Raw genomic sequence first — 72,089 nt, forward strand, 5'->3', positions numbered from 1 at the left:
TATTTAGGACATATTTCGTTCATTGAGATAATCCTAATTAGTATCTTTGCCTTCCGATGTATAAGAGTCATATATACATCAATTCATTGTCCTGAAAGGTTTCTTCCAAAGATTGACTTTCAGGGCATATTTCCAACAATCTCCCACTTGCACTAAAGTCAATCACTAGTGTATCTTATACATCCAACAATCTCCCTCTCTTATGCTCGTAGGTTAACTTGGTTATGTATTTAATCACCTTTTAATTTAAAAGGGATTTACTTATCAAATGTTTCTAAAACATTTTGATGATGTCTCTTTCTTGTGTTCGAATACTTTGATGAGACCTTGATTCCATGGCTTGAGCTATCGCCCCATTACGTCGTAGTATCCTACTAACGACCTTATGGTTTGGATTCAATCATTGGTTCTAAAAGAACCCCTTCCATTCAAAACACCTTTTGAAGCAGTTTCTAAAACAATATATCGATATATATATTTCGTTTGTATACTTTATACAAACTTTGCTCCAACCTTGAGACCATTGTAGTACGATACTAACAATACATTCATATGATTAGTACTTCATCCATTATGAAGTTCCATTTGTTAAAATGGGTTATTTTCACTTTGGTTCGTAACCTAAGTGAATGCACGCTTCCAAAGTCCCACTTTGATGTTCCTTTCTTAAAGGCAATAATACTCTATCAATTGCTTTGGTTCTGATCCTGGGATATAGTAATATCTTAAAGTGATAACCTATGGTCTTTCACTTTTGGATATCTACTCACAAGTCCATACATGTGTCCCTTTTGTGATTTTATGTCACATATGAAAATGATTTTCTATCATATAGGAAAATGCTTTCTTAATTTATGATTTGAACCATAAGGTGACGAATTTGAACCATGAGGTGACGAATTTGGATTGTCTTGTTGTTCAACTATATGTTGTGACTCATTTTGAAACTATTCCCTTTTGTTTCATCAACTTGTCCATATGCTTTGTTATTAGCTTGTTCTCATAAAAGAGAATGATGGACAACTTCCAACATATAACCATTTTATGCTAGGTTGACGAAACCAACATTCAAAGACTATTATTTAGAATGTTACACAACATAGATTTTTAACGTTTTGAAGAGCTTGAGTCTTTTAACAATTAAAATTTCAAACTCTTAATAATAGTCAAATACTATTATTATTTAGACAACTATAAACCAATCATATTCAAGTTTATATCCATTTTAACACCTCCCACTATTTCTTATGACTTTAATGAGAAATGATTTCATACATTCAAAAATGTATAAACGTGGAATGTACGAGTAGAGGACATTGTGTAGTAGCTTTAAAACCTTTCAAGCTCATTTGTTTCAACCTTCATTAAGTTGATGCCTTGTTATTAAGTGATTAAAATCTTTAAACTTTTTATAGATTTAGACACTTCTTTCTTGGTTTTAATCACTAACACACTTAACATTTTAAAACAATTTTAAGAATGCCCAATTAGTTGTTCAAAACTACTAATTGAATCAAGAGTGACCTTGATTATTGTGTTTTAAGTGATAACCATAGAAAACGTTTTTCTTATTACTTATATCATTATAATGTGATATAAATCTTGTATCTCAACTAGGATACAACAAGACAATATTCAATTCATAACACTACTTTAAGGAAATAATATATTAGAAGGCATTCATCACATTACATTAATATGATAACACAAACATTCACAATGTTTAACTTAAAAGGAATTAGCTCTAAACATTTAGAGACTTATTTAAGTACCTTCAAACATTTAGGCATTAATAGTGGTCTTCCATCATATGAAGCCACATAATAAGTTCTTAACACAATAAGAAAGTTTAAAGACAATCTTTAAATGCCTAAACAAACTTCCCAAGTAGTAAGCAAAATCATGGTGACCGAACCCTTCTTCACTCTTTTATTTGCTTGTTCCTCTTCTACTTAGCTCCTCCACCTATATACAATTATACAAGTGATTAGCACTTTATATCAAATATAAATATTTAGAAGATCTAACAATTAGAATTGAAGATGAGAACATAAACCATACCTTGTGGCTTGTCCTTAAGAGTTGCAAGGTAAAACCTGCAATTCCTCCTCCAATGCCCCTCATTTCCACAGTGGTGGCAAGTCCCCTTGGGCTCCATTGCCTTTTTCTTTTTCTTCACTCCTCCTTTTGGCTTAGGAGTGGGAGACTTTATCTCCTTCCCCTTTCCTTTGCCATACGGCTTAGGATTGGAAGAGGATGGCTTGTTGTAGGCTACTGCAACAGTCCCTACAACGTTCTCTTTCATAGTCTTCTCAGCAGTTACTAACATGTTTAGTAACTCAGAGAGAGTACTATCTATTTTATTCATATTGTAGTTCATTACGAACTGCGAAAATGAATCAGGAAGAGAAGCCAATATAAAGTCCTGGGCCAATTCCCCGTCAAGTGGAGTACCTAGGTTCTCCAGTTGTTCTATGAATCCTATCATCTTCAGTACATGTTGATGCACTGGAGCCCCTTTGACCATCTTGGTCTTCACAAGTTCACAAACAGTGTTAAAGCGACGGTTGCGCGTTCCTTCACCATATAACTCCGTAAGATGGAGTATTATGGAAAATGCACTGTCCATGCCCTCGTGCTGTCTCTGTAGCTCCTCATTCATGGAAGCCAACAGATAGCACTTGGCTTGTGTATCATCCTCAACGTGCTTGTCATACTTAGCACGTTCATCCTCTGTGGCCTCAGGGCCAAGAGGTATGTCAGGTGGAGCTTTGTCTAGTACGTAAACAATCTTCTCCAATGTTAGGAGAATCTTGACATTACGATACCATGATGGGAAATTGTGCCCCTCTAGGCAATGTTTGTCGAGTATTTTCGCGAATGTGCTTCCAACCATATCTAAATACATAAACAATAAAATAAATTAGTTTGATTGTTGATTAAGTCACACGATTCGGGTCTTTAAACCGAATGACACCACCCACCATTTTTGGCAAATTCCATATCCCTCAAGATGGAATCCGGGAGATTTCAAAGAAAGCTCCTAGCAGGTTATAGGAGGCTCACTATTACCAAGCCCACCTCACGATGATACGATGCTGGCTAGCAAAAATAATAATGAGAGGGTACACTTACCCATTTACAACTCTTGTAATTACCCATCTAGTTTGGCCTCTAGAGAATGTTGCCTCACAATGATACGATGTTGGCATTATTGCACTTAGTTAAGTTATTCCCACCATGCTTAGTTCATGTAGGGGTTCAAGAATAACCTCACGATGATACGATGTTGGCTATCCTCGTTGCCTACACTTACCTCATCATATGTTTATGGACTCCTCCTGAGTGTAAGCATGCACTTTGTACTCCCCCATGATAGGGTGAAGCCGGTGTACAAGTCACAAACGATTGGAGCCCACCACGGTGGAAGGCCTACGAAGAAATGTTCAAAACATCTCTCGTTTATCAACTTAATATTCGTTTGTTGAGGGATTTTAAGGTCTCATCAATTTTATTTATTTAAACATATTCAAATAAATTGTCCTATTACAACTACTAGTCCAAAGTTAATGAAATTAGTAGCATATGATATCCCCACTATTCGTTTTCATAAAACAAATCAATATCAAAACATTTTTCAAAATATTGGAGATATATATAACTACTAATTGAAATCATTATAGTTTAGTAGCGTATGATACTTCCACTATTTGTTTTAAGAAAAACAAATCAATATCAAAAACGAATTTTTCAAATATTGGAAGTAACTACTACTACTACGGTTTTTGCAATCCTTTGAAATTGGACTTTATAGTTATCTTAGGCTCTTGGATGACCATGGACTTATTGGGTTATTGCAACAACGAGCCAACATTGTTGAATAAGATCTCGGGGAGGTTGTGTCATTTTAATTACGTGCTTTTCAATCCAATTAAAACATTTTCATTGAGCCATTAGAAATGAAAGACAATCATTCATTGCTTATTAGGGCGTTGGACCCATTTAATCTTGAATCTCATGTCAAAACCCTCTTTTAGTTATGTCTGTTGGAAATGTGCCCTAAAACCAATCATATGATGATACTTTATGGACATTTCACATGTTAAACTAATCTAGTTTAATATTAAGGGCAAACATTATTGTTTGAGCCGTCTCATATAAATGTTATATGCTTAAACGATAAGTCCAAGGAATATGTGATTGGAAGAATGCGATCTAAAGAAGTTAGATTCATGAGACCATTCTTTCGTTGACACATCCTAAACGTTCCTGATCATAGGATTGTCAATTGGGCATTGACAGTCCGTTAAGATCAGTACGTGCTATGTCTTCTCTCAGGAAGAGTGACTAGTCTCGAGTCATTGGTGTGTGTGACATCAAGACAAGTACGTAGGTGCTCAATAGAGAATGAGTTCACTGAACACGATCAACGAAGAGTTCTCATATTCATGTCACATGAGAACTCATGGTTAGGATAATGCAAATTAGTCTTTTGACCTGAGGCATCACAGTTGTCTTGTGGTTAGGTCCTTAATCTTTGATTATGTCAAAGTCACTCCATCAGGAGGGTGTCCATGGCATCGTTGGGGTTAAGCCACTTAGCCATGGAGGCAAGTGAATGTGCAACAAGGGATCTCTAACCTTCAAACTGTTTGAGGGAGAATACTCTATGATATGATTAAGAATCTTTGGCCAAAGTATGAATGAGATTTAGGAATGTGTTCCAAATCACATTCAAGGTAATCATATAAGCACAAGACTCACATTGGATAGTAGACATGAATAAACTATCAAACCAAACAATGTGGTCAAGAGTATTGTATTAGAGAAAGACCGTATTGCATTTGTAATCCTAAAACTGAATAGGTTCTCCACCTCTTCTGATTAGCTTGGGTAACCATGACATGCTGCTAGGCGTCAACCATGGTTTGTGGAAGCCCTAAAAGTGTATTATCACTAACGGGAGAATTGAAAGTAAGTTTCAATTCACAATCGATTAGAAAGAGTTTTAATCGCCCACTGCCTCGCTAAAAGGAACCTAATGGATCGTTCACCGAGTAAGGTAGAGTTTGAAGAAACAACGGAGATGAGTAAGAATAATTAAATGGTTTAATTATTTATCTAAGGCTAGGATTAATTAATATGTTAATTAATCAAACGAATAAGTTCGTTAAAGACCTCGGGTTAGTTTTGGGCCGCAAGGCCCAATGGGATTTGAATGTCAAGCCCATTAACTCAAGTTGTATGACAACTTGAATAAACAAAGGGCTTGAAAGCCCAATAAACCCTATAGGCTTGCCATGTTAGAAGAATAGGGCTTTTGGTCCATTAGGTCACTTATTTGAAGGGACTATATAAATGACTTTATAGCCTAAAATTTACATATGGTAATTTTTGGGGAAAGGATGAGAACACAAGCTCTCATTTCTCTCTAAAATTTAGGCCACCTTGGAGGGATCATCTAGCAATCAAACTCCTCCAAGGTCACTCATTTCTTCTTCATTATGCCTTGGTGATGAATCATTAGAGGTTCTCAATTTTGGGAACTTGGAGAAACCTTTTCATCCATCCAAATCCATGGATCTAAGATGCAAGGAATGAAAGCCCTCTCTTTGGGTGATTAGCCTTTGCTTATGCAAAGAGGAATCTACAAAGGTATTGATTTCTCAACTCACTTTGTTTTGAGTTGAGTCTTGGTTCACCTATCTACTAGGCTTTGAATTTCATGGTAAATGTTTTGTTTTAAGTGCATACAAGCATGATTCCGCCTTAATTGTTAATTGCATGCTATTGATGTTGCTTAAATGAACATGTTTTTCACAAATATTCCTTCAATGTCTCCTTACCAATAGTTAAAGAAACTCTAGTCTAGCACTAGAGGGAATCAACTAACTAAAAGAGATTAAGAAGTAATAAGAATTACAAACCGATTTTTACAAATTCCTACAAATTACACATACTAAGAGGGAGAGATAGATTAATGTTGAAACGTGACAAGGTCCAATTGAAACAGTAATTAAAACACATTCCCAAGGTACAAACAATTTGATTTTAGCGCCTTATCTCATAGCTCAATTATCGTTTAAGGCATAAGTCCATAGTCACCCATTTTCTAATTACTTAATCATATTAAATAATCAAATGGAATGCAACATATAAACAATTAGATTTAGTGCATATGGGCATAATTCAATGATGAGTTTAAACATTAAACAAAATTAAAATCAAACATTTCAATTTTTAAATAGTAGGGGTCTAAATGCAAATATGAAAAAGTTAGGGGTCAAACCATAAATACTAAAAGTAATACCAAACTTTTCATGATTACAAAAGGACCCTCAAGTGGGAAAATCACTTGAGTTGGCCGGCCAAATGAAGGGGGAAGTGGGTAGGTCTCACCCACCTTGCATTATTTCAACTTAAAGAAGAAAAAGAATACATCTTGTTTGTCACTTATTTTTGCTTTAAGGACTTTAGGGAAAAAGAATGATGGAAATATATATCTAGACAATTCTAGGTATTAATTTAAATTTTGGTGTAGGCTATGGATGGTATGTACATCATCCATAACCACAAAACAATGCATGTAAAACCATTTTCACCAAAAACCAAACCATGAACACCAAGAACAAAACCATGAACATATTTTCAAGATTTGTATGTTCTTGGTGATTTTTCAAACCCAAAAAACAAAAGTGACAAGATCACTACTTTCTAGCTTCAAAGTGTGTGTGTGAGGTTCAAAACAAAACACGAACACTAACAAAAAATCCCCATTTAGCCGAACCCCCTTTGAGGAATAAAACCCCAAAAATTTTTGTTTCTAAACCCTCTTTTCATTCATGCATCCAAAACATTTTTGCATACATATCTTTCTCAACTATTGACACACCTTTTCAACATTTGAAAAGACAAAAGATAAACATATTTTGAATGAAAAACAATTTAAACTCAAACTTCATTCATGCATCAAAAACACTTTTCTTGCATATCCTTTTTCAACTTTTGATTTACAATTTTTCAACACTTTGAAAAAACAAAAGATAAACATATTTTGAATGAAGCAATAATATGACATACATAAAATTAAAACCCATATGCATAAAATCTAAAAGGACACATCATACATAAACCTTTGGCTCTGATACCACTTGAAGGGAAAATATGAGATTTATGTGGGATTTCTAGTGACTAGCATGCATATACAATTTAAAATTTATATACGAAAGCAACGGAAGCATGTCATACATTTTATCAAAGCTATAGCCATGCAAATCCCCTTCAAGATGCATAGGTTTATATATGATGCATCAAAAACAATTTATTGAAGAACAAAGTTTAGGAGTAGTTTTATACCTCTTGATCTAGATCTAAGACCAAGGATTGAGCACCTCCAAGCTCTTTGCTCCTTGAACTCCTTGAGCCTAGCCTCCCTCCTTGCCTCCTCCACTTTGTTGAGAATGAGTGCTCCTAGGTCCTCTTCAAGTTTCCAAAGATATGAAAACCTCTAAAGATCCTCACCCACTTTGTAATGAGAAAGATGAAGGAATTAACCAAAGGGTGATAAGATGATTAGCTAAAATTTCCCTTTGGTGGCCGGCCTTTGAGGTTGGAGAGAGAGAGATTTTCCTTTTCTTTTGTGTATTATGAACCACCTAACACCCTAACTCATGTTTCATCATAATGTTCCTTTTATTACATAAAGAAACAAGTCAACAATTGACCCACTCTCTCCCTTCTCTTTGGCCGGCCTTTGATGTTTGGTTTGGGCTTTGGGCTTTTAATTATTTCAAGTCATCCAATGCTTGAATAAAAGCCCAATGGGCCCAATTAAACCCGAACGTTTCTTTAAGCCCAAAACGATCTTTATCGCTTTTATGATTTCTTTAGACTTTCTAAATTAATCAAAACACTTAATTAATCCAATTAATTATTTCCTTCATCCATTAGTTACTCACTACAAGAGTGTATTGGTGAACAACCTTTTAGGTTCTAATTAGCAAGGCAGTGAGGTGATTGGCACCAATCCAATTGATTATCCAATCACTTAGTGAATTAAAACTTACTTTTAATTCACCTTCCTTTTAATGACTACATTTAATCATCTAGAAGAACTCACAAGCCATGAGTGACATCTAACCATATATCATGGCTACCCAAGCTAATGTAGAAGTTATTCGGAGAACCTATTCAGTTGGAATTACAATGTAATTCGATCCTTCTCTAAAACAATACTCTCAATCACATTACTAGGGTATGGATTTATAATGTCAAACCCCTAATGTGATTATTCCTTCTTATACGATTCATTTGAGACGTATAGGAACGCTTTCCTTTATTACGATCGATACTTCGGCCGAAGATTCCCGAATCATATCTTAGAGTATTCATCCTCTCTTATCGAGGATTAGAGATTCCTTGTTGCGCATTCACTTGCCTTCATGGCTAAGTGGCTTAACCCCAACGATGCCTTGGACACTCTCGAATGGAATGACTTTAACATAATCAAAGATTAAGTACTTAACCACAAGACAACGACGATGCCTCAGGTCAAAGGATTACTTACATTATTTCAACCATTAGAGTTACTTGCTTGACATGTGAGTAGACCTCCATGCAAGTACTCTCGTTCGATTGTGTTCAGTGAACTCATTCCCTTAATGAGCACCTACATGCTTGTCTTAGTGTCGCTACACGAATGGGATGAGACTTTCCATCATTCCAATTGAAGCGGACATAGTATGTACCAGTCTATGGATTGTCAGTATCCCTCCGACAATCCTTATGACCAGGAACCTTTTTGGACATGATGGTTATGAGAAGAAGGTCTATGTAGTCTAACATCATTAGGTTACTTCTTCCATCGATCCATTGTCCATGGATTCACTATTTAGGACATATTTCGTTCATTGAGATAATCCTAATTAGTATCTTTGCCTTCCGATGTATAAGAGTCATATATACATCAATTCATTGTCCTGAAAGGTTTCTTCCAAAGATTGACTTTCAGGGCATATTTCCAACAGCCGGCCCTACCTCAGAGACCGCACACGAAATTACACTTTGGCATGATCATTTGGGACATCCTAGACGAACAGCAATGCGTTGTATCTTCAAATCATCACACGCGCATCCATTAACCCAAAGTTTAGGTTTGATTCCAGGAATTGCATGTCAAACCTACTTAATGGGAAAACTTATTATTAAGTCTTCTTTTGACAAGATTCACTCAAATCCTCTTATTTTTCTATAAAGAATTCAGGGGGACTTTTGTGGACCGATTAACCATCCCTGCAGACCATTTAGAACTTTTATGGTTTTGGTTGACGCTTCCTCACATTGGTTACATGTATGCTTGTTATCCACAAGGAATGCTACATTATCCAAATTGTTGGCTCAGGTTATCAAGCTCAAGGTTCACCACCCTGATTATCCGATCAAATCTATTCGATTGGATAATGCTGGAGAATTCACATCTAAAACTTTTGATGACTATTGCATGTTGTTTGGGGTTGAAGTTGAACATCCAGTACCCTATGTTCACACCCAGAATGGCTTAGTAGAGGCATGTATTAAACACTTACAAATGATTGCTCAATCGTTGATCATACGTACCAAGCTCCCGATCGCTGCTTGGGGCTATGCAATATTGCACGCAGCCATGTTGGTCCACCTGAGGTTTGCTGCGACCCAACCATATAGGGCTCTTCAGTTGGTTACCAGATACGAACCCGACATATCGCATCTGTATGTTTTTGGTTGTGTTGTCTATGTGCTGATTTTGTCGCCCTTACGTACAAAAATAGGGCCTTAGCTAATGATGGGAATCTATGTAGGATATGATTCTCTTTCGATCATTCGTTACTTAGAACCTTTGATAGGCGATTTGTTTACCGCTCGTTTCACAGATTGTCACTTCTATGAGACAGTCTTCACGTTGTTAGGGGAAGATAAGAACCTCATCGTTTTTTAAGAACGACGCAAATTATCTTGGACGACTCCCATTTTCTTATTTAGATCCCCGCACTGCTCAGTTTGAAACTGAAGTGCAGTGTATATTAAATCTTCAGAGTGTAGCTCAGAGCATGCCAGAAGCTTTCACAGATCTAGAGCAAGTAACAAGATCACATATTCCAGCTACGAATGTACCTGCAAAGATAGATGTACCAAATGTACGACAAACTTCCTCCTGGAGGCTCGAGACCTTACTTTGGCCGATCCACTTACATTAGTGGCTAGCCAACCCTCTGTCCCTACATATAACCGTGGCAGCTTACTTGGTTCAAATGATTCACACCCCCGAAAGAGGAAACCTACGACACAGGCCCTTGAAGAGCCTACCGTGAATCCGACTGTCGCTTATTCGTTCTATCCAATTCATGAGGAAATTCTAGATTACAGAAGCGTCATTGAAGAGATGAATCCACCAGAGAATCGTGAGATTTCGGTCCATTATGCTCGCTTGGATGATGTTTGGTGTAGAAATGAGATGATTGTCGATGATGCATTAACATATGCAATAGCTACTGAGATCATGTTGAGCGATAACATTGAACCATGTTCCATTGATGAATGTTGACTGGAAACAAGTAATCCAAGTCGAACTTGATTTGCTTGCGAAATGTAAGGTGTTTGGACCTGTGACTTTTACTCCTCCACATGTGAAGCTCGTTGGCTACAAGTGAGTTTTTGTTTGGAAGTGTAATGAGAATAATGAAATTCTGCGTTACAAAGCTTGTCTTGTTGCGCAAGACTTCTCACAACGCCCTAGGATTGACTATAACGAAACTTATTCATCCCGTTATGGATGTGATTACTTTTCGCTATTTTATCAATTTGGTAGTTTCCGAAAAACTAAGTATGCAACTGATGGACGTAGTAACTGTGTATCTCTATGGGGATCTTGATACGAAAATTTATATGAAAGTTCCCAAAGAACTTACATTGATTGAATCAAATGTAACATCCCACATCGACCAACGAAGAGGGGGTGATGTGCTTTATATATACATGCCTACCTCCATATAGCACGAGGTATTTTGGGGACTCATTGGCTTCGGGTTCCATCGGAACTTCGAAGTTAAGCGAGATCGGGTGAGAGCATTCCCAGGATGGGTGACCCACTAGGAAGTTCTTGTGTAAGTTCCCGGAAACAAAATTGTGAAGGCGTGGTCAGGGCCCAAAGCGGACAATATCATGCTACAGCAGAATCGAGACTGGGATGTGACAGAATAGTATCAGAGCCACTCTGCCGTGTGGTGCGAATGTGCCGACGAGGACATTGGGCCCCTAAAGGGGTGGATTGTAACATCCCATATCGACCAACAGAGAGGGGGTGATGTACCTTATATGTACATGCCACATTCATATAGCACGAGGCTTTTTAAGGACTCACTAGCTTCGATTTCCATCGAAACTCCGAAGTTAAGCGAGTTCGGGCGAGAGCATTCCCAATATGGGTGACCCACTGGGAAGTTCTCGTGTAAGTTTTCAGAAACAAAACCGCGCGGGCGTGGTCAGGGTCCAAAGTGGACAATATCGTGCTATGGCAAAGCCGAGATTGGGATGTGACATCAAATATTTCCAAACCCCATAACACACTCTCAATTCGGCTGAGGCGTTCACTCTACAATTTGAAGTAATCCGGAAGAATGTGGTATAACATTCTGAATGAGTATTTAATGAATTAGGGATATGTGAACAACTAACTATGCTCTTGTGTGTTCATTAAGAAGTCACATTTCAGTTTTGCGATTGTTGCAGTATATGTTGATGACATAAACCTCATCAGAACTCCTGAAGAGCTTTAGAGAACTGTCGTGCACCTGAAGTCGAAATTTAAGATGAAAGATCTAGGAAATATTGGATACTGTATCAATCTCAAGATAGGGCACCATTCGGATGAAGTCTTAATACTTCAATTGAACTACACCCAAAAGGTGTTGCACTGCTTTAACGAAGATAAAGTGAAGCCTTCAAGTACTCATATGGTCGTTCGATCGCTAGATGCAATATGAGATCCTTTCCATCTGAAAGAGGATGATGAAGAAATTTTGGAGCCTAAAGTTCTTTATCTAAGTGCGATAGGCACTTTATTGTACTTAGCTCAATGCACTAAACTCGACATCTCCTTCGTTGTTAATCTGTTGGCAAGATACGGTAATGCACCAACACGCAAACACTAGACTAGTGTCAAAGACATCTTCCGCTACCTTAAGGGTACCAGGGATCTGGGCTTGTCCTATCTCTACGGATCCTCGAGTGATACTGGACCCTCTTATCTCGAGTCGATTCTCACCTTGTTAGTTATGTCGAGGCAAGATACTTATCTAATCTCAAACGGGTGATATCTTTACCATTGGAGGCACCGCAATCTCTTGGAGGTAAACTAAACAGACCTTAGTTGCCACTTCGTCTAACCATGCTAAAATTCTCACGTTGCACGAAGCAACTCGGGAATGCTTCTAGCTGAAAGCAGTTGTGGGCCATATTCGAAGCTTCTGCGATCTTTACCTTGTCGTTGACGTCGTGATGATGATCTATGAAGACAACGCAGCATGCATCGAACAGCTCAAGAATGGTTACATCAAAGGAGACAACATCAAGCACACAGTACCAAAGTTTTTCTTCTCACATTAACAATAAGAGCATCAGAAGATTGAACTCACACAAATCCGTTTATAAGACAAGTTGGCTGACCTCTTCACCAAATCGTTACCGAATGCGACATTTCAGAAGCTTGTTCAAGGAATTTGTATATGTAAACTTTTTGAGTTGTAACATTGTTAGTTCTCTTTAGATTTATGTCAAACTCAGGAGGAGTATCCTGAATTATACTTGCTTGATCTTAATGTATTATTTTTCTCTACGATTAAGAACATTTTTCCCACTTGGTTTTTGCTACTTAACGAGGTTTTGACGAGACACCCACCTTGGGTTGATCATATCCCTGATGATGTCCCGTAGACGTTTCATTTGACTTTGCATTTCTCACGCATTTTTCCTTAGACTATGGATTTTGTCTCTACTTGGGTTTTTTGTGAGACTTACTTCCTTATGCAAGTTCCTACCTTATTTGAGACTAGCGTGTTCTCAAAATCAGTGTCGACGAGTCAACTTCCTCAACTCTACATGACGCCGAATCTACTTGAGTAGTTACACACTCAATGGGGAGTGTTATAAACATCTTATTTAAGTGTGATTGTATAAATCCTAGATTATATTTGATTCTAATTATTCTTCCTTATTAGGACTTGTAGTACATGGAGGAGAAGGATTTCTTCCCTCCTTTATTACTATAAATAAAGACATTACGTAGGGGGAATAACACATCCTCTACACAACCCTTCAAACATACCTCTCTCTATTCTCTCTCTGTGCCGCCGATCCTCTCTCTTCCTGTCAAATAAAATAGACCACAACAATTGAGAGTATTTTTGTCATTTTAACTTTACGTAATAGTAATTTTTCACAAAATGACAAAAATAATTGATGATGTACAAATTCATGGACTACTTTTATTAACTTGCAAATCATTGGGCCTAAAATTTTTGTACATGACATCGAGTTCATATCGCATGTTAAAATTGTGTCAAGTTTGACACAAAACACACAATGGGCCATGCCAACACCAGAGCATGCCTTTATTCTAGGGCTGGGCACGGGCCGGGCCGGGCCCAATTTTGAAGGGACCGGACCGGACCTAAGTTCAAAGGAAACGGGGCGGGCCGGGCCGGGGATTACATTTTTCAATATAAGAACCGGACATTACCCGGCCCGGTTGAAACGGGCCGGTTCGGGCCGGGTCCACGGGTCTTTTTTTTTTTTTTTTTTTTTTTTTTTTTTTGGTTGTTTGAAAGAAAAAAAAAATTGTACATATTCACATATTGCAAACTGCACAGTTTGTAATCTGCACAAAACTGCACAGATTGCAAACTGCACAGATTTGCACAGATTGCAAACTGCACAGTTTGCAATCTGCACAGATTTGAACAGATTGCAAACTGCACAGATTGCAATCTGCACAGATTTGAACAGATTGCAAACTGCACAGATTGCAATCTGCACAGATTGCAAACTGCACAGATTGCAATCTGCACAGATTGCAATCTGCACAAAACTGCACAGATTGCAAACTGCACAGTTTGCAATCTGCACAGATTTGAACAGATTGCAAACTGCACAGTTTGCAATCTGCACAAAACTGCACAGATTGCAAACTGCACAGATTTGCACAGATTGCAACTGCATTTACGCATATTTTGCACAAATTCACCATTATTCACATCCAATCTAAATACAAAGTCCAACATCCAAGTTTATAAATTAACAATACATTCAAAATAATAATATTACATCTTTCAACATCTAAAAATTAAATCAACATACAAAATATCCGAAAATCCAAGTTCCAACACCCAAGTTCCAACAACAATCTTCATTGAATCTGTAAACAAAAATAGAATATAAACATGACATTTTTAACATCCAACATCATATTATCTATCCTCATTCAAATTGAATTATTGAAATTTAAAGTTTATTCATTTGAGTTTAAAATATTACCGCAATTCCTTTTCCTTTATTCGTTTGAGTTGTTTCAATTTCAGGAACACTTGATGAGATTGTTGAACTTGTAGATATAGTATTTGCTCTTTTTCTTTTATATTCTACAACAAAGAACAACCGTTAATTGTAAACCAATTAATATAAAGTTATAAACCAAACTATAAAAAACAAGATAATTACCTTCTTCACACTCTTGATAAAATTCAAGCTCCGCGGGACTTGCTTCATACTCAATGCTGCCAATTGGTTCACTTCTTATCCAATTTTGAAGGCACATCAATGACTCCACTGTTTGAGGAAGGAGACACGATCTACAAGGATCAATTACTCTCTTTCCTCCACTAAATGCACTCTCACTGGCAACTGTTGACACTTGAATTGGCAAGACATCTTTCGCTATCAAAGCAAGTGTAGGATATGTGGTCCTCCCTTTCAACTTCCACCATTTCAAAACATCAAATTGTGAACCATGTGGTACTTTCTCTACAGTGTCAAGGAGATACCTATCCACCTCATGTGCAAGCGCAATATCCTCGGTGTCTTCTAGTTCCTTTTCCCAATCATCCATGATTTGACTAAATATCATTGGATTTTCTGTTGGCACACTAGAAGATGATTGTTTTACCCTTGAAGAAGAAGTGTCAAGAACTAAATCTTCTCGACCCTTTTGTTGTGTTTGTGAATCGAAAGCTTGACTAGCATACTCATCACACATTGTCTTCAACAATGTCTTCACTTGATTACTTTTTTGTTCAATCTCTTCATCAAGAAGTTGTAATTGCTTTCTACACAAGTGCATGTAGTGCCTCAATTTGAACCTTGGGTCTAAGACAAGGGCAATTACAAATATTTGATTAAGGGACTCAATTGAACCAAAATACTTTCGATATTTGGCTCTCATGTTGAATGCCATATCACGTAGCACCAACTCTGCAGGTCCTCCAGTTTGCATATATTCAGGCAAAAAAAGTTTTTCTATCTCGTTTTCCACAGCAATGACATCATGAACAGCTGTGTTAGCTGTGGGATACTTAGTTGCACTAACTTTCAAAGTTACAAGATAGAAGACCTTTAAAAATTTCACAAACACTTCTGCACTATCCCAATCTTCCTCCTTAGGTGGTCCAATCCTCCCTTTACCCGCCACTTCTTCTCCTTCATCACTAAACACCTTTTCACTGAAATAGGTGGTGTATATATTGGCTTCATCATCTTCGATCATCCTTTCAAATGCTTTTTTAAACTTCAAGCAAGATTCTAGCATCATGTATGTGCTATTCCACCTAGTAGGCACATCCATAACAACTAGACCCCTACTATCCAACTTCTCATTCTCCACACATTTCTTGAAATAACTTAACCTTCGGGGACTTGATCTCACAAACCGCACGGCATTTCTAAGAGCATCCACACTTGTCTCTAATCTTTTCAACCCATGTTTCACTACCAAGTTGATAATATGAGCTAAGCACCTCACATGCATAAACTTGCCATTCATAATCACTTTACTATTAGGCCATTTCTGCATTTTACGAACAACATACTCAATTGCCACCTTATTAGCCGATGCATTGTCAACTGAAATGCACATTACCTTTTCAATCCCCCACTCAACCAAACATTGCTCAATCATCTTCCCTATTTCTTTGCCTTCATGACTTGAAATCAAACAAAAGTTTAGAATCCTTTTGTGCATATTCCAATCATCATCCACAAAATGAGCAGTTAGCACCATGTAGTTCAAATTTTGAACACTTGTCCATGTATCGGTAGTCAAGCTCACTCTATGATTGTGTATCTCCTTTTTTAACTGCTCTTTCATGCTATCATACATACTGAATAACTCCCTCACGATAGTTCTCCGAGATGGAACATGCAATCTAGGCTGGACTTTGCACATCATCCGCCTAAACCCTTCACTCTCCACAATACTAAAAGGTACCTCCTCCATCACAATAAACTCAATAATACCTTCCACACTTTCTTCTTGGCTCCACCCTTTAGCAACAAGCATGTTTTTGACATCCCCAGAAGGTCCAGAACTACCTAGAACCTTTTGCAACTCATCAGTTGGTTTATATGACTTGCAATGTTTATTGATATGTTTAATGTAAGTACTAGTCCCACCCCCACTAGTATCACATGCAAAAAGGGCGCTACAATGGTTACACTTAGCCTTCAATACTTGTACCTCCACCTTCTCTTTCTTTCCATCCTTTTCTACTTCTTGTATTTCCGAGACGGTACACTTAGTGACATGATCCCAAACCCAAGATCTCTCAGAAGAAGATCTCTCTAGTGAAGCTATTATAGTTGGTTGTTTTGTCTTTGGAATAGGTGGTGCTTTTCTTTTTCTGGAGGATGAGGGGTTTGGGGGAGGCATTGATGGTTTTGACTGTGTGGGTTGTGGAGGACATGGTGATGTAGCCGTAGATGATGCTACATTAGTACTACTAGGGGTACTTTGACTTTGAGATTGAGACATTATGTAAAAATCTGTAAAAATTAAATAATGGAACTATATTCATTAATCAAATAAAATAGCATAATCTCCATGTAAGCATAATCTACACATTATACATAATTTAAACCCAAAAAAGCATAATCTCCATGTAAATAAAATAGCAAATAATCTAGTAGACATAATTTAAAGTACATGCAGCAGCATGCATGCACTTGCAGTTTTTCTCATGTACTTCAAAATTCAAATCGTGTGCAGGCCAGTAACATGCAGCAGTAAGCAAGAACTCACCAAACCAAGAAATAAAAAATAACCATCCAATGCAGCAGTAACATGCTGCAGTAATGTGTGTGTGAGATGTATATGTAACCATCCAATAAAAATAACATGCAGCAGTAACATGCAGCAGTAATGTGTGTGTGAGATGTATATGTAAGCAAACAAAATATAACCATCCAAACAAAAAATAACCATCCAAAACAAAAAATAACCATCCAAAGTTCCAAACCAAGAACTCACCAGTAAGCAAGCAGGATATGATTCAAAATCTTCCAATTTCCAAACTTTCTCAGTAATAAGTGGCTCCGGAATCTGAAACCAATTCCCAAACAATCAAGAAAATGCATATAATATTCTTGGAAATGCAGCAATGCAAGTAAATGCAATCAGAATTCAGATTTCAAAATTCAAATCGTGTGTAGGGCAGTAACATGCAGCTGCTAAAGAAACTGTTTTCTGCAATATTGGCCAAGTACTTATTGTGTGTGTCACTGTGTGTGTGTGTGTGAGATGTATATGTATATGTATTATATTATATATATATATATATATATATATATATATATATGCAGGCAGAAGGCCTCGGTTCTCATTCTTGCATTGCATACAGGTCCTAACTTCTAATCCCATTAATTTATATTTCCTTGAAGACTTGTTAACGTAGAAGATAAATTTTATCAAAGCCATATAAACTATCACTTTAGAATAAAACTTATACTAAAATATGAGATACAAAAGAGTAAATGTCAAAGGAGATACCTGAAATTGTCAATTAGAATAATTACTTCAAAGGCCAGTAAGGGTAGAAAGACAACCTTCAAGTTGACAGCTGCAAAACCATGAACTGCAAAGATATAACTAATCAGGGTCTTGCACTAGGACTCATTCTATTATGCAAAGATGAAATCCTTCTAGTAACAGGGCATTTTAAAGCATAACAGCTCAGTACAGAGTTCACAGTTTGATGCATTAAAAGAAAAATCAATAAACTTCATTAGGGTCAACATCTTCTGCATGCATTTCCGACCCATGAAAGTAGGCATCACCGTATCAGTCCCCAAAATCATTTTTTTCAAGGATAAAAGCAAGGAGTAGGGTGCGTACCGGAAACACTTTCAAGATATATACAAAGGAGCAACTCAAATGCAACTAGCAATGGTGTGGCAACAACAGCATGACATGGTGCTCACTGTACAACAGAGAAAATCTTAGTGGTGCAGATTCACAATTATAAATGACAAATTTTAGTCTTTTGTATTCAAACCACACAGGGTATCAGTGTAATGCAAATAATCTACCAACTGTAAAGAAACACAATGACATACATGACGACCGTGTGGAACAGAAGAAGCAGGTAATGAGAATCTTCCTCGGGCAACAACTGCATGAAATATCCAAAGTGGAAAGAAAATTATCCTGCAACGAAAACGCAAAACAACTCAGAAAAGAAACTATAGTGATTGATGCTAAGAAGATATATGCCTTCGGGTGGTGGTTCTAAAGTTCTAACTAATATATGCATATATATATATATGAAAGTCACCTTTCTGTATCAAACTTTTCACAACGAAATATCTTCAAAGAGGTGCTAATACAACTGTCATTTGGAAGACTGTTTCCTAATGTACGTTAATCAAGGAACAACTACTTCTATCAAAGGGTCTAACAATTATCGCATAACCGAATGAATCGAGATGCCAAAATCAACTTAAAAAGACGATTCTTTCGATGGAAACGCCAGAACCAATGCAGTATTGAGTTAGAAAGTTAACATCAGTATTAGCTCAAAGTCAAACACATAGGTAGCACCCATAAGACATCGATATCCAGAGAAAAATCAACACTAACGTTTATTACCTTTCACTGAAAACAAGCTAAAAAATCAAAAAAATCCACCAAATCAGCAAGAACAAACATGAACATCCCAATATATTGAGCACAGATTACATACATCAGATCAGATCAGAGGTTAAAGAACCTATTATAAAAAAAATAAATAAAAAAAAAAGAGGTTAAAGAATTCACCTGAACTGGCAACGGCGATGGAGTGTTGGTGATCACGACGGCGGTGATGTCGTCGGGAAAGAGTGAACAAGAATCGGGAAGATGGGTTGTGCACTGCAGGTGCCTAGGTCTAGGATGAGAGGTCGAGAGAGAGTAAAGACGGAGAGATCGAGGTCGAGGTGAGGTTGGACTTCAGAGACGGAGAGGTGATGTCGGACTTCAGAGACGGTGAGGTGATGTCGGACTTCAAGAAGAAAATCGAGGATGAGAGAGTCAGACAGAGACGGAAAGGTTGAGAGGTCGATCGAGAGAGAGCAGCAAACAACAAAGACTATTAGGGTAAACCTAAAACCAACGGTCATGATTGGAAGGTCTGTAAAAATTCAATCTGGGCCGTCCATTTCAATTACAAACGGGCCGGTTCGGGGCCCCGTTTTTCTATAACTCTGGAACCGGCCCGACCCTAGAATGACATAACCTAGGCCCGCCCCGCCCCGTTTTCCCCTATTTAAAAACAGGACCCGCCCCGTACCCGCCCCGACCCGCCTATACCCGCCCCTACCCGCGGGCCTAAGGCCCGTTTGCCCAACCCTACTTTATTCCCATCTCAAAAGGATTAAGCTTATACGACGCGTCCTCACTACTCTCAAACCTTTCAGGCTTGATACTTTTTTAATCAACCCCCATCGTAGGATCCCTGTGTATACTTACATTAATTAAATAGTGTCGCGTGGTAGAATGAATAAACAGATGGTGCAATCCTCGAATGAAAAATGCGGTATGAGCAATGGGCTAGGTGGATACTACCTGATTAGAGAGTTTCATATACAATGATTCGAAAATAAGGTAGTTTGGAACTGTTAATCTTATGATCTACCATTTATAAATAGAGATAAACAGCACTAAATTATACCACTAAGTAGTGAGTTTCAACCTTATTTATCATCAATAAGTGAGGTCTTGTTTGACCCCCAAAAAAGTGATGTCTTGACAAGCTTTTTATTTAACACATCATTGAACAAGAGTTGATGAGTAATTGGTGACTCTTGAAGAGAATACACATGTCTACAGTTCACATATTTTTACATATTTTTATGGTGTTTTAGAGTATTCATTACTAAGAGCATTTTAATGATGAGAATTTTGATCAAAAACATAAAAATTAAGATCTAAAAGTTAAAATACTTAAAATATATGGTACTTCGGAACACCATAAATGTTTTATGTGTTAATGTTCTAATTAGGGCGTAGCTAGAGTTTGTTTGAGTGGCCAAGTCAATTATAGCATTAAATGTAAATGAGTCAATATTCTAGTAGAAGCCAGAATTTAATGCAAACCTAATAGAGTAGAATAATAGCATTATAGGACCTAAGGTAGAAAAACATTTACGTAGGCCACATGCTTTGAATTATGATTCTTCAACACCTAAATAAGGCCAATATCCAGAGAGCAACTTTTTAAGACAAAGATCATGACCTTGGATAAAACAATAGCGTGTTATTTCATCTTTGCCAATGACTTTTTGGCAAGTCTATTTAACAACCCCACCCGCTTCTTTTGGTAAATTGAAACCAAAACACAGATGAAATCGGATAGTAAACCCCGACCGAATCGGTTCGAGACTAAGACTTCTTACTATTCGCACCAATAGTAACATTGAGCGGCCATTTTACCTCCTGCTATTGACCGGTGGTCCGTCTTTTACACTCCCGAACTAGCTCTTTGTTTCTCTCTCTCACTACGCGAGTCTCTCCCGCTTTCTTTGTCCCTTGGGGCCCGAGATCAAGCCCATTAAATATTTTGAACCATGTACAGTATAGTGATGGACACAAATAAATGATGAGGAGTACTTTGTATCAGTACTAGCGTCTTACAAATCGTATGAAAAAACAAAAGTGTTCGTACTTTCACATACGTCCTCAACCTGTCTTGAAACAACCAATGCATATTTTGGTCTCATCCCCTATCTCTTAAAGCTTGCTTACTCCACTTTCCCCTCATTACCGCTCACCTAAATGGAATCAACACACCGTATGATACATGAATGAGATCAAAATCCCCATACCAAACCCCTTATTGCTTACCCCGGTCCCTTTACTTAAGCCAAAATGGAGAGGTCAAAATTGTCCGAACCCTTGTTATTTTAGTTGGGGTTAAGTATGACGAGAGTAATATTCTACAAGGTTTTTACGGTTTTGAAAGGGTGTTGTGGTTTGAAACCGAACCGAGAGCTAAAATGACGGTTTGGTTTCAGTTCCTAATATTTGGTACTGAATTGAAACCAAACCTAACCGCATAATACAAAATATTATTTAATTTAGTTAGCAAATTAGGTGTTGGGGGTGTAATTGGTTATTTGGTGGAGTCCATACATGAATTTGGAGTGATTATTGGTTGCTGCGATTTGTTTTTTACTTTGGATTTTGAAACAAATCTAAAAGATATTTTCTTGAATTTTAGTACAATGGTTATCAACTTTGGTTTTACTTACTGTACACTATTTTTCTTTCCCATTTGGGGGCCAAAACAAACTAAAAATACTATATATATATATATATATATATATATATATATATATATATTTTTTTTTTTTTTTAAATTGAGAATCCCAAATCGAAGCAGGCCTATAAAGTATCTTAATTTTTAAGGGAGTTTTTATGAAATACTCCTGATACTATTCATTTTTAATGAAAAACCACATTTTTATCTTTTTCTAGTACTATTCACTACACATTTATTTGTCAATTTTTATTAAAACTAAAGTTTTTTTAGATTTTTCGTTAGTTTTTCTATTTTTTAATTGACCTATAAGTTAGGTCCAAATCGAAACCAAAACTTTTTGAAACTAAACCGAACCAAATTGAACGATTCGGTTTTACTTCAGTTCCCATTGTCAAGCCGAACCGAATCAAACTGTAATAAGTTTCAATTTTAATTTTAATTTTACCTCAAAACCGAACTACATCAAACCATACCTACCCCTAGCCTAACCTATTCCATGCTCAGCAACTCAGCTAATAAAATTACTACCCACGCATGCAGCCCATTGATTAGGAGGGATTTGGATCCTAACTGGATCTCCTTCCTAAGGATTCTAGGGATCAACAAACATGAATTGTTGATAAAAAATCGTGCGGTTCTAATTAAATATTTTTTATATTTTTAAAAGTAAAGTATTATCGTTTTACGTGAAAAATATAAAAAAGAAATAAATTGTGACAGCACGATTTTTGACCAACGATCTGTGTTCGTTGATCCTTAGAATCCTCAGGGAAGGGATCCAGCGAGGATTCAAATCCGATTAGGAGTGCGTCTTAACAGTGGCATTTATGGGGTAATCAACAGTTACACACTGCTCATTTCACCCCCGCATTATGTCATCACACTTAATACAAAAAATAAACCCATTACGTCCGTTATGCCATCAACCCCGCTAAGTTACCCGAATTTAAAACTTTTTCGATACAATTGATATTTTCATAAAAATATTTAAAAAAAAAAGAAATTTTTTTAAGTTTAAGCTGAAATCGACATATATTGTTAATATTTGTGACACATATGTTAACTATAAAAAAAATTTCTTATATTTTGTCCAAACTAATGTTTGACATCCAAAAGTTTCATTTTAAATTTTCATTATTTCCATCGAAAGTAAATGATATCGATATCGATATTTAAATATCCGTCGGTATTTCTACAAATTCGCATATTGATATGTTCATTGATACTGATACTTTAAACACTGAGTGTTACTTAGTACTGTTTAATTGTATTTCTCTTGATAAGTAAGACCTTGCAGTGGTCGAAAATTGAGTGTGATACAGTAATATAAAAATTAAACTCTTAAACCATAATCGCACTTACTTAAATCATTACGGTCTCCTAATATTTGTTTTAATTTATAAATAAAAAAATTATAAATTTAAATATCGTAAAAAGATAAGTTCAAATATTAATTTATTCTCCGACTGGTTAGTAGTATAAAAACAACTTAAATGCATTTAAGGTGGTAAACAACAGTTTTGGTAACATTTGGTTGCATGGACACCAGCTGTCCATCAAAATAGAACAACTAGCTTTTGGTTTCGGGATGCAGTTAAGAAGATTTGTCTTTGGTGATGAGCCGAACGTTAATACATGGCTAAGACAAGTCGAAACCACAGGACATGCAATTGTTTCAGTTTTATTGCGACTTTTGTCTTTTAAGTAACTGCGGATGCACAACACACGCTTGGCTTTCCAGAAATTTATCGAAGGATTTGGATGCTAGTTGTTTTGGATAAGATCAAAATTGGTCACTCGTTGGTTGAGCCTTTTAGTCATGTTATTTTTAGGTAGGTTTAAAAGTGCGAAATTACTACGATTTGCTGATTGTTAGCTAGCTCTTTAATCAAGGACTCACTAATTGTTCAAGTGCGTTTTAGACGTTACTGCATAATTAGTATTTATTTAAAAGAAAGAGATAGTTTTGAGGCCAATCTTGAGGTATATTATATATAACAAGGAAGGTTCAAAAACACGTAATTGCTATGATACACTGATTGTTAGATAATGTAATTAACGGTTCAGAGTTATTGACGCACAACGATTGTGATTAATCTCTCTCTAATAAAACAAGATGTTTAGAGGCCATGCTTGGATAATCTTGAATGTTTTGGAGGCATATGAAGCAAACTCGAAACCCTATTAAATCATAAAAGAGAAGGGTGGCAAAAAGGAGGTTAGTGAAGAAGGGATCTGAGTGGTCTAGGTTAGAGGGTGTGGAGGGTCACGTCGCCAAACATGTTTTAACATGCAACCATACGAAACAGTCCGTGCCAATTGCCAATGGTGATGGATAAAACTCAAACATGAAACCCTAGCGGACTATTTGTGGGTAAAAGACAAGAATACCCCTAACTGGTGCTGTTACGCAAAACGACAGAGGCTTGATAAATTTGTGAAGTGACATCAATGCCCTCACAGATTTTTGTCTTTTTACTTTTTAACTCACAAATTAATCATTTAGATTTTGTGTGAAATGAATTTGAAGTGTTTAGAGTGAAGATAAATATAGGAAAATAAATGAGGGAGGCTTCATTTATTTATTTAATGAGATTGTGGATGTTTTGAATTAAATAGATTTGGAATAAGGAATTAAAGTAAACATGAAACTTTAACATACTAGTAATGGTTTTTTATTTTTTTAAAGGGGACTAGCTGGTGGCTTTGTTGTCCAATCTTTCGAAAACCGAGAAAACTCATTGAAATATTTCAACCTCCCCCTCTCCATCATCGTGTGATTGACCTAATTGTTTGGTTAGTACGTTTATGGTACAACAAGTTGTCTAAGGTAACATGTTAACACCTTTAGTTTGACGATAAAATTTAGGTGAGACCATCAAATATTCATTATGTACATTCATAATCTTGACCTAATTGTTTGGTTATGGAGATACGGTTATTTAGCTGTTTAAGAATGGTATATATATATATTTTATAAATGTATAGTAACGCCTTAACAGTCTCAACCTTTACGGAAAAATTCATGTGAGGCTAATTAATTAACAACAACACAGGGGTGGCAGATAAGGTTCTCTGAATCAAGGAAAAGTCTTATCTTTTGTTATTATTTCATCGAATTTATATAGAATTGTTTTCGAAACCATTTCTTCCCCATTGGTACTCCACAACTGTAAATGTAAGCTGATTACAAAACAAGTTCCATGCATGCATGAATGCCTATTCATTTCTGAAGGTGCATAAATGAACTGCACACATATAACATTTGAATTTGCATCAAGTACTAGTGTGGATTCTTGTCATATATATATATATATATATATATATATGACAAATGATGACTAGTTATGAGGCCCATTTCACATCGAATCTTAACAATTCGAACCGTCTAATTTTTAAGTATCCATTCATAGATCACTCTTGCCAAAAAATCAAATCAATCCGAATTCATTTGATTGTCATGATGAAATTTCAATATTTTTTAGAATATAATGTTCGTCAATGTCATTGAACTCAATTATATGTCTCAAGCATTTCTATTTGGTTAATATCTTGTAGAGATGATCTAGAAAGTGCAACTTGAAAAATAAATAGTTCGAGTTGAAATTCGATATGGAGTGGTTCCCACAACTAGTCTTTATTTTTACCCAAAAAAAAAATTCTTTAAGATAAAATGCCCGTACATATATATATATATATATATATATATTGTTGAAAAGTCTAGTGGGTATTGAATGCCCACATAGAAACTGCAGACTTTGGATGGGTTTTCAATGCCCGTGCAGTTAATCTTGACTTGGGAGATAAAGGAAGTTATATTGTCAAAGATGTATGCTTGGAGTTGCTCTATAAATAGAGCACTCCGTATGCTTTGAATAGATAGCAAAAAAGAAAGAAAGAGAGGAAGAGGAGAGGAGAGAATACATAGAGTTATCTTTGTACTCCTATTATTTCAAATTATAATGAAAGCATCATTGCTACCCGAGGACGTACTCCAGTCACACTGACTGTAGAGGAACCTCGTAAATTTTGTGTCTTGTTTTATTATTCCACTGTACACACATCGTCGATTTTACAACACGTTATCAGCACGAAAAGCTCTCATGTTAGTGGAAAGCACAACGCCATAAATCCGATGAAGCACTATCCACCTCTCACCTCCGTCATCTAAAATCTCACAGAATAAAAGGTATGTCCATTTTTCGTCTCTCCCACTGCGCCAGAAGCGCCCCACCAAATTCCGGTGAGAATTGAAATTTACGACCTGAAGTCGTCACGAGATGAGAAAACTCGTACTTGACAACTGGTTTCCAGAGATCCAGAAGAATCTCATCAGACTTGGAAACCCAGATCACGTTGTTTTCAACGAATCTTGAGAACTCCCATGAATACTTGGTTGTTTGAGATGGTGATGGCAAGAATGAATCCACACAGGCCTCCCTCTCTTGTGCCTCTGTCAACCCCACTGTCATCTATGTCTCTGTAGGGAAGTTCTTGCTTAACGATGACATGTTCCCTGGGTCATGCAAGAACAACGCCAGTCTCTTGTAGCCTTTTGGATTGAATTGAATTTGGGCAACTTCCATAACTACCCAGCTGGCCCTGCGTTTTGAGACTAGCAGAGACAGAGAAAGAAGAAAAAAAGGGATGTTGACTGCAACATAAGAAAAATATATATATAAAAAATGATTTGAATAGTGCATGACACCATTTGGTCAAAATCATTTAAATGGTTTCTGTTGGTGCATGGCACCATGTTGCAGAAATCAGAAAAGTAACAATAGTAAACTTTGAATAAGTACTGACAAAAGAAAGAAAAATAATAAATAAAAGGAGATATGATACTTCTTGTTATTTATGTGAATTGGTGTTGGTTTAAAACCCTTTCACAAGTTCTATTTCCTTTAAAACAATTTATTTATCATGGACGGTTTTACCGCCTACTGCTTTAAGTTTTGATTTATGTGAATGGTGCTGAATTAAAGCCCTTGTCACAAGCTTTATTTACTTAAATGCAATTTATTCATTATGGCTGGAATTACCGCATATTGCTTTAATTTATTTATTGTACTTCTTTTTGTTACGATGAGTACATACTGGACCCGAAGTTCCTTGATCAGATCAGAATCTGCAGTTTCTTGATCCTCATCATATAAAAATGATTGGACCTGAAGTTCCATCAAATAAAAAGATCGGGCATAAAGTCCCTTGATCCTCAAGATTAGGACATAAAGTTCCTTGATAAGTATCTTAAGTTTGAAGTGCCGCAGTGCCTCAACTTAATTGCAATAAAAGCCATAAGAGTCTCGGTCTGTAAGACTATTAAATAAGGATCAGAAGTTCCTTATGTCCATACTCAAAAATGGTTTAGCAGAAGCATTTATTAAGCGGATGAAATAGATTACCCGCGCTCTGCTCACGAAAATAAAATTGCCCGTTTTTACATGGGTACATGTCATTTTACATGATGCATTATTGATTTGGTTGAGACCTGTTGACAACCATCAATACTTCTCAGTACAACTCGTGTTTGGGAACCAGCCAAACATTATATATTTACGAGTTTTTGGTTGTGTTATCTATGTGCCTATTGCACTGCCACAACATACTGAAATGAAGCATCATTGCGGATTAGGCATTGATGTTAAACATCATCTATCATTCAATATTTAAAACCCTTGACTGGGGATACATTTACCGCGTGGTTTGCGGACTGTCATTTTGATAAGACAGTTTTCCTGCCGTTAGGGGGAGAAAATAACTTTGTTTCAGATGAACGATGAGCAAATATCATTCCAGAAGAATGATGAGAAAAAACCGTTCCATAAGAACGAAGAGAATTTGTCGTATTTTGATTCATGAAGCAATTAATATACAAACAAAGTGAGAATAATTGAATGATGCAACGATATGCAAATCAAATGCCAGATGCATTTAATGATGCAACGAAAGTGATAAAATCACATATGCTTGCTGCAAATGTGCCTACAAGAATTAATGTCCCTATTGGACAAAATAATATGGCAGCAAATGATTTATCTGTTGCACGCCTGAAGCGTGGCAGATCCTCAAACTCAAAAGGTTTAGTCCTTCAAAAGAAGAAGAATATGGCACTACTAAATCTATTGCATTCCCGAAGCATAACTGTCGCATGCCAGACGCATGACAGTTGCCGCAAGGATACTTGTCCCGGAAAGATCAATCCGCGGATATGGGAATATTGATGTCTCATGCATGAAGCATGACAGACGTATAAGTTCCAATGACTTAACTCCCGAAGTGGAGATTAAAATCCAAGCTCTATAACGCTCAAGAGGAGGTTATGATCCGTGTTCTCTAAATTATAACTATCCTGGAAGAGATAGTGTAATGCCCTTGAAGAGGCAATGGATATCCCAAAAGAAATGAAAAGCTTTTATGCATGCGCATGTACATGAGAATATGGGATTACAAATTGATGATAACCAATGGTAATTTTGGTTCTTACAAATAGCTACTAAATTCATCAATGAGCTGTGGTGATATTGAGTCCCGTTCTTTTTCCATCAACAAAATTATGGGCAAAAAAAAAAAAAATGGAAATAGGCAATTCCATTACAATTTTGTAAGAACGTGGAAAAATAGACCTATATACTTGGATACAATACAAATAGCCAAAAGATGTTGAACCTAGAAGGTTACATATGGGCATTTGTAATACTGTGAAATACATTCACATGATATGACACAAGGTTGTAAAAGAGTTCATATGAATGGAGAATTATATACAAAGGGTTATGAGTCACCCACATCATATCTCCATGAGTAAATCCCTCAAATATACATGGAAGCAAATTGCTCTGTATAAATTCTAAAGGAAAATGTGTCATGAAATGTAGAAAATCCCTGAAGGATTCAAATTGCTTGAAGAAAACCCCATAAGGGTAAAGCATAAAATATGTACTCAATACCAATGGATGGTATAAATTGCCTTAGTGAGTATTTTCATTATGGTATTGTTACAACATACTAAAATCTCTTGCAAGAAGTTGATGATATTAAATTGGGACTCCTGAAGAGTCAAGAAAGATTATAAAGTGTTGAGAGAAATATTGTCTCGAACTGCAGAATCGAACAATATGCCAACACGAATCTTATCCATGATGTTTATGACATTAAAGAATCATATGGATTGAAGATTATGAGTTGAATACTCAAATGATTTAGACACTAAGAATAATCATTTATCTTCGCGAGGGTAAAGATAAATTGATATTTGGTCCAGAAGTACCACATCTTAGTGAAATATATGCTTTATTGTATTTAACACAATACACTGAATGAAATAAAGTTTATATATTAATATCTCCGAGAAATTACATACACATGAGTTAAAACAAACAAACAGAAGGGAACCTTCACAAAGGTTACTCATGTGAAGCCTCAGTACTCGGAAGTACCCCAGAAGGGGAAAACACCAGAAGTTGATTATTTGGAGTCTCAATACTTGGTGGAACTCCAGACAGCTATGACAATGGATGTCTTTGGAATAAAGACTCGAACCCCCGATTGTCATTTTAAGTCCGACCTTCGGATTCTAGCAGCTGGTCGAGCTTTCTTTTCATGCTCGTAGAGTAATTATTTGAAAGCATGTGTAACACTCTATTCTCATGCTTGAGCCCTCTAATCTCTTGTCTAAGACTTGCCACCTCAGCCATTAATGATTCAACTTGGTGAGTTCGAGCAAGTAGACGCTGGCCCATATTGGATACAGAGCCCGCACATTGAACACTGAGAGCCAATGAGTCTTGAACGGCCGCCTCATCAGACCGGTTTGAAAGGATTCTGTTGTCCTTTGGAGTGAGAAGATTCCTGGCTACCACTGTAGCAGTTATGTTATTCTGCATCACAGAGTCCCCAACCGTAAGAGGACCATTAAAAGTTGAGAAGGACGGGCGCCAAATGTTATCCTGACGCTGCTCGTCTGTATCAATCCTGATACTCAAATCTAAACAAATGTTAGATGGGCAAGCCATTTTCAAAAATGATGAAGGAAGTTAGATAAAATCTCAGAAGTGCAAGAAAGGGAAATTTCTGCAGACAACAATTTTCTGAGTGTTACTGAACAAAATTGATATCTCTATAAAAGGAGGGACAACCGGACCACTTATTCAAAAATTGAAGAGACACCGATTTTCGAATCTCAAAAGCTGGATTTCCCTGCATGACGTCTGTCAACATTTCTCAGACGCAATCTCAGCTCTTGGATATCACGTGCAACTTTGTCAAAGATTTCTGATAAAGTTGAAAACGCGTGAATCTTACTGTTCTAATTACACCACAGTTGCTGACAAGAGTAAAGACACAGCTTTACTACCTGCTATTGGAAAATCAATATATATGTCAACCTTTGTCCTCCACGGCAAGGCAGAACTGAAAAATATCTAACTCTTCCTCATCTCCGAGAATGCATCTTTCACAAAGTATCTCGAAATACTTAGTTTTCTTCCTCTCTGAGAATACATCTACAAACAAGTCACACCAGAGTAAGAGTATCTCATATCATCAGGGACGAGAGCAAGAGTATCTCATATCATGTAATCTCCCTGTCCTTTCCTTTGTCCTTGTTCTTACCTGCCAAGACAAGGACAGAGAAAGCAATATGTCGGAACCTCCACTCAAACTTGCGCTGCCACCAAGAAGTGATGGTTCATTCAAATGCAAGGTTTGCATTCCACTCCTGTATCAGGGGACAAATACTACAAGAGAAGATGTCAAACCTGCATAAGGAAAATACCACTTCTGCAAGGGGAGCAACTAAGGCAAGTGAAAATGATATATTGAAGCATGTGGAGACAACCACAACAAACATGTCAGTTCATCCCCGACAAAGCCTAAGATCACTTGTCACATGAAGCTCCTCATGATCCAATTTCATTCAAGATCAAGCCTAGACGGCCTTTGAAGAAATCACAAGTCCGATTCAAGATCAAGTGTCCACCACCCTTGAATCAAATTCAGCTCCAGATAAAATAGGTAAATTCAGACCTTTGGAGGAAGTCTAGCAGAAAGGCCCTCCAACCCAGTTCAAGAACAAGTCTGTGGAAAGTTAACAACAAGTGAAACACCTCATTCGGCAACTATCATCGCTAAAAGACTAAAGCAACAGGATCAATGATCAGCTTAAATAATCAGGGGGAGATACTCATCAAGGGGGAGCATCCAAAAATAGATCAAGATCTTAACGAGGCAACTCATGTTGATATGTGGGCATCCAAGGGGGAGTGTTGAAAAGTCTAGTGGGTATTGAATGCCCACATAGAAACTGCAGACTTTGGATGGGTTTTCAATGCCCGTGCAGTTAATCTTGACTTGGGAGATAAAGGAAGTTATATTGTCAAAGATGTATGCTTGGAGTTGCTCTATAAATAGAGCACTCCGTATGCTTTGAATAGATAGCAAAAAAGAAAGAAAGAGAGGAAGAGGAGAGGAGAGAATACATAGAGTTATCTTTGTACTCCTATTATTTCAAATTATAATGAAAGCATCATTGCTACCCGAGGACGTACTCCAGTCACACTGACTGTAGAGGAACCTCGTAAATTTTGTGTCTTGTTTTATTATTCCACTGTACACACATCGTCGATTTTACAACATATATATATATATATATGTATTTACATATTCCAGTTCATTAATTTTCTTGAGGACTTTATTTTTAGCTAGTACTAGTACAGGTATCTCATTGACATATTTGATCAATTTATGTCAAAACAACAAAATACTAAAAGAGTATGTAGTTGATATTTCATATTTTAACAAAAAGATAAAAAGCAATTGAGGATTATAAATTCAGAATTTTCTTTAAATGGAAAATTAAGGATATTAGATATCATAACTGGTATTAAGACAGACAAATCATATCCTAATTAAATTGTAGTTAGTAGTCAAATCCTTCCTTTCCATCTCAGTAGTCAAATTCCTTCAAATTTTGGAATTGGTTTCCTATTTTCTTGTGGATCCCACCATGTTTTCATTTCAAAATGTTGAGTTAACACTGGAATAGTGGAATCCCTTCAATTGGGAATGGTTTTCTTTCATTTCATCCCAATCCCAATTGATAAACACGCTGCTAGTTCATTATAAAATGAGGAGGATTAGGGAGATTTTAGCAAATTAATTATGTGTTGCTAGTTCATTCTAAAATGAGGAGGATTAGGGAGATTTTAGCAAATTAATTATGTGTATCCACTTAAAATTCGAAAGTAAATATAAAATCTACTAATCTTAACATCCAGACAAAAAAAAATTTATATCATGCTTAATTAAATGACATGTATTGAAAAATAAGCGTTAACATCTTTTTTTTTTTTTTAAATTTGTCAGAGAGTCCAAAATATCTAGAGGTTTAAAACATGATGCAGATGATGTATTTGATTTTATTTTCATGTAAAAAAATAGTTGACAAAAAATTGGCAACATTTTTCCCTTTAAATAGTGATGGATAAGCTTGGGTAGCCTGTCTCAGAACTGGGAGTGTGTATGCGTTTGTTCTCTCCTCCTCCCCTGTTTCATCTCTCTCTCTCTCTCTCTCTCTCCAATAATTTGTTTTTTACTTGTCAAAGACCACTCCTTTTAAAAACCAGCTCCTTCTCTCTCAACTCAAACAGTAGAACAAACCCAACACAAGATGCGCCTCTCTTTCTCTCTCATCCAACTCTCTGAACCGCCTTCTTCTTCCTCCTCCTCTTCCTGCTCATGAACTCAACGCCTGCGGATTGGCGGAGGTGTCCGGAATGGATTTTGGGGTGATGGGTTTGGAGGGTTTGGTGGGTCCCGACGCCGGAGGAGGAGAGGCAGCGGAAAATGTTGGCGACGGATCTGGCTCCGCCTCCGCCAAGCAGCAAAGATCTTGGCCAGCGGAGGACGACTGGAGGGACTCAAAAATGCTGAAAAACGAAGACTTGAATTCCCCTAAGACAATGCCATTGCAGTACCAGGGGACTCCTCTGCTGAGATCTAATTCTCAACTGCTTCCTCCTCCAGCTGAGTCTCACAGGCAGGAGCAAATGCTGAGCTTTTCCAACAACAAATCAGAAAGCTTTCTCAGCAAAGATGGAGACTTTGCCTACTACCAGAGGAATCCCACTCCCATTCCCTCTCCTTACCCAAGGAATGCAGGCTCACCAGGTATTTATTTTATTTATTTATTTTTTTGGATGGTGGGTTGGTGGTCAATGTTGGACATGGATTTTATGAGATGGGGTTTGGGGAAATGTGAATGTGAAAGCAGACATTTCGTTTCAGGTACATTTTTGTGCAATTGATAGATGGGTTGTTGCTATAATTGTTGCCAGGGGAGTCTTTTCAATATGGCATTTTGTAGAAATTTTAGTTTTCAGGTCTTGTCATAGAAACAGCTCAAAGATTGATAGAAACCAAATGGGGAAAGAACAATAGGACTAGCAGAAGAGACTTGTTCGTACTCACTTTAATTTTTTTTTATTTTTAATTATAGTAAATCAGACAAATGCTTGATGCAAATGATTTTTGTTTCAGGTTATGGAAGCTTGAATCTGAGCATGCATGGGACTTTTACTGGGGCTAGAGGACCCTTCACTCCTTCTCAGTGGATTGAGCTGGAGCACCAGGCCTTGATCTACAAGTACATGACTTCAAATGTGCCTGTCCCTTCCAATCTGCTCATACCTATCAAGAAATCCCTCTACCCTTATGGCTTGTCTGGTCCTTCTAATCCCACCTCAAGTAAGCTCTGTCTATTGATGATCACGATATCTTGATTGGTCAAAATGTATCTGTATTGAAAACGATATCTTGATTGGTCAAAATCCATCCGTTTTGAAATTTAATTTGTGTGTTTTAAGTTCTTAAACTGCTGTTTGTTGGAAGCATGGAATTTCCAGTTTTTATGTAATGTTGTTAGAAGGTTTAGTCCAGGATAGTGTTTGCAATTAGAATGTAAATGCTGGGTTTGATTCAGAAATTGTGTTCTTCGTGTTTTACCCTTTTGTCTGATTTGTCTTTTGTTCTATGCATATGTATGTTTGGCGTTTTGATCTTGATATAGTAGCGTGGGGCACTTACCATCTGGGATTTTCTGGCAACAACGATCCTGAACCTGGGAGGTGTCGCCGAACAGATGGGAAGAAATGGCGTTGCTCGAGAGATGCTGTTCAAGATCAGAAGTATTGTGAAAGGCACATCAACAGGGGACGCCATCGTTCAAGAAAGCCTGTGGAAGGCCAGCCTGGCCAGGCCGTCTCTGGGACCAGTAATTCAAAGAGGGTACCTATGAATTCGTCAATGTCAACGTCAGTGATGCCAAGCAGTGGTGCATCCAGCAGCCTCACAACCGCGCAGCAGCAATTCAAAAGCTTGCAGCCTGCTGTTGCTGCCAATCCTTCTGTAGATGCCCTTGTCAACAGGTGAAAAATTAGAGCTTCCTTAACTGTTTTAGTTCTCATTAGGCCTTCTAGGCTTTATTATACGATTTCAATTTAAAACAACCTTTTTCCTTTACTTTATTTGTAGAACCCATCATTCCATCTCTACTTTGGTGAGAGTGACTACTCCTACTAGTTTGGATGCTTGAATTAGGACCTTTATCGTTGAAACTGTAATGTAAATATAATGGCTGTGCATATTTCTTAGAGTTGTTTCTGTTTCATTCTTCTACTTTACTTTATGCACTGTGTTGGGCGTATTCTAATCAATTAGATGGTGTGTTTTGCAGGATGCAGGGGCAACAGGGAGTTTCCGTGATGTCTGCCCCTACCCTTAAGCTGAAATCCAACAATTCTACTTATAACATTGGAAAACAAGAATTCCTAGTGGAAGAAGCCTCCCAAGCAGAGTTTGGACTTGTTTCTACTGATTCACTTCTCAACCCTTCACATAGGAACTCTTACATTTCTAAAGACTTTAGTGGTTCTTTCCTACACTTCGGTGATCAAGATACTCAAGACCATCATCCGCTTCGCCAGTTCATGGATGATTGGCCCAAAGACCAATCCTGTCACTCAGTCCCTACCTGGCCTGAAGAAGTAAAATCAGACTGGACTCAGCTATCAATGTCAATCCCTATGGCATCCTCAGAGTTCTCATCATCCTCTTCCTCGCCAAAGCATGAGAAACTTGCGCTCTCACCGCTGAGGCTATCCCGGGAGTTTGAGCCTGCCCAAATGAATTTGGGAATAAGCAAGGACATTAGCGAATCAAGCCAGAAGCAAACTAATTGGATACCTATCACTTGGGGAAATTCAATGGGGGGTCCCTTAGGAGAGGTCCTAACCAAAACCACCAGTGGTGGCAGCAAGATCTGCATTAATTCAAAATCCCCGCTTAGCCTCTTAAATGAAGGGTGGGATGGCAGCCCTCAGTTGGGATCTTCCCCAACTGGCGTCTTGCAGAAGTCAACTTTCTGTTCGCTTTCAAACAGCAGCTCAGGGAGCAGCCCGAGAGGAGGTGAGAACAAGAAGAGTAGTCTCGACGGGGCGAGTATTTATGATGACGTGCTAGGTTCAACCTTTGCAAGTTCCTCAGTTCCATCCCTGTAAAATTGTCAAAGCTACAAACTGAGGAGACAAGGCATGAACTTGGAGTAACCATTCGTGATCTTTTTAATTTCTCTCTTTTTCTTGTTCCTTATCCTTTTATTTGTTTTTTTTTTTATTGGGTTACAAACTAGAGACATATTGATCCTAATTTGCATAGGTATTAGCCAGTTTGGCTAGTGTGGATTTGTTGGTATCCATAATTTCTTCCTATATGAATGTTAAAGTAATTGATGCTTTGTTAGTATCTCACCTCATCTTATTGCTTTTTGGGTTCCATCTGTACCACAAAATATTTGAACATGGGACCTTAATAAATGCTCTTAACCACTTTAGCTACAGGCTCGATAATGCAATAGACAGATGATTGAAACCATTTAAGATTTGCATTATTGGTTAGGATAGGGGAGGGTATATCTTTTGCAGGATTGTGGAGTCGTACAATTCTAGTGAGGAGGATCTCTGTACAGAGACCCCAAAACAGTGGGGACAACGGCGAGTCAGTGATGGTTGTGAAGCTTCCATCATGATATTATAGGGATACCTTCCAAAACACATTTGATGATTGATCATTGAAGGGGTACCCTATAAGTATAGGGCATTTTTTTTCTTCTTTTTTTTTTTTTTTCTTTTTTTTTTTTTCCTTTCTGGTGGCATTGCGCTTTCAACTTTCTTCTCCGTCTGGTTTGGTTGATTTTGCAGTCGCACTGTTGCAGTGACTGATGTTATCAAATCAGAAAATGGGAAAATTAGGTTTGGGAGTTCCCTGGCTTTGAGACAAGGTGCACTCTTGTGGACTGTCAACCCAACATGCAGCACCTATGTTTGGTTACTTGGATATGGGCCCGGGAATACGAGTGTGGTGACCTACCACCACTGAGTCTGACCCTGATTTAGCACATGTTTGGCCCTAGCCTAGTCCGACCTGTTATGGTGGATAGGCTTAAAAGCCCGGATGCGGTCAAGGATTTCATGAAAATAATGTTGTGATGGGACCAGGCTAACTGCGGAGGACTGTTACGGGTTAAACTTGATTAATCCAAGTGGGTTTCTCTGATAGAGATATGTTTGGACGAGATACTTGAAAGTATAAAAAGTGAGCTCAAATTTTTTGTACTCAAAATTTTTATGGCGTCTATGTCTTATTTACTTGAGTAACATATGTATTTTTGATCTAATTTTTTTTTTTATAATGAAGATAAGTTTTAAATGAATGGCAAGATGTCAACGAATGATATATGTCACAGAAAGGTCATATAGGGTTTTAGGTGCAGAAGATTTGATCTCATAAAAAGACTCCTTAATATGAGTAGGTACAATGCATTACGACCGACTTGTTAGAAATGTACCACAATGCCTCATTTGTTAGATGATTGACTTGGGTTTGACTATTTCTTATCGGTGGGATATATTTACTTCATGAGTAATCTTTAACTTGGACAAAATGTAAAATTGGTCATCCATTTCTTCCTTCAAAATGCATTCAATATAGTGAATAATCTTAACTATGCTAATTTTATGTAACAAACCAGATCCAAAATATTTGATGAATGAAGTTGAAATGAGTAGATTATGAGAAAAACTAATTAAAAATAGTCATTTTATGAACCCATTGTTTATGTCTTTGTCATAGTCATATAGTTCATTTAAGTCCCTCTAGTTTAATTTTAATTATTATTCTTAGAATTTCTACTAAACTAAATACACATTCTATGAATGTGAGAGGACAACAAAATAATAAGAAGAGGGAGTGGTGATATAGTTTTAATTCTTTTTTATTTAACGCAACGTTGGGAAAGTAGAATCAAATTCAGAATCTTGAGTCCAGCAAGCAAATACTCTTAATTGAAAAGAGGTTTAATGCTCTTGCTACTCTATTGATTTAAAGGTAAGCAAAACATAATAACTTAAAGTTAAAAGAATGATTGTAACACCAAAAGGAACACACATATTTTTTCTGTCTCATGAAAAGAGGACAACTAATGGTGAATCACGGTTATCCATTCTTTCTGAGTTCAGAGGAGGTTGGCTAGAAATTGCATCATACTCGTGATTACGATCAAACGAATTCACAACTTACAAATTATCAAACCCAAAACCTCTTGTTATTTTCTTTCAAAAGTTGGTTTTCGCACTTTTTTACTCAGCCATTTGTCGAAATTGGATTTACAACTTATGCAGTTGGTAATATCTCGAAATTGATGTTCACCTAGTATCTTTACTTCCATGATTGATTCCCTATTGGTGCTAGCATATTTTCCAACATTGTGTTTTACTCATTTATTTTTCCCCTATAAAAAGTTCAGATCCTTTCACTATTTCACATATCTAAAATGTTAAATTGCACTTTAGTTTGTTTGACTGCTGGACTTGCCCAATTGGTGCATCATCATCATCATCAATCATCAAAGTGACAGCTTGCAATGAAATTCCACTCTCTACTGGCTTCAGTGCAACCAAAACTGTACGACACTGCATGTTATGCTTCTGGTTTTTCAGAGCTGCCACTTCTTGCCACCGTCTAAAAGTTACATCAATTCTAGGTTTCAATAATCTCTTTGTCCGAAAATTTTACTATGCTCGGATGATTTTTTACTGTTAGATATTAACGGCTTTTATAAAAGGATGTGCTATTCACACATTCATTTTTACTTCTCACACATCTTCTTTTACTTCTCACATTCCTTGTTAATTTATGTTCGTTGATCTTCTTCAATTCATCCGATCTGATGATTGAAAACTAAAAAAGTGTGAAAGAAGTAAAAAGAGACGTGGATATCACACCCCTTCATAAAATGAGTAAACCACGTTTTGTGTTCATAAAATGTAATGTGGACAAAAACTTGTACATATTTAAAATTTATTATTATGTCAAATTGTAACATTTCTTTCGTTTTCCACTACCAAGACATCATTCAAAAGTAAAAGCGTCTCTATAATTATTTAAATTTTATTCATATAAAAATTCATTGGATTTGAAGATCATTTAATCGTTAATATGAATTAAAGAAACTGATGGTTTCTCATTATTCAAAAGTAAAAGCGTCTTTATAATTATTTAAATTTTATCCATATATTAATTTACTGGATTTGAAGATCATTTAATCGTTAATATGAAACAAAGAAATTGATAGTTTATCTTGTGAATATTTCTTGTTACTATTAAAATTCCACCAATTCACATTCTAAGATTTGTTCCCGTCCCAGATTAAAACGGAAAACACTAAACTGATCAAATTAAAAACCCTAATTCATACTACCAAGATAAGCAATAAAATTAAAAAGAAAATGAAAATAAAGGAAGGCTCAGACACGCACAAACACTGTCATCAAGCAGCGAAAGCATACGCACAAAAATACGTATGCTCTCAGCTAATGGTTGGTCCATGTATGCTAACATACACTCAGAATCGAGAAATGTTTTCTTCTTCATCGCCTTCCCATCACAAAACTAATTTAACAAAAAATAATCATGTAAGTTTTTCTTTTAAGACATAATTGGCTGGAAAAGATAAATAAAAAAACGAAACATAATTAAGAGAATTGAAAATTAAGTGGAAAAACTATGAATTAAGCGAAATCATTGGTGACGGCGCCGCGCTGCAGAGCGTTGGGAAACTATAGACGAGAGGCGGCGGGGATGTGTGTTTCTGAATTCTGAATCCTGATTTTATGCGTGAAGTGAACAAGTGAAGCCCTAATATAGACAGTGTAAAATGACGGTACTATCCCTTGCTTTTACCATCTAACTGGGCTTATGAGCTCAGTTTATCCATGCAGGCCTCGAGTTCTAATGTGTATCAAGCCGAATTTTCGAGTGGATTGGACTGGATCAGAAATTATTAGGAGTGTTGTATGGGTTCAACTATACCAAGACCAAACCTATCTTAGCGGCTTTCTTTTTATTTTTTTTGGTAAAGAGAGGCTGTTTCTATATAATACAAAATTTTTTAAATACAACGAATAGAGTGAGAATGAATCGGTAGCAAACTCGTTATTTTCGAGATTCGAACTTAAGATATATCATTTACCAGTGAAGAGGAATACTACTAGACTGTAAATTCTTATTTTTCTTATGTGATGTATTTAAGGGAGATAAAAGTAGATATGTTGTAGTTGATCGATTTTGGGCAAATGGAGGATGAGACCAGATTTTCACAGGAAGTGGGAAAAAAGAGGAAACGGAAAATGGATGAGAGAAGAAAGAAAGACTGAGATGGTGTTCTTTACTGTTACGTTGAAATATTTCTAACATCAAGAGTAAAAAGAATGGAGTAGGATTCTTTTCCCTTTTATTTCCCTCCCCTCATACTTTCTATTTTGTCTTTCTCTATCTATAAAAAAAAAAACTAATGTAAGATGTTGACGTGACTGAATCATGACTATTCAAATAGGAGGGGAGAGAGAAAAGAGGGGAGAAAATCTTAATCCAAAACGAAGGATAAAGAATCATATGCTAAAAAGAAGGGGCTCTTAATAGAAACAGCCATGATTTGGTATTACCATGAGTTATAATACTGAAACTTAATTTTCTTCTCATAAAACTCAATATAAGTATTTTACTCGAATAAAATTCATTGGTTAGATTCTACATCAGCAAATTTATTAATATGTTTGACTTTACACATTTAAAAAAAAATTGTATGCCTAAAGTACCCCTATTTGAATGTTTGATGTACACAATTAATTCCATGCGGTTGTAAGTAGGGAAGGGCAAAATACTAGCAATCGCGGTTACCTGCCCATTTAAACTCCACGGTTACAGTTATGGGTAACCGTTTAAACATACAAACGATTATGGAAATAACTAACTATGTGAAATCCCGTACTTGGATTTCATTGTTATAATCTAAATATTTGTACTTTTTAGATTTTATATTATTTTTCGGGAATTTGTATTAGTTTATTTGAATTTAGATTTTTATTAAACTAGTTACGAAGTTTGGAAATTAATTATTTAAAATTCGTAGGCTATTTTCAAATAGAGCTCGATCTCACGAACTTGTAGTGCAAACCATTCGTAAAATGGAATTATAACGAAGAAGTTATTAATGTTTAAAGTCAAGGATATTTTTGTAATTTTGATCTCATCTAGAAGAAACCAAATTTTGTTGAACCATCAAATGGTGCCACATGTGTGGCCAGGATGGTGGGATGAGAAGGGAAATGAGAAAGATGAACAGAGGAGAAGGAAAGAAAATGAGGGAAGGGGAAGGGGCTTGGGCAATTAGGAAGAGAGAGGAAAATGAGATGAACAATGAGGAACAAGAGAAAGGAGCGAAATAAGGGAAGGGGAAGGGCAGCCAAACCCTCCCTCCCCCACCCCCACCCCCCCCGCGAGCTCGGACCCATGCGACCAGTGATCCGGTTGTAGCCGGTGGGTTTCTCCATCGAAATTCATTATTTTTCTGACGAATTGGGCTGATCCACCACTCCTAATCATCATCTCGACCCTTCGTGTACCATTTTCGCACCAAATTTGGGAAGATTGGGTTCGAAATTGTGGAGAATTGCACCAATGGGTGCGACGGGATTCGGGGCAGCGATCTATCAAATTTGAAGGTAAATCTGTCAACCACCACCAGCAATAGACTCCCTTCAACCTTAGGAACAAAGCCCATGCATTGGTAAGGGCGTCAAAGCTATTTTGGAGTCGAATCAAGAACACTCAATTATAGGGTTCTAGCGGGTTTGAGTGAAATTAGGGCCTTTCCCGGCCAAATTGGCCTTGGTCATAGGTATGAAACTTACTCTACTCATTGAAATCTACAATTATATAAATTTTGGTAATTTTTGGAAATAGTTGAATTTTCCAGCGAATCGGGCGGCCGACCACCACCTGCGGTGGCACGTGGCTAGTGGGCCATCGATGCTATTTTACTCTAAATTGATATCTTGATCTCATATTTGATGCCCGTAATATGTGATTTGATTATTGTGAATATAGTCGATTAAGGTACATCACTTGATTATTATTTGAATCGACAATCCTGACCGTTAGATCGTCACCAAACTTTAATACATTATAGTACGTAATATTTGAGGATAGTAGGAACTGATAGATTGGTTATTCGTATATGGATCTTCCTGAATTGGATTTGTAAGTTCGTGAAATAAAACGTCGACCGCAGCACTTGAATTTGTGATTGGTATAGATCCGACCGTTGGATCGCCATGAGATTTTAGTAGGTTGTTCTAGAAGCATAATGTGGATTTTAGAAAGTTACGGATCCAAAATCTAATGTGCGGATCTTCCAGTTTAGATTTCTAGAGTTATGGACCCTATTCTCGACCTTGATTGATGGTTGGCTTTTTAGTCAACTAGCTCGGGTTCTTCTAGCGTGACAGTTATCTTAGACAGCAGTTGAGACTTCAAGGAGCTTGATGGGCTCATCATGATGACGTGTCTTCTCGGTTGACGTGCCTTCTCAGTCGCATACTAATGGCATCGTATTATATTATACTTGTTTATCAAGTATGTTTTGATTTGTGCATTGAAAATGTTTGTGGAATGTGCTTTGATTTTCATAATTGACATGTTGTTATGAAATGTGAGGGCTCATAGTGGACCGTTAACCCATTGCCATGGGGTTTGTTGATTCGAGACTTGTTTCACATATCGTATCATTGTTTAATTTCTCGTTTCGTTGAGCCGTTCTAATTGTGTACCTTGTGCCTTGTTCCATTTCTTGTTTCGTTGAGCTTTTGTATTTTGAGTAATTGTTTCATGTCCTTGTTCTTTGAGCGTTGTTATATTCCTTGGCCCTCCACTCGATTTTGTTAAGTGATTCGGAATTGGGTCTCCGCTGGGGTTCCTTGCTCCGTCTGGATTCCATTAAGTAATCCGAAATCGTATCTTACCTTGGATTTCTTTGAGTGGTTTGATACCTATTGTACTCCGTGATTCCATTGAGTGGTCCGGAATTGTATCCTGGTTTGAATGCCATTGAGTCGTCTGGAATCCTGCTTGGTGTTATGGTTCCGTTGAGTGGTCCGAAACTCGATGTTGTTGGATTTTGTTAAGTGGTTCGAAATTCTATTTTCAGAGGTGTAGGCTTCAGCTGAACTGTATTGCTTTAACCCTGCATTTCGATGCATTGTATGCATTATTGATTGATGTAATTGTAGAATGATGTTGGTTATGATTGTTGTAATTATGATTAAACTCGTTGACCATTGTGACTAGAGAATATTATTATGCTTTGGTGAATGTTCCTTGAGATGCTGCATGCCGAATTGTGGTATTATGTTAAGACATAGTCATTTATGTGATAAATGTTTGAGCGTAGTGAATAATGAACTACGAATGGCTTGATCCTTATTGAGGGTACATAGGCAGTAAGGCAATCTAACTGAGAAGGTTAGATGCAACCATAAAGTTTACAAAAAATCGCTACGCAAATCGAGGCATGAGTTGTGCTTAGTACATATCCTGGAGGCGGGGTATGTTAGATATACGGGTTTTTGATGACAGTCACGTGTCGATCTTGGAAGTATGTCAAGGATTGAAGCGTGACAAGCTACCCATGAAATATAATGGTGATTATAGGTAGTACCCATGGTTACAAATGGGTACCCATTTAACTATTTATTTTAATATTTGCAAAATAAAAAATAAAATAAAAACCCTAAAAACTATTCAACCTTTCCCAGACTCCCATCGCCCCCTTATCTTTCTCCCCTCACCATGCTTTCTCTCTCATCTCCCCCAAAACAATCAGTTTGTTGCCCACTCTTAGTCGTCGATCATACGGTTCTAAAAGACGTTAGGCGCTAGTTGTGCACGGGTTCAGGCCTAGCGCCTAAGTAGCTAGGCGGGGCCTAGGTGGATTAGGCAGATTTAAGTAATTTATTATATATTGTATAAATAAGTGTCTATTTATACTTTAAAAAAACACATAATTGTATTGGGATACACAACTTGCAAAATAAATGGAATATGGAGTATAATTAGAACATATTGAAAACTTAGGGAACAAGCATATAATGAATGTTCATCAATGTATTCAACAAGTCTCTTATATTTTATTGACAAAATAAAATGCAAAATGAAAGTTATCAATTTTCTAAGTGAATGTCGCGACCTAGGACGGTTTAGGCAAGCGTATAAGCGGGTCTAAGCGCACTTTCTTAATTTTCAAACCCCCTAGGGACTAATCGGACAGTGGCCCGCAGCCTAGTGCTTAAGCATGGCTTAGCCAGTGCTAGGCGGAGATTTTTTGAACAGTGATCATTGGTTGATGGCGGTTCTCACCAAAATCATTGACCTTCGTTAGCTCAATAAGAATACGGGACACCTAAGACCTGCATCCACTATATAGTGATCGATCTTTAATTCGAAAACCGGATTGTTGTTCTGGAATGTTGCCCTTCAATTCTCTACTCCTCACAACATGGGTTGTTTCTGCCTTCACAATGTACATGTCGATTTCGAGTTTTGCAATCGTTGTAGCTTCTGATATCTTGGTCATCATTCCATCTGTTGTATCGTGGGCTGCTGCTGTTGTCTCAACTATTAACATGACAACCATGCATCATTTGGTATTAGCTGAATCATTCTTTATTTTTGTTTTTTTTTTATTTTAGAGTTATTGTTGATTAATTGAGATACTAATTCCCATTTCTTTTGTAGGCCTCCTTTGGTGACAACCAATCAATGAGACTTGTTCGTAGAATATTATTTTTTCATTGATAACAGTTTAAAATATTGTCCATAAACTATTATTTTTATTATGGTATGAGAATTTAAAAGATTGAAATACGGAATGAATGTTAAATGTTCCTATAACGGTGCTTAATTGTCAGAAATAGAAAATTATGACAAAATTCTTTTTCAATTTTCAGCTTGTTAAAAAACCAATAAATGGGTAAAAAAGGGCAAATGGATAAATGGGTATATGCAGTTACGGTTAAATGTGTATACGGTTATGGGTACGGTTAACCGTTATAAACGGTTATGGTATGGGTCTGTCCGTTTATGCAATTACCCAATGAGTAAACGGTTATGCTAGTTAGGACTTAAACGGTTATGGGTAAATAATTATGGTTACCTACCCACCATAATCGTTGCCCATCCTTAGTTGTATGAGTGAATTAATAGTTTTACAAAAAAAAAAAAAAGAAAAAAAAACACTAATGTTATAAATTCATTGCCTAGTGTATAATAACAATAAAACATGCATAATACATAATTATGTTTTACATATAAATATACGTAAATTATTTGACACACACACACACACACACATATATATATAAAATAAAAAAAGCCTAATATATGTAAAAATTCATGCATAATAATTTCAATTCTAATTCCTATAAAACAGGTACAAAAGATGTTGTAAACAGATAACTCCAGATAAACTTTTAACTCCAGGTAGATAACCAGAAAAAAATAGCAAAGAGATTAAGCGAAAACTTAACAACCTCAATTTCAGGTACACTAACAAAAGAAACTCTCAACTCCAGGTGCGCGAGAACCCCACCCAAAATTGAAAGCAACAAATCGTATGCAAGGCACATAACAATCAATAAAATTTCAATAGAATAATCAACCTGATTAGGAGGCATAAAAATTTGCAAAGCAAAAAAGTCTATGCGTAAGTGATATTGTTTTGTAGAAATGTATAAATTTAGTTCCCGATTTCCTTTGCGCGGCTTCTACCCTTATTTATTGATCAAAAGCCACATAATGGTATGTGTAGCAAATTTTGTGAATTATACGGACACAAAAATAACTGACGTGCTTGTGTGGTCTAGTTGTTTGAATTCAATTAGTAAATACTAGAAGATGAGCGCACACTTTGTGTGTGAACAATTTTATTTTCTTTTTTGTTTTTGATTAAGAAGTGATTAGTTTTTAAATTTTTTAAAAAGAATATGAGATAATGATGATGAGATCTCTTAATGAGGGCATATTTTTCTTAATATTACATAATTACCATTTTGCCCTCTTTATTTAAATTTTGTGTATAAAAATGAGGGTAAAATAGGAAAAATAGGGATATAATTATCATTTTGTCAAAAGGTACAAAATTACTGTTGTGCCCTCTTTTTTTTTTTTTTTTTTGGTCAAAAGTGTGTATCGTAAGTGAGGACAAAATTAAAAAAAAAAGTGATAAAAAGTTGATACGGATGGTTTTCTTAATATATAGTATAGATGTATATATTGGTACATTAGACTGTATTTAATAGAGACCCATAAACTTAGGCATGTATCCAATTGGCCTTTTTTTTTTTTATGGGAAAATTTGATGTGAGTCCAATTTTGTGAGCCTTTATGTGGTATAGTCCAATTTTGCTTGATTATTGACTTAGGTCCAATGACTCATTGTACACATCAGCTTATTTTTGTTCTCCTGCCAAATTTATCTTTAAATTAACTAATTAAGTAATTAATATATTATTATTATTTTTTATTTATGATGATTTTTAATCCTTATTCATAGGATTATCTTATGCTTAATGATGAGATTAAGTATAGGAATTTAAATCTCTTTAATATTCTTTCATCCTCCAAGATGTTTCCTATTCTTCCTTCTCTTTCTCCCTCACGATGTCTACTTCTCATCCCTCATGATATCTTCTTTTTATCCTCCTCCCTGCTCCCAAGCATAGATGATCAAAGATGTCCAACCTCAAATTTCTATTATTGGTTTGATTTGTTGAATTTAGCCAATCTTGTATGCTTTAATTCTTTTTTTTTTTTTTTTTCTTCATGTTTATGTGTTTTTTTTCTTCTCTATTCTAAAACTCATTCTTTCCTCTTCGTGTTTTACCTGCCTCAGCATCATCTTTTTATTCATCATTTTCTATGGATCTTCTTGGTATGTGTGTGTGTGTATATATATATATATCACAGTTTTTTCTAATCTACCTCTTTGTGTTTTATTCTACCTGTATCATGGATAAATTGTATTATCTACCTATCACACATTATTGATAATCTATTTCAAGTTAATTGTGTTTATCTACTTGTATCATAGGTTATCTTGCTCTGTCTACCTTATACCATGGATTAATAGTCTTGATATTATAATTCAAATTAAAAGTATTTATCTACCTATACCATAGGTTTTTGTTCATTGCTTATTTTACAGGTTTTTGTTCATAGTCTACCTATATCACAGGTTTTTGTTCATAGGTTTTTTATATATCATTCATTTCAACTTAAGTCGTGGGTTTATAGCCATACACATGAACTTACTTAAATATTTTTTTTTCCTTAAATAATGGCTAGACTGAGGAATTCGAAGATTCAAATTTTGAAATTCAAATTTGAGTAAATAATGCATAAATTAGGAAATTTAAATATATATTTATTTTTACTATAAAGGGTAAAACGGGAATAAAATGAGATCAATTAAACCTAAATTGGTAAGAACATCTAATTGGATTCAATCCAAAAGTAGCTGATTTTTTTGAACCTAGATCAAAATGCCCCTTTTTTAATTGATCAATTTGCTAATTTCTTTTCTTGTCAGTTGTGATTGCTCATAGTTTTTGTCTTACATCTAAATCCCAAACCGGAAAATTCACTAGTTTTCAAATGTCTTCATTCGACAAGGACCCCTATGTGATACAATAATGATGTAAAATAGCAAATTTCTTATCAACGTCCCATTCCTTGAACTTCACTCCTAAAGGTCATTGGAATCATCAAATCCAGATTTTTTTTTTTTTTTTAATTTCATATTAGGTAACGGGTTGTAGTCGTGCCTCCAACCCTGAATATTCTGCACGTAGAAAATTCTAATAAAAACTAAATCAAGATTTTAGTATAGAGATTATTAGTGGAAAGTTTAGAATGATCCTTTGGAGGGTTCATAATTTTCTTGGTCTACTGGCTGCTGGTCTACGTGACAGAAGAAACAAAAGCTTGTAAAGCTGTTCCAACACGTACATTCTTTGAACTTTCCATACGGATATTAAGCCCTTTATGCAAATGAATTCCTATTTTGTTTTTGAAAAAAATAGGGATTTGAAATTTAACGATCTGAATCATCTATTTTGTAAGTCTCAATTTATAGATTATTTTTGCAAAAATTCAATTCAATCCGAAACCATTGGCCTATTTAATTATCAAAATAAAATTTCATTGTTTATTATATAATAAAGTAATCGTTAATTTTGTTTGAACCCAATTAAGTGTTTTAAACATTTCCGATTTTGCTAATATTTTACAAATATGATCTATGAGGTGCAACTTGAAAAGTAGAATGTTTGGATCGTTAAAGTTCGATGTAGTATGGACCCCACAACTAATTCCTATTTTTATAAAAAAAATAAAAATCCCTTCCTCTAAAGATTTCCATTAACCGTATGCTGAAAGACAAAACAAAAAGGAAATCATTTCTGTATGTTTATGTATTGGTTCTACTGATTCGCAGATGGTGAGAAAGAATTTGGAAATTTGTTATACTCTTATGAAGGGTCGGGTTCCATGAAAAAAAGGATGAGTGTTAGTTACTAGGAGATTGAAACTTGTTTAAACCTCTTGCTGGTGTAGAAGTAAGACTTGTGGTCAGAGAAAGACTGAAATGCTTATGTGAGTCTTCTTGACATTTGAAAGAGATAAATAACCTTAACTTGCTATCGATTGTCCCTCTTTTAAAAATAGAAGAAAAAAAAACTTGTTTAATTATCTTGTTACTGTGTCACTATTTCACCATGTTGGTGTTGGATTTGAATTTCGACTGGGACTAGGTGGAAACTGAAAAGTTTTAATCATTTTCTACATTGTGGGTGCCTGACCAATCTGTTACGCAATCCGGGTACGAAAAGTAAAAAGATTGAATATGTTTATTTTTAAATATGCAAGTTGACAGTGGGTAGTGGCTTATTACCAATTAACTAGGCCTGTAAATGGGCAGGGATTGAGCCTTGCATTTGAGCCATGTCCGATATAATCCGATGTAGAAACTAGAAAGTGGTTATGTACTGGGCATGTACTTCCGCTAGAGCTGCTCAAAAAAAATCTTTAGGTTTCGCCATATTTTATCATCTCATAAATATAAATCAGAGATATATGGATATATCCATTACATGTCAAAACTATAGCGAAAAGATATTAAGTTTTTGCATAACAACGTGAGTTCAAATCCTGTCGGTGACTAATCTAACATCTAATCTAACAAAATATATATTTTGACAAAAAAAAAAGAAGATATAATCCGGTGTAATTTAAATATTTTTAACTTTCATTAAAATGATTAACTTTTTTTTTATTACTTATATCATTTAACTGATTATATTAACTAAAAAAAATACTTGAGTTCAAATGAAAATTGACAACTAATAAAAGTAAAATGTCTTAGGTTCTGCTCTCAACAATAATATTCTCATTTCCCTTTAAGAACACTGCTCTAATCAAGTGTATAAGCCAAGATATGTTGTTGAAATAGATTTCAAGTTTCTATTCTTTTTGTTAATAAAAAAAACCTTTTATTTCTCATGGCTTTTTTTATACAATGGTATATTTCTCGTAGCTTCTAAATGAACGTAGTTACTTGATTATATTAATGTGAGAAGTTGTTTACAAACTTAATTATATTTGATTGTCAAATAATAATTTTATTAAATACATGTAAATATTATAGTCAATCCTGTTACTAACTTAAAGAAAAATTTGTATAAAAGGCTCAACGACCTTCCGAATTATGATGTGAGTTGAACATGTGTACTTCTCCATTTAAACAGAGACAACTATTGCTAAACCAAAGACTAGTTCATGTCTTCATACTATCCATTGAGATTGGGTTAATCTTCCATGTTTTTTTCCACTCTGTATGTTTTCCTAGTATCCGGGATATGTGTTGATTTCAACATGATTTTTTTCACTATATAATTTCCGTGGTATACTGGGAGTGCATTAATCTTACACGATATTTCTCAACATATCCTACAAGGTTTTGGATCCACTCCTACGCAAAGTTGTTAATAAATACCCCCCATCCTACTCCACCAACTCAGTAATTCCGTCATTGAATTCGTCAAACCTACTCGACTGCCCTATTATTTTTTGTACCACACGCTCAAACTCTTAACTCCCGATTGACTCACAACAAACTTGTGTTTTTCCCTCTGCCACTGCATCCATAGTCTCCCTTAATAATAATTCACATCTTGAAATCTTTTGAATCATTCAAACCGAATCATCTTCCTCTTCACGTTATTCTTGATTTCCCTTTTAGGTGCATCTGCAGTTAAAGAGCACCCAGTGCATGAAACTGCACTTTAACCGTCACACATCCACATTCTCTGGAGTAAAACAAACTAAACAGCAAACACCAGATCGAAAAAGATGAGTTACAGAAAGGTTCATTCCCAAAGGAGCATACCCTTTTCATGGGAGGACAAACCAGGTGTCTCCAAGGTCATCACAAACCAAGAAGACAACTGCCCTACAGAATTAGGGTTCCATGCCCTTAGTTTCTTCTCAGATCAAGGACAACACTCTGGAGATAGCCCAAAACCAAAAATGTTGGACCATCATGAGATAAAGATTCCTCCACCTCCATGCCCAATTTTGAGGGCGACAAGTAGAAGCAGTTCCACCAAGGGGCTTAGGTGGCATACGGAGGCGGACCCTTTTCTTTTGGCTTTCAAAGAGTGCACCAAAAGTACTTCTACTTTGAATTATGATTCAGGTAAGTTGGGTAGTGAGAATAGCAAGAAAGTTTTTGGGTTAATTAGGCCTAGAGTTAAGAAGAGCAGGTTCAATATGTTTTCTTGCAAGAGTTCATGTGATGTTAGAGATGATAATCTTGTAAAGCTGTCTCAGCTTCCTCCTCTGCTTCCTCCTCTTCCTAGAGAGACAAGTCGCTCCTTTAGGTGAATTTCAATTAGGACTTTTTATGTTATTTCCACTTCCAGATTAGCTTACCATATATAAAAATACGTATGCCGACACTCTCAAGATGATGTAATATATACGCTTAATAATTAGTGATGCTAATGCGATGTAGATTTCATAAACGCTTTTGGTATCTGCCGTTTAACTTTCGGTTTAATGCATGTGCAGAAATGGATTGAATTGACTCTTTGTTCAATTTTTTGTTCTGATTGCCTAGATTACAAAATTCAGATGACTTTGTTAGTGATGATAGATCAAATCTTATAAAAATTATTCAAGTATGCAGGCCTTGCTTGGTTTTTTTAATGTATTAATTAGTTTCTCAATCTGAAATAGACGAATTTGTATAAAACAATAAAATTTCAATCATATCCATGCGTTTGATTCCCAATTGATCAAATTTTTAAGGTTTTTTTGGCACTCCCTGTATTGTCAAATATATCCACATAAACATTTATTATTCAACTGGATAAAAAAAAGGGAATTTTAACGAAAAGCTTATGATACTATTCACTTTAACAAAAAATCATATTTTTACATTAAAAAATCAATCATAGTACTATTCATTTTACCATTTATTTTATCTTTATCATCAAAACTCAAAGTTTTCAAGTACTTTTCATTAATTTTCCTTAAAAAATAAAGACATCTATTATTAAAACAGTTTATATACCTCAATATAAAATAACTACTTAGGCCACATAAGATTTTAAAAGAAAATTAATTTCTTAATACAACCCAAATTATTTTTAACGTGCAAAAAAATGTTTTGCTTCAAGCTCGCAAAATATTTATCTCTATCCACATTCAGTAGTCAATGTAATTGCCAAATTTACTCTTTGGTTGTGGTGAAAGGATATGAAATGGTATGAAACTGGAGCTTGTGGACAAGTTAAGTTAATCATTATTCAGATGTGAATTCGTTCAAATAATAACAGTATATAGTCTTAAATCAAATCTTAGTTCATTCCCTTCCAAAATTAAATCCAAGGCACTCAAAATTTTTCCAACAAGAATCCTTGCAATCACTAATGCAAAGACTTGCATTCAATATTAATCATCGGAGACTGTTGAATTAGAGGTGTTTCGTCTAAAGGCAACATTTCTTATGTTTACCAAACTTGAGAAACTTGAGAAACTTGAAAAGTTGAGACTCAATAGTCTCCCTAATTTTCTTGTGTAAACTTCCACTGGGGTCTGAGCCATCTGTATGTGAGGCCATCTCCAACCGAAGGGTCTAGAGGGCCGAAAATAGTCTGAAAACCATCTCCAACTGAGGGTTAGGCCTGAGGGCTGTGGAATCTGAGAGGGCCTTACGGAATCGGAGAGGGCTAGAGGGCTTGCTAGCCTGGGGCTGGCCAGAAAATTCAGTTTTCCTGTCAGATATAACCGATAGGAATGCTTAAGAGAAAAAATCAAATGCAACGGCTAGCTGATGTCAGTTAGCCGTTGCATTTGAATTTATTTTTTATTATTATTTTTTATTTACAAAATTTTTCCTATAATTTCTATTTTTAATATTTTTTTTAAATTCTATTTTTTTCCTATAACTTTTATTTTACAAAATTTGTTTCATTTTTTTTTAAATTCCATTTTTTCCTATAACTTTTATTTCACAAAATTGGTTTATTTTATTTTAAATTCTATTTTTATCCTATAACTTCTATTTCACAAAATTTGTTTCATATTTTTTTTTTAAATTATATTTTTTTTCCTATAACTTCCTAAGCCATTATACAACATTAAATTAAATTAAGTAACATGAAACAACATTAAACAATATGAAATAATATTAAATAACATTAACCAACATAAAATTATACAACATAAAAAAAGCATTTAACAACATGAAACTTAAACAACATTTTAAAAAACATTTAACAACATAAAACTTAAACGCCTACTCCATGCTTCTTTTAGCCCAATGATGTGCAACAAGATCATGTTGTAGGTACTTGTTTGTGGCATGAGAACGTATCATTCTATAGCGCCTCATGTACTCATTTATAGAGATACTACCAGTACTTGTTTGTGGCACGAGAACGTCACTTAGCCGTTGGATTTGAATTTAAGTTGTAATTTTTAAATAACAAATTATGTTTGGCCCTATGGCCCTTTGGCCCTCGGTTGGAGATGGAGGCAAGTATGGCCCTGTACTGTTCATTAAAATATTAATAACTTGGAGAATCTTGGAGGGCCAGAGGGCTAAAACGAGCCTTCTGGCCAGCCCTCGGTTGGAGATGGCCTGAGGGATGTTTGATGGTGAGGCAGGGTTAGGCTGTTTCTTAGGAAAGTTTTTATGATTTGGGTTGCGTCACAGCATACCCCAACCACCCCAAGGTCCGAGCTTAAACTTGGTGGTATACATATCATCACGCCATACTTTCTTATCATAGGACTGCTCGAATAACTATCATAGCTTCTTGAGGATTTTTGCATTGTCATGAAGGTTAATCTCCACAAACCTCTCACTTATTCTTTTCTTCGTGTGGTAGGTTACCTTAGATAACCGATAAGATTCAAGCTAATGTTTACATAAAAAATGGAGTTCTATGAACTCCCAACTCATGTCCAAGTTTTAGAACTTAGTCATAAAAGTTTTAGAATTTAGATGGATTAGTCATAAAGGAAACTTACTATTTCACTCTCCATAAAATAATATCTAGTGTGTTCCAATCTTAGATAATAAATGTAACTTTCAAGGGCTTCTTAGAAAAGCAATGCCAGTTTATGTTATGGCTTTAACCACCACAGCTAAATCCATATCAACATAAAAAATGGACAAACACCCTTTCAACTACCTTTCCCAAACCAAAAATGGACAAGTGCAATCATTATTTCACCCGTCAATAAGCTCTTTGGTTGTTTTTCCCTCCGTGTGAGAGACTTTCTCCCTTATTGAGAGTATTTCTCACATTTTTGTGTGAGGCTTTCAATTTTGAGAACATCCGATGGTACCGATCCTAGCTTCGGCCGGGTCGATTGTCATTCCACTTTTCTTTCCTTATCTTCTCTTTTCCTTGCCTCTATTGCTTTCTCCCATACTTTTCATTCTGATCTGTTATGTTCTTCTTACACTGTTGGTATTTTGATTTTCAGCCATGCATCATGTTTAGAGAGTGTCTAGAGCTCCGGTGCTTCCACCAAATTTGATGTTTCCAACAACACCACCTTTTCTACGTTGTCTGCCTTTATAGGCAGTGTTACTCGTGGGTTTCCACTTGCTGTCTTCATAGCTGGCTTCTTTCATTTAGTTGCTAGTTATCCTTATTTTGTGGTTGTGCTTGGGATGCAAATCGGTGTTGGATGTTGCGATTGACGAGGTGTTGCTCAACTATGGGTGAGGATTGGACGAATCGAGAAACACTATGGTAGTGGCGATAGCACTAGATTTTTTTGGTTTCAGTAGCTTTGTTTTTATCTTTGGGCCTCAATAGTTGGTTGGCCTCTTTTGTGGTTTGTTTGTTAGGCCCCTTTTTGACTGTATGTGTTTAGCTTTGGGCCTTCAGTTTGTTTGTACATGAGTTTTTGGTTTGTAATAAAAAGTAACTTTTTATAAATAAATAATAATAAAAAAAATGGACAAGGCTATATTTGAAAAGATTTAGATTCCATTATCCTTCGCCTTCCATCTTGAATATCCATTTTCCTCCAATCTCATCATTAAATTTCCTAACCTTCCCACTTGTCTCCTTCATTCCTCGACACAACATCAATCCGGATCTACAGCTGTTTATTTTCGAAGCAATTTTTTGCGATTGTCCCGATTGGTGCGTAGAATTTCGACTTGGATGTTTACAACGCCACCCTCGTGTTTTTTTCTTCACCACTAGTGATAAAAGGAAAAAAAAAAAAAAACACTTTATAATGAGATCTCAAATGATTCTTTTATGTACACAAAAATATTGTGTACGCTCAACACAGTGCATCATGCTCTCAGAAAAGACTAATGGGATATAATATGTTTTACACCTTAGAAATTAGAATTGTTTTGGTGCAATGTGGGGACGGAGGCCCAAAATCAAGAAGCCCACCTATGGAGATGGACCTAGCAAATTTAAGGATATCCCCTATAGTCCATTTGGTTCTCAAAACGGAACCTTTATTTTTTATTTTTTTATTTTTCCTAATTCCTCACTTCCCTTGATGCTCGTACTCTTTTGCTTAATTTTAGTGGTGTGCTATCCATACATCTTATTTTACTTTTCACATACTTCTTGATAATTTCTGTCTGTTGATCTTCTTCAATTCTTCCGATCTGATAGCCAAAAATTAAAAATGTGTGTGACAAGTAAAATGGGATGTGTGGATATCACACCCCTAATTTTATCTCTTGTTTAATTTATTCAATTCAGTCGCTATAAAAATATAAAATAAAATAAAATCAAAGTACAAAAGTTGAATATGGAAGTGAATGTTACTCCTACAAAGAGATCCCTTAAGGAGTCCTAAATTCTGAAAATCATACACTAATTTTTGAACTTTGGGTATGCCTGAAGGATCAGAATGCAAAAAACTTTAAATTTTCGGTGTTTGGAAATATGCTAAAAAATAGTAATTAGAATTTTCTATAGGGGATGCACATACCCATCATTTGCATATAATGTTCTTCATCATAAAAAAGCACCAAAGAATGTTTGTAATTTTAGTGCATCATGATCATAATTTAGTGACAAGAAGAATATGCAAAAAATGATTATACTTGTCAAACAAGTGAATGAACTGTACGATTCCCTATTCTCTTGCCATTTGAAATTCAAAAGATATTACTTTACTTTTTGAAATTGAATATTTGCTCCACTTTAGCTTGTTTCTATGTATTTCATTACATAACTGCTAAGTTAACTTATGTGGCATACTTAGTGCCACTTATGGCTGACATATCACAAGTTTAAAGGTCACATGTCTAATTAAATGGTGCCACATAGATTGAAACAAAAAAAATTAATTTTCAAACATCGTATAACATATTATAAAAAAGAAAAGTAAGAAAAATAGCAAAAAACAATTTTTGGTTTTCATCTCTCCTACAACTCTCTCTCTCTCTAGTCGTTGTCCATAAACTCATCTCTTCTTCCTCCATCTCAAACTACCTTATCATTAGTTCCATTCATTTCGTTATTTCTTATGTTCTTAAATTCTTAATGGAGGTAGTTGGGGAAGAGAGAAGATGATTCTTTTTGCTTTTTTTTACTACTCATTTATTTCAGGGGGGTAATTTGGCATAATACCAATTATAAAATTTGAATAGATGAACTTATTCTAGAAAACAGAAAAAGACAATGTAGAGCAAATTTTGAGTTTCAAAGAGTAAAGTGACGATTTTTGAGTTTCGTAGCGTAAATCAAACCACTCTTTATTCTTGAAGAAATGGCAGTGTAAGATCACTACACTTAATGTTTATGTTGATGATATAGTGGTTAAAGGAAATGATCCTGAACAAAGAAAGGCTCTACAATGTTACTAGTCTAAAGAATTCAAAACAAAAGACCTAGGTCCCTTGAAATATTTTCGTGGGATCGAAGTATTTCAATCTAGAAAGTGATTTTTGTCACATCCCGACCCAGGCTCCACCACATACCGGGCTTGACTCCACCGTAGCATGATATTGTCGGCTTTGGGCCTCGACCATGCCCTCACAGTTTTGTTTATGGAAACTCACACGAGAACTTCCCAGTAGGTTACCCATCCTGGGAATGCTCTCGCCCGAACTCGCTTAACTTCGGAGTTCCGATGGAACCCTAAGCCAGTGAGTTCTCAAAAGGCCTCGTGCTATATGGAGGTGGGCATGTAAGGCATAAAGGATTATTTCCCCTAGGTGCTGTGGGATCTAACAATCCACCCCCCTTAGGGGCCCGACGTCCTCGTCAGCATACCCGCACTGAACGGCAGAGTGGCTTTGATACAAAATTGTCATATCCCGACCCGGTCTCGACTCCGCTATAGCACGATATTGTCTGCTTTATGCCCCGACCTCGCCCTCACGGTTTTGTTTCTGGGAACTCACACGAGAACTTCCCAGTGGGTCACCCATCCTGGAAATGCTCTCGCCTAAACTCGCTTAACTTCGGAGTTTTGATATAACCCGAAGCCAGTGAGTTCCCAAAAGGCCTTGTGCTATATGGAGGTGGGCATGTACATATAAGGCATAGAGGATCATCTCCCCTGGATGATGTGGGATCTAACAATTTTTTTGTCTCAAAGAAAGTGTGCTTTATATTTGTTACAAGAAACTGGCATGCCAACATGTGAACCAGCTAATATACTAGTGCAAGAATAATTGAAATTATGTGTGAGCCTAAGCATGTACTGTTTGATAAAAGAAAATATCAGAGACTTGTAGGAAGATTGATGTACTTAGCACATACAAGGCTGGACCTTACTTATGCATTGAGTATTGTTAGCTAGTTCATGCATAATCCTGAAGAGTAACACATGAATGCAGTCATGCAAATTTTGAGGTATTTGAAGTTTGCTTCTGGAAAGAGAATTTTATTCATGAAAAATGTAAATCCTCAAAGCATGAATGCATATACCATACTAATTGGGCCGGAGCAGTAGATGACATGCGATCTACTTCAGGTTACTTCACTTTCGTAGGTGGTAATGTTTTTATATGGAGGAGCAAGAAGCAGAATGTTGTTAAGGGTTCAAGTCCAGAAGTTGAACATAGAGGTAGGAGTTTGTGAAGTATTATGGCTAAGACGTCTCTTGAGAGATTTGAGCTATCCGCCTAGACAACCAATGCGATTATATTGTGACAATAAAGTAGCATATGATATTGCCCATAATCCAGTTCAACATGATCATGCCAAGCATGTGGAATTAGACAGATTATTTATCAAGGAAAAGTTAGCTAAGAAAATTCTGGAGTTGCCTGAGTTTTGTCAAACTCAGGTGGACTATCTGGAAATATACTTACTTAATCTTAATGTATTCTTTTTCCCTACGATTAGGAGTATTTTCCCTTTAGGTGTTTGCTACATGACGAGGTTTTAATGAGGCACTCATCTTAGGTTGGTCAAACCCTTATATGTGTTCTACTGACTTCTTGAACGCGTTTAGTTTTGACTTTATGCAAATTCTCATTTTTCTCCTTAGACTATAGGTTTTTATCTTACACCAGGTTTACCATAGCAAGGTTTTGTGAGATCTACTTCTTATGCATTCCTTCGTTTGTTTTGAGATTCGCATTTGCTTATTATGCAGATGACTTCATCAATTGTTCTTACTTCATCGTTGAAGACCTGATGCTACATTTTATTTGAGTATTTACACACTCAAGAGGGGGTGTTACAATCCTAATTTAGTTAAGAATGTGATTGTGTAATTTCTTATGAGATTATATAGTATCTTTTAGATTGTGTCCTATTTAAGATATATTACTTTTAATAAGAATTCACCAATTCTCTCCTCACTTCATTACCACTATAAATAAAGGTACAATGAGGTGATATATCATACACCTCAGAATTCACCAATTCTCTCATCTTTCATGCCGCCACACCCTCTCTCCCCCTCTATTAATTCTTCAATTAAATAGGCCTACAATAGGTGTGTGTGTGTGTGTGTGTGTGTGTGTGTGTGTGTGTGTGTGTAATATATATAATGTTATAATCCAGTTTAACAATATTTAAAGAAAAATTACATTGAAGAAGATGGAGAAATTTTTAAAGGAAAACATCGTGGAGTTCAAATCGATGGTTAGGGTTGATGTCAAAGTGATTTTCAGTAAGCAAGCATCATGTGTACATAAATACAACCACTATTAAGGGTAGCTTTCGTTCAGTTTATGTGGTTTACAAAGAAAAATTGTTAAGGAGAAAACATTTTGGTAGATTATATTGTATCAACTTTTTTAATCGTTTTGTTTATGTTGTTTCTAAAAGGAAATGAGCAGATTGGACAACTTAGCTGTTATTAGTGTAAGCATATGTTCTTATAAGAAGGGAAATCTTGGTTGAGTAGGTAATGTCCTTGTTTGAGTGAGAGCTTCTAGAATGTCCGCTTGTATAAGACTGAATACAAATGAAAGAAAAAAGTTCTTAAAGCTATAAAGGATGATGTGGGGTTTAGGCATGCCTCAATTCATCACATTTGAGACAATCCCACCAACGAAGAGATTCGTTGGAATTGGAATATTTCTTTTCCCCTTTTTGGCTTTCATGCTGGTTGAATTCTTGGTCTGGCTTAATTGTGGTGTAGGGTGGCTGCTGGTCTATTGTTAGATCTCTCAGTGGTTTGAGCAATTGAGGGAGGCTATGACTTGGTTTGGGTTTCTGGCTCTTTGCCATGATATTTTGTTGCTTAAAATGGTGGCCGTAAGGTGGTAGTGCATGGAATTGTTCTTGAGGCAGTGGCTGGGGGTTTAGGGATTTGCTTGGCTGGTTTGTTAGCTACTTTGGGTTTGGTGTACTGCACTAGGTGGATCTGGCTAGGATACACTACAACAGAACTGGTCTTTTGCGGCGCACAAAGGGAGCCATAAATAGTTATTCACGACGTGAGCCCCCAAGCAGTAAAAGCCCCTGTCGTAAAACATGTTTTGTTAAATACGAAGTTCTCTAGTAGCTGTGAATAATTTAAGCAAACACATTGTAGATGCTCTATAAGGTGTGCCTTGCACGCTTTAATTGGTATTAGATACGGTGTTAATGAAGTGTCGTAAATGCTCTTTAAGGCATGCCTTGTGCGCCTTAATTGGTATTAGATACGGCGTTAATAAAGTGTCGTAATACTACGAAAACAATTACGGCATATCTGTGTGCCGTAATTTATATTTGATACAGCGTTTGTTGAGTACCGTAATACTGTGAAAGTAATTATGGCATACATCGTACATTGTAAAAAAAGGCTAGCATCAACAATTATTGTTGATTTTGCATACAGTAATTTACATTTACATTTATATGCAAATGTACGATAATACATTTACATTTACATTTATATATATAAGAATAGACAAAATTACATATTTACTATAATACAATAATTTCATAAATAATCATATTGTCAAAATGTATTACAAGTTGAACAAAGCTAAGGTCAATATCAAACTACACATGAAATACCAAATAGGCATCTAATAACAAAGAAATTTGTCCCTTGAAAGACTTCACTTTTCCTTGAAGACCTCCAAATGTAGTCGTTTGAGAGTGAAATACTGCTCCTAATGCATGAAACACTCTAATTGCTATCTCTATCTCCGTAGACATAAGCAAATGGAACAAAAGAAAATCTATTGTACAACTATATGTAGAAATACACATTTAATCTCAAGTAAGAAAAGTGATACTGAAAGAAAATCTAATCATTGTCATACTAACCTAAATCCCAAACTATGCCTTCACAGTTTTATTGTTTTACAATCATACATGCATAAAATGACTAAAATATACACAAATTATGCCTTTACAATTTTACTTTTTCCTATAACCTGCATAAAAATCATATACTTGCGAATAGATAAATTAATGAGTCTCTAACATTTCATGAAGAATTGATGCGGCAAGTAGAATGATTTGATATTCGATCAATGGATATGGTTATCAATTATGATATCCCCAAAAACTGTAAGGTAAGATTCACTGTTGTTTTGACCTTGTGGCTTAATGTTATCAATTTACATCAAAGTTAGCCATTTATCTAGTTTTTGGGTCTTAATATATTACAAATTCAACATCAACAGAAGCACCAACAAATTTCAATTATTTTTTCATTTCTTTTGGGTCCATTTTCTTCAATCCAATCAACTTTCTTGGGAACTAAAACAAAAGGAGAGAAAGATAGAGTTCCCAACCTGTCTCAACTTTGTCTTTGGAATCTAGGCCCTAGGAACGGATAGAGTGCCCAACCAAGATACTCTAGCTAGTCAAATGAGATGGATTCGGTTGGTAAGTTAAGAGCTAGTCAAAACAAAATGTTAACTTAGAAATTGATAAAGACTTTAAACTACTAAAATTAAGTATAAACTTTTCCACTCATTACTGCTGCATTTGCAACTTCTTCGTTTAAAAATTCACCAAAGACTTGAATGCTACCTGAAAAATAGTAAAAATAAATAGAATAAACAAGTGAATATAAACCATACCAAAGGAACTCAATCAAATTAGCATTTTTATCCAGTAGTACAAACTAAACAAAGTACTACACTACTACTATAACAGACTCACAGGGGGCGTTTGTTTGCCCTCACTAAGTTGGACTGGACTGGACTGGACTAGCTATTAGTCCAATACTGTGTTTGTTCCATGCTGGGACTAACATTAATGAGACTAAAGGGGACTAGCATGGACAAAACCCTTCACTAAGAGGTCTTAGCGAGACCCCCCAATAACCATGGGACTAGCTAAGACTATCCTCTCTTTCTCGTCCTCGTCATGCTCAACGACCACTCCCGACAGACTCCTCGTCATCTCCGGTCACCTAGATCAATCATTAACTTTCCGACTCCATTTCAAATCCATTTCACAACCAACTTTCATATAAAATATACCAAATTGAAGCTGGGAGTGACAAGATTACGATTTTACCTGAATAGAGGCCAAAATGTGGTCGAATCTGGCCGGAAAATGGCCTGGAAGTCTCGGCCTGTTTGGGCTTCTTCAAATCCATGACAGATTCGAGCATTCAAAGCTAAGATCTCGGTCTAGGGATGGTGATGAATTTTTTGGCGGTGCTAACTTCATCCAATTTAACGAGGGTTGGCCGGAAAACACATCGGGAAACCTGCAACTCGTCGGAAATTGGAGCCGTGAGGTTCCATTCGAACAACACATAGCTAGAGAGGGAGGGAGGACAGAGAAATAGACACTGGAATCAATAAGGAGTTTGACCAGGAATGAGAAAGAGACGTGAATTGAGAGGTCTAAGAGGAAAAAAAAGAAGGAAAGGGTGGGACGATGAGAGAAGAGGAAAAGAGTGGGACGGAAATGGTAGGAAAAGATGAAGAAAAAGATAAGATCATAATAAAATATTAATAATTTATATATTAAATAATATAATATTAGAATTTGTTATTATCCAGCTTCTTAGTCCAATACTGCACCAAACGCTTCACTAAGTTAGTCCAGTTTAGTCTAGTCTAAGCCAATCCAGCTTAGTCCTTGAAGCTAATCCAGTCCGAGATAGTCCGGCGCAACAAACGCCCCCACATAGTACTAGGCTAAGCAACAAAGTCAATAATTTAAGTACTAGGCTATGCCCCAGTGTTATTCTACTACTACTATAACATATCACAGATTATTTGGATTTTGAAAACAGATTATTTGGGTTGCAGTATCACTGTAAGTCTGTAACATCCCCATCTCTTTTGCAAAAGTAGAACCTTGCTGAGTACCCCATGTGACGTGGAGGTCTGGCACATGCATACAAAGAAACCCAAGTCACTCTGCGATTCCAACCAAATCACATAGAAAGAGAGAGAGCAAAATTAACAAATCCCCAACACCATAATTAAAACTCTTTCAGAGGAAACAGAATTGGAATAGTCTGGATTAATATTAATCTAATTTTTTTAAATACTTGGTGCCTCAGATTTGATAATTCATTGGGCGCCATTACTTACCGCTCTAGATTTGGGAAGGAATCATTTCCAACATACCTATCAAAAACTGTTTCACTCAATAAAAAAGATTAGGTAACCCAAATGTTGTTCAAATGCATATATAAGTTTATAATTTACAAAAAAAAAAAAAGACATTATAACAAGAAAAAAAGTGCTAATACAATTCCTACAATACACTTAAAGGTGGGCATATTAACACTTATTTAAGTTATTAAATCACTTAACCTGTATATATTTGTCATTGCACTTGGAAATATAGATGGTGATCTAACGAATAGCATGAGCGACCTACAAAGGACAGAAATGGATTGACAAAAGTTGTTTGGTGCCCAGGCTATTTAGATCTTTGGACCATTTCTATATTAGTGTACCTAACCGTACACGAAGAGACCATTCCTAAAAAAAAAAAAAAACAGTGAAACCTAAAATACTCAATCCCATTTAAAAAACAAAGCAAGTAGACTTTAGTGAAACAAGAACTTCAACGAAAATTTCAAACAAAAGTCCATCACAACAAAGAGAATACAGCACGCACCCAATTCCTCATATGAGCCAATAAAAAGGTTAGAAGTCAAGCAACCAAGTATCAACCTATAATTGAAAATTAATATAAAAAAATGAATTAACCAAACATTCAGAAAGATCCAAATGTAGAAGCCCAAAAACACAAAAAAAAGAAAAAAAAAATATTGAAGTGTATTACAAACTATGGATTAGATAGTGATCCCAAAAACCAAATATAACCAATAAGCACAATTCCATCATTAGTAAAAAGCGATTGATTCATTGATTTTTGTATGAGTGATACAAGTATTGGTATACACAAGCAACATGAGAAGATAAGCCTCCAGGACGTGTAGGATTACAATGCAGAGCAACTAAAAGATAAACGCTACAATAGAAAGCATTATAATATCCTAATATCCAATAAACAGTAGCTTATGTTTTTAATTTTTAAAACTACTCAAGTATAGAGCACTCACTGCTCTGGATTCAAAGAGAACCTCACATAATAAAATCGCTTCTCCATAAAATATAAACGATAGCTCTTGGAATTGACTGTAAAGTATAAAGTGGTAGCTTAAACGATTATGTATGGTTCAATTTCAAAGCATCTACAAAGCCCAAAATTACTAAACCTTCTTTTTTTTTTATTAATTTGTATAAACAACAAGCCAGAAAGATTGTACCTTTAAACAACAAGAAAAACAGAAGCATCCTAGAAAAATAATTTCATCCTACCGATTCATAGCAAAAAGAAAAATACTGAAAAATAAAAATAGAAAACTGATTAAAAAAATCCTCCATATGTAATAATAAATCAAGTTAAAAAATCCCCAATCACAGAATAAAAGCCAGGCACAAATACATATAGATTTAGAAAAATCAAACCCAAATTGGAGGCTGTGGAGTGTGAATGTGTAGGTGGAGGGGTTGCTGGAGGAAAGTACCTATGAATTCAAAACCAAATTTATATAAAAATAAAATAAAACTTTGAAAAAAAAAAAAAATAAACAAACTTCAACCTTAAAACATTGGGAGAAAAACGGCGGTCTCATGTGTTTGGGAAAGGAAGATTTAGGTGTCGATTTGAGTTTTGGTGGAATAGATGTCCTAGGTTCTTGAATTTTTGGTGGTGGACAGCAAACGACATGGGGATGAGGCCATGGATTGCGACAAAGTGATGGAGAGAGGGGTTTGTTGTCTGGGTAAATAAATCTGGGTATGACATGCACGCCAGAAAGGAGATGGTCTTCCTGTTAGGTCACGGTGGTATGAAAGAAACAAACAATCTGAAGGGCAAAGAGAAAGAAAAGGGAAAGGTGAAGTGGAATGGTCTAGAATTTCACTAGTTTGATATTTCATTATGGCGCTATAATTTCTCGCTGTGCATTTTTTTGTTAGGTGTGGAGTGGGAAAGTTTAGACACGAAGCTAGAAACTATTATTTAGGACGTATCATTCGTGTGACATAAAAGGTAGGGGTCCAAATATATAAAAAAAAATCACTTTACGACATAACGTGATGCCTTAAAAGAGAAGAAAAGTGCATTGTGTAATTGTCAAATACGACACACAACGCTTACGCCGTAAATATTTTTATTTAACGACTTGCACAAAAGTGATGTCGTGAATGGTAGATTATGTGCAAATATTATGACATAAACTTCACGAATGTCGTGAATAATATCATTTAAGGCATGCCAGTACTGGACGCCTCATATTTCAAATCGTAAAAGACCCAAATTATTCTAGGATATACGTCTCTTTTTGGTTGACTTGTCTATGGATTAGGGAGTGGTGTCTTTGAGCTTCAGTGGGGGTTCCTGTTTGCTACCAGTGGCTACTGTTCTGTTGGACAATGGATGCTCTCTCTCCACGTTTTCTATAGTGGCTTCAGTGGTTGTAAGGCAGGATGTTTTCTCCTATTTTCTGCACCGTCTTGGTTGGTACACTATACTATATAAATTTATCTAAGTGAGGTGAGATCTATTTGTGTTGGTGAGCAACCTCTATTAGAGAGTTGGGACAACGTAGTTTACTAAACAAAAAAATATTCAACCAACCATCAAACCGTAAATTGTGATTTTTTTATTTACGTCTAATATTACTCTCTTGAGTTTTTTAAAACCAAATTAAATTACCGCATGAATTAATTTTATGTTATAAGTTTCGTTGTTTATTCAATTTTTCAAGCACACCCTATTCTAGTGTATCGATATTCCATGTTTGTGTGCAAGACGAGTCAACATGCAATCGAATACTTACTTACGGTAAAACCTCTATATAGTATATTGAATAATAACCTCCATCTAGTTATAAAAAATTTCAATCCCCAACTTGGGCCAATTATATATAGAAATATAATTCATATTGTAATAAGTTGTATTTTTTCTAGGTCATGTCTTAAAAAAATTGCCTCTACATAATAATAATTTTCAATATGTCCAAAACCTACGACGTCGCAAATAAAAATTTAAGATTTGAAAAAAAATCTCTAAAATTGTATTGGATAATGAATTGTTTTTTAAGATTGATGCAATGTTTTTGAGCTTGTTGGTATGTAATACGTTGTCAACATGGACACATTGTTGTTGAATCAAAATATTTTTAGCTTAGGGTTTCCATAGCGGTTTAGGTAATTTTGATTTCTTTATATAAGAATCAAAAGCTTTTTGAGTTTTATTTTAATAACTCAATGGCTAGATTGATAGAAGTGAGCTCTTTCAATTGCTAGATTGATAGAAGTGAGCTCTTTCTATCAATCTCAAATTTAGGGAAATTTGGTCACTCTCAAATTCAGGGGGGTTAGGAATTTTCAGTACCTACCTAATATCTTTTTGGGCAGTGCTATTCACACACATTTTTACTTCTCACGCACATTATCAATTTTTGGGTGTCGGAGCAAATGAATTGAAGAAGATTAATGGCAAAAAATCGATAAGGATGTTGTAAACATGAAAATCCTATAGCAAATGAAACAAGAACACGTGTATAAAATAATTGTATTTAGCAAATTTGTAGGGCTACAATCTATGTTTACAAGTTTCCTCTGATTCGATCTCCGAAAGATAGGTAGATGTGTAGGTTGTTAGTTCAAGAGTGGACGAACAGTGGCCCTGAGGTTTTGGCTCTTGGCTATTTGAAGGATCAGCATGGGTAGTAGTGCTTGATGATTCTTCGAAGGTTTGGTAAAGAACGCAGAGAGCTTTCTGAATTCTTCGAAGTGTTTTGAGAATTTGGGTGCTTGAGCTTTGGCAGTGTCGGGTGCTTAAATGATTTATGGATCCATTTCCTTTGCCTTGGGACCTTATATTTATAGACTTTTCAAGCCTTGCCTATGGATGAATTTGAACTTGATTTGTGGCTTGGTTCATGATTTATTTCCATCAATCAATCAATAAATCACTCATTTAACTTAAATAAAATCAAATAATCTACATATCTTGCCCAATTTGGCATTTCTATTTGCTTTAATTTTAATTAATTAATTTGTTTAATTTAAATTAAAATCAAATATTATTATTGGACTTAAATTGTTTAAAACTAGTATTAAACATTATGGACGGAAACTAATGAACTAAATTTCAAACTAAGAGGAGTTATAACTGTTGCCATAATAGGAGGAGCAGTTATAATCCAATTAATACATGATCTGGTCTCTCTTCTTGGTTTAAATTGTTCACGTGCTCGTCCTATTGTGAGCAAGAAGTCTGTTGAAACTAAGAGAGGAGAAGGTCCTTCTCTCCAGACATTCATCATGTCTACATCTGTAGGTATGCATTTATACATATAGATTAGGTTACTTTAATTCTAATTAGATGTTTTGACTAATGAAGCGTGATTTAGTGGCTTTATTGACATCGTTGGTAGTTACTTAAGTGAATATTAGTGGAGTTGTTACTTGTTACACAAACGTTCATCTTCCAACATTTTTCATACCTGAAAAGAGGACATAATAATATTCTTAGACATCGAGAGATTCCGCCCCACGGTTCACTTTTATATAGAAGATTCAAATTTTTACTTATATGTTTTGTTCCAGCGTGCATAAAACAATGATTAATTGTTAAACACAATGACAAAGTGGAATGCTCCCAACTTTGGACCTATTTATTTAATAATTACGTCAGCAACCAAAATCAAAACTTCCACTAGGAACTGTTAGGTATAGGAGCAGGCCCCAACTTGAATGGGCTTCTTGGGACCCATTTAGATAGTGCAAAAATGAATCTCAAGAATCTATAAATTGTGTCCATTCATCGTACATCGTTCAGTTATAAATTATTTTAAATATTTTTATTTAAATTAAACACAAATGGTACTTGAAAAAAAATTGATCACACGATGTACGATGAACGGACACGATTATTATATCCCATTCAGGTGAAGTGAAATTATGTGTATATATATATATACATATATATATATATATAAGAGCATCTAGCAAGATCGAACCATACTCATTCATGTATATATATGTATGTGTGTGTGTGTGTGTAAAAGAGCATCTAGCAAGATAGAAGCATACTCATTCATGTTGTATAAACTATGTGTGAACAGAGAGTGACAGGCTCAAATTATATGGGAATCGACGACTGCAGGAGCTCTACGAGTCCATTTTCTTTGCTAGGGAAGACGAGTATTTGGGGTTTTAAAACTTTGAGGTGAAGAAAGAAAGGGACAACAGGGGGGACACCCTTCATCATCTAACGCATAAAACATAAGCATTCATCATGCTTTCTAGGATGATTTTATATGGGGTTCAATCCATACCTACCCCCACTAATGGAAAGGGATATTTCACTTGAGGTGAAAAGTATTTTTGATTCTGGAATCAAGTTAATCAACATTTTTCACTTTAGAGAGTGACAGTTGGAAAGAAAAAAAACTATCTATTTACCTATATTTGAAAATAAGGGAACTACTGATTATGATGATGAAATATAAAATTACTTATTAACCTAAACCGAATTTCATATAATGAAAGCCCTGCATGCTCTTGCTATATACGCCTTTTGGTATACAATCTAGTGTATGTGGTTGTTCCAATATTTTTACTATTGTTATACGAAAAGAAATTGTATAACATTCATTCTGTAGAGAAATTTTTTATGTGACATTGTTACTTAGTGTTACTAATCTGCATGTTATACGATTGGAGAACAACATGGTTTAATATTTCATGAATTTAGGATAAGTATTAGTAATATGTAAATACAATCGTTATAAGATAAGTGAATTGATAGCATGCCTGCCACCCTAAAAAACATATTCCTTGACGTTCTCCTTGAGCATGAATGCCATGGAAGCAAGATGCTTCAAAATATTCTTAAACATTCTTAAGCAAAGAATGTAGGGAAATAAAGTCAACTTCCCAAAGTGACATTGCGAGCTTCATTGCTCTACAATAGGAAACATTTTGGGGATATGCGCTAGCAAAGAGTAAATGAGGCAAGTGATTACGAGCTCTATGAGTGGAATGAGTGTAAACTTAACATAGCTTTAGGTCGGGCATGATTCAGGCAATTCGACGCCGAACTTACCTCAATTTCTAACAAACAAAAAAAAGATCTAGACTTCATACCACTTAATGGTTCGTCAAATTGATGTTAGGTTTGTATTAGTCATGTCATTAGTGAAAGTTCAATACTGCGGTATCCACGTTTGGATATTAAGATCTAGGTTCAAGATTGACTCCGAAGTCAAGAGGATAGCTTAAAGGCAATAAATGTCGATGACCTAAAGACAATGGAGGCGGTGCTTTTCACTTGTAAGTGAGATGTATGATTTTCGCTAAAGGTGAATGCGAACAAAATTATTATGGTTAGTTTATTATGAAATTTAATCCATTCTCTCACGTAATATTGTATGTATTCATACAACGACCATGACCATGGAGACAATCCATTCTTTCACGTAATATTGTATGTATTCATACAAGGACCATGATCACGGAGACAATGACTTGACACTAGTAGAAAAACATGTTTGCGCGACGAAAACACAAAACATCGAGCAAATGGCCTTTGCGCAACAACACTTTGTGAACCGAAGTTCGACATTGTGCAAAGGTTTTTTTTTTTTTTTTTTTTTTTTTTTTGGCATTTCTTATGGGGTTCTTTCATTACCTTTTTCTTTTGCGGTATCCACTTACGTAAATGTTTTAAATTGACGATCGAATTAATTCATTGTATTCATATAGGTTTAAAGAGTGTAGCTGTAAAAAATCATCAAAATCGGAGTTAAAATAACCGTTAAATCGTGATTTTTTGTTTATAGTCGTCGAAAAGGTTTGTCCTATACTTAATCTCTGAATATTTTTTTTTTTTTATTTTTGGCGTATGTGATCTCGAAGCATATACAAACAAGTTTGACGGTTGGATCGTTGAAACTAGTTTCGTACAATGCGTATCCCATCAAAACAATAGATTCACTAAAACTTGGAGTTTATTTATACTTTCATTAAGTATAACATAAGATTTTGTGATATCCACTTGTGTAAATATTTTAAATTGACGATCAAATTAGTTTATTGTATTCATATAGGATCAAAGAGTGTAACTGTAAAAAATCATCAAAATTGGAGTTAAAATAACCGTTAAATCATAATTTTTCATTTATAGCCATTGAAAAGGTTTGTCCCGTACTTAATCTCTGAATGTTTGTTTATTTCAATTTTTGGCCTATGCGATCTCGAAGTATATACAAACAAGTTTGACGGTTGGATCGTTGAAACTAATTCCGTACAATGTGTTTTCCATCAAGTTCAATGGTATACATATATTTACTAAGTAGATTTTAATTTATTTATTTTGTATTCATAAGCAAAAGGGCAAAAAAAAAAAAAAAAAACAAAACTTGCTCGATGTAGGTACAGCTGTGTCGCGCAAAGTTTTTTTTTTTTCTTTTGGGGTTCTTTCATTGCCTTTTTCTTTTGTGATATCCAATTATGTAAATGTTTTAAATTGATGATCGAATTAACTCATTGTATTCATACAGGTTTAAAGAGTGTAGTTGTAAAACAATCATTAAAATCGGAGTTAAAATAACCGTTAAATCGTGATTTTTCGTTTATAGCCTTTGAAAAGGTTTGTCCCGTACTTAATCTCTAAATGTTTGGTTTTTTTCAATTTTTGGCGTATGCGATGTCAAAACATATACAAACAAGTTTGACAGTTGGATCGTTGAAATTATTTTTGTAGAATGCGTATCCCATCAAAACGATAGATTTCCTAACATTTAGAGTTTATTTATACTTTCATTAAGTATAACATAAGATTTTGTGGTATCCTCTAGTGTAAATATATTAAATTGAAGATCGAATTGGTTCATTGTATTCATATAGGGTCAAGGAGTGTAGCTGTAAAAAATCATCAAAATCGGAGTTAAAAACCATTAAATCATGATTTTTCATTTATAACCGTCGAAAAGTTTTGTCCCATTACTTGATCTTTGAATGTTTGTTTTTTGTGAATTTTGGTGTATGCGATCTCGAAGCATATACAAACAAGTTTGACAGTTGGATCGTTGAAACTAGTTTTGTAGAATGCGTATCGCATCAAAACAATAGATTCACTAACACTTGGAGTTTATCTATACTTTCATTAAGTATAACATAAGATTTTATGGTATCCACTAGTGTAAATATTTTAAGTTGACGATCAAATTAGTTCATTGTATTCATATAGGATCAAGGAGTGTAGCTGTAAAAAATAATCAAAATCGGAATTAAAATTACCGTTAAATCGTGTTTTTTCGTTATAACCGTCAAAAGTTTTATCCCGTTACTTGATATCTGAATGTCTGTTTGTTGCGATTTTTGGCGTATGAGATCTCGAAGTATATACAATCAAGTTTGACAGTTAGATCGTTGAAATTAATTTCGTAGAATGTGTATCCTATCTAAACGTTAGATTTCAATTGTGATAAAGAAAAAAAAAGTAATCATACATAATTAAAAACATTTGAAAGAGGCGGGAGATTAAAATTTGGAGGGCTGCCCAATTTTTGGCATGGCGCCCAAAATCTCCTCTTCATTTCTCTGTCGCAGCTTCTCTACTTTTCCTCTTCAGAAATTTCCAAGCGCCTCCACCCCTGCCTACCTGAGCCCAATTCCACCGTTTTTTTTGGTTTCTGCTACTAACCCTAGGTGATTCTTCACTTTGTCTTCTATGCCTGTGTTCCTCCCCGTGCCTCCATCTCCCTCACTCTCAGTCAGTCGTCATCATTCACACCACTCTCTTTTGCAGCCTTGTAAACCCTCACAGGTTGCAGCCTTGCATCCTCGCAGCCCCGCAACCTCGCCGTCAAGCACTTGCCCGCCTCGCCGTCTCGACAGCCATCACAGAGGTAAAAATCTGCTGCCCTTTTCCCCCAATTTCATAGGTCTTTGTTTTTTAAAGTTAATTAATTTCTTATCATAGTGCCTACCTTAATTTCTCATATATATTTTTTCAGTTATTTAATTTTAATCTCTAGCTCTCTGTGAATTTTGAGAAAAAATTCGTTTGTTGTGCACTTTAATCAAGCATTTGTACCTTAATATGGGTTATAGAATGCGGCAAGAGGTCATAGAATGCTGCATGCATTAGAAGAGATTAAACCAACCTTGTTTGATGAATGACTGTAATAAAAATATTTTTTTATGTTGCTGGGACGAAATTGGGAAGAACCCATATCACATTCACATACACACACCTTTTTTACGTTATACTCAGAAGATAAATTCAATTGAGTACCTTAATTTGGGTTCTGAAACCGACCAATTACAAAAGCATGTGCACTATTCTCCAATTCTCCATGTGTATAATTCATGGCGCCCCCAATCCCTCCTACTCCAATCCTCCATTTGATTCAAAGCTTGTTTTAGTTTCTGTGCTTGTACCTTGGTGTTTGGGGATCTTTATGATGCCATCTTTGTGTAATATTCTCCTTTTTGTCCCAAAAAAGGAAACTAAATTTTGTTTACCTTAATTGGGGGAAGGCGCATATTGAATCATTGAAGTAGAGTAGCAGTTTGGTGACTGAGTGCAGGGGATAGAGGTTTTATTCCTTTGGTGGGGCAGTTGTGATTGATTATGCATTCAATTTCATGTATATCTACAAAAAAAAAAATAATTCTTGATTGGAATTTGAGTTAAGATGTGTTTAAGATTGTCTAAATTTAGTTACTTTTGGTGTTGAATTATGTTATAGGTTTCCTACAAGTGGCTGAGTTGAAATTACTTGGTGTCTTTGAATGCTGCAAAGATATATAGGAACTGTCTCAAAGCTTGTGGGTTACATTTCTTGTTTACAAGTGATTAAAAGTTGTTTTGTATAGGTTACTCCAGGAGTTTGTTGAAAAACATGAAAATGGGTTCAAAGTGGTGTATGTTTTGGCTGGCTGGTTGAAGAGCGATCCTTCAAGCTACCATATAAGGCTTGTTTCTGGGCCTAAATTTACAGGTGACATTTAATTGTAGACTAGTATGTATGTTGACTTGTGTTGATATATTTTCAAGTAAAATCTAATAGGGGAGTGTCCAATTATATTCCCTTTAAAAAGAACACTGTGATTTTAAATCAATGGTGATCTTCTTGGTTATATTAGATGCAATAGAACATGTTAAAAGAGTAAGAGAAGTAGTTTGGAGGATTAGAAACACTTCAAATCTGTTTGTTATATCAGCTTCTTGTATGGTTTTTAATGTGCATTTTGTTCTAGTAGGGCTCTTGTTTCTGCTTCCCATATGTTTCTTATATCAGCTTCTTATACGCAATTTTTCAGGACAATGTTGCACTTATTGTTATATTAGA

General features: G+C 35.7%; 1 protein-coding gene and 4 long non-coding RNA genes across 7 annotated transcripts in view; 2 read left to right on the plus strand and 3 right to left on the minus strand.

Annotated features, from left to right (window-relative positions):
* Nucleotides 1-2,711: 2,711 nt before the first annotated feature.
* LOC125473078 lies at nucleotides 2,712-7,386 on the minus strand. The gene is made up of 2 exons (XR_007254995.1): nucleotides 7,357-7,386; nucleotides 2,712-2,898 (listed from the first exon to the last, which is right to left on the minus strand). It is a non-coding gene; the product is annotated as an uncharacterized LOC125473078 (long non-coding RNA).
* Nucleotides 7,387-18,046: 10,660 nt separating this feature from the next.
* LOC125473231 lies at nucleotides 18,047-18,652 on the minus strand. Its single transcript, XR_007255091.1, has 3 exons — nucleotides 18,634-18,652; nucleotides 18,413-18,497; nucleotides 18,047-18,152 (listed from the first exon to the last, which is right to left on the minus strand). It is a non-coding gene; the product is annotated as an uncharacterized LOC125473231 (long non-coding RNA).
* Nucleotides 18,653-32,313: 13,661 nt separating this feature from the next.
* On the plus strand, nucleotides 32,314-35,615 carry LOC103952675 (growth-regulating factor 1-like). 2 transcript variants are annotated; one of them, XM_048575339.1, is made up of 4 exons: nucleotides 32,314-32,984; nucleotides 33,354-33,560; nucleotides 33,886-34,240; nucleotides 34,549-35,615. In XM_048575339.1, the coding sequence occupies exons 1-4, from the start codon at nucleotides 32,591-32,593 to the stop codon at nucleotides 35,369-35,371; spliced, it is 1,779 nt and encodes a 592-aa protein (XP_048431296.1). In that variant the 5' UTR covers nucleotides 32,314-32,590; the 3' UTR covers nucleotides 35,372-35,615. The 2 variants fall into 2 exon arrangements, with proteins under 2 accessions (XP_048431296.1, XP_009362603.2); XM_009364328.3 differs by having other exon boundaries at nucleotides 32,315-32,984; nucleotides 33,883-34,240.
* A 25,751-nt stretch (nucleotides 35,616-61,366) lies between these two features.
* Nucleotides 61,367-63,666, minus strand: LOC103952674. Its single transcript, XR_007255077.1, has 3 exons — nucleotides 63,315-63,666; nucleotides 61,789-63,239; nucleotides 61,367-61,578 (listed from the first exon to the last, which is right to left on the minus strand). It is a non-coding gene; the product is annotated as an uncharacterized LOC103952674 (long non-coding RNA).
* A 6,606-nt stretch (nucleotides 63,667-70,272) lies between these two features.
* The window catches only part of LOC103956751, a 2,966-nt gene continuing 1,149 nt past the window's right edge, over nucleotides 70,273-72,089 (plus strand). For both annotated transcript variants that reach the window (XR_007255084.1, XR_007255085.1), the window contains exons 1-3: nucleotides 70,273-70,640; nucleotides 71,614-71,738; nucleotides 72,061-72,089. The exon at nucleotides 72,061-72,089 is cut by the window's right edge and continues 52 nt beyond it. This is a non-coding gene — a long non-coding RNA (uncharacterized LOC103956751). The remainder of the gene's footprint in view (nucleotides 70,641-71,613; nucleotides 71,739-72,060) is intronic.

Source organism: the organism of the source record quoted next, unplaced genomic scaffold (assembly GCF_019419815.1).
Source record: "Pyrus x bretschneideri cultivar Hongxiangsu unplaced genomic scaffold, Pyrus_bretschneideri_v1 Contig8, whole genome shotgun sequence".
In the NCBI taxonomy this organism is placed as follows: Eukaryota; Viridiplantae; Streptophyta; class Magnoliopsida; order Rosales; family Rosaceae; genus Pyrus; species Pyrus x bretschneideri.

Bases quoted from the DNA above. Each gene is read 5' to 3' on its own strand.
- LOC103952675 (XM_009364328.3), top strand. From the start codon at position 32,591: ATGGATTTTGGGGTGATGGGTTTGGAGGGTTTGGTGGGTCCCGACGCC. The intron at 32,985-33,353 runs GTATTTATTTTA...TTTTTGTTTCAG, and splicing joins AAGGAATGCAGGCTCACCAG to GTTATGGAAGCTTGAATCTG. The intron at 34,241-34,548 runs GTGAAAAATTAG...TGTGTTTTGCAG, and splicing joins GTAGATGCCCTTGTCAACAG to GATGCAGGGGCAACAGGGAG.